Raw genomic sequence first — 72,089 nt, 5'->3', positions numbered from 1 at the left:
CTGAGAATACATGCGCATTTTATGTTTTACATAATAGGCACGAGTACTTAAACTTTATATATGTGTGGGTTACATAACGGCAGAAACATTCCCTTTAGCTCGGTAACGTTTAGTCATTGGTTTTTGAACCGTGAACGCGAATCTTAGATATGGATGCATAGGGTTTGACATCCCCACTCGGGCTAGTCGCGCTAGCATTTAACGAGTGTTTAATACTTCGAGGTTATACGCATTTGCCAAGTGCACTTTTAGGGGGTACATAAACGTTAAGTTAGTTACCGGGTGCCCGCGGTTAAGCATATACTTTTACATACTTTTGAAACGCTCGTTGTAGCACCGAAATCTCGTGGCCTACTTACATTACTGTTATACTTAAACTATAGCTCACCAACCTTTGTGTTGACCTTTTAAGCGTGTATTTCTCAGGTGCTTGAAGTCGCTTCCGCTATCATACTAGTCGTGCTGTAGAACCCGCTGCTTAGAGTTGTTATCGCATGACTACTTATCTTGCATTCAAACTTATATACTTTTGGAACTATGTCATGTAACGACCTTTGTGGTCACGTACACTTATTTAATGCTTCTACTTAGTGAAGCTTACTTTTGGATTGTAAAACATTCGACGTTTGTTATGACGTCACTTTTATTAATGAATGCAAACTCTGTTTTGAAAACGCATATAGTACTTAACCTTGTAATGATCCTGTTGATGATGGTCCGTGCGTGATGATTTAGTACGGGGCGTCACAAACAAGTTTAGAATTAACTAAACTATGTTCTAGTGATTACAAGTTTAAACCTTCGAATAAGATAGCTTTATATGTATGAATCGAATGATGTTATGAACATCATTACTACCTTAAGTTCCTTGGATAAACCTACTGGAAAAGAGAAAAATGGATCTAGCTTCAATGGATCCTTGGATGGCTCGAAGTTCTTGAAGCAGAATCATGACACGAAAACAAGTTCAAGTAAGATCATCACTTGAAATAAGATTGTTATAGTTGTAGAAATTGAACCAAAGTTTGAATATGATTATTACCTTGTATTAGAATGATAACCTACTGTAAGAAACAAAGATTTCTTGAGGTTGGATGATCACCTTACAAGATTGGAAGTGAGCTAGCAAACTTGAAAGTATTCTTGATTTTATGAAACTAGAACTTTTGGAATTTATGAAGAACACTTAGAACTTGAAGATAGAACTTGAGAGAGATCAATTAGATGAAGAAAATTGAAGAATGAAAGTGTTTGTAGGTGTTTTTGGTCGTTGGTGTATGGATTAGATATAAAGGATATGTAATTTTGTTTTCATGTAAATAAGTCATGAATGATTACTCATATTTTTGTAATTTTATGAGATATTTCATGCTAGTTGCCAAATGATGGTTCCCACATGTGTTAGGTGACTCACATGGGCTGCTAAGAGCTGATCATTGGAGTGTATATACCAATAGTACATACATCTAAAAGCTGTGTATTGTACGAGTACGAATACGGGTGCATACGAGTAGAATTGTTGATGAAACTGAACGAGGATGTAATTGTAAGCATTTTTGTTAAGTAGAAGTATTTTGATAAGTGTATTGAAGTCTTTCAAAAGTGTATAAATACATATTAAAACACTACATGTATATACATTTTAACTGAGTCGTTAAGTCATCGTTAGTCGTTACATGTAAGTGTTGTTTTGAAACCTTTAGGTTAACGATCTTGTTAAATGTTGTTAACCCAATGTTTATAATATCAAATGAGATTTTAAATTATTATATTATCATGATATTATCATGTATGAATATCTATTAATATGATATATATACATTAAATGTCTTTACAACGATAATCGTTACATATATGTCTCGTTTAAAAATCATTAAGTTAGTAGTCTTGTTTTTACATATGTAGTTCATTGTTAATATACTTAATGATATGTTTACTTATCATAGTATCATGTTAACTATATATATATCCATATATATGTCATCATATAGTGTTTACAAGTTTTAACGTTCGTGAATCACCGGTCAACTTGGGTGGTCAATTGTCTATATGAAACATATTTCAATTAATCAAGTCTTAACAAGTTTGATTGCTTAACATGTTGGAAACATTTAATCATGTAAATATCAATCTCAATTAATATATATAAACATGGAAAAGTTCGGGTCACTACAGTGCCCATTTCTCATCTTCATTCTATAAAACGGAAATAGGTTAAACAACGAACGAAAGGAAATGACACATATACAGATTCACCTCACCGCCCCATCTTGCTCAACAATCGTCGTACATCGCTTGCTTGACACGATTTGGACCCGTAACAATGGTAGCTAATCATTGTTACGCGAGCACGTCGCATTAACTCGCTAGTACAACGTCCATCTAACTTGATGATTGCAAAAACACAACACAAAACAATTAGCGCATAGTTAGCTCGCCTAAACCTAGGCACTAACCAATCCCCGGTCCGACCCGTCTCCTACAAGTCCCGCATAACGCGCATACACAATTCAAGTCTAAGTCTAGGAACCTATCTCAAGTCGCCTAAATCCCTTAGACCATGCTCTGATACAACTTGTAACAACCCAATCCAATAACCAACCGAATACGCGAAATAATTTTTTTTTTATGTCATAAGGGTGCGCCACGCGCACCACCTTAGGGTGCGCGGCGCGCACAGGCCAAATCAGCTTCTGTCCGAAATTGTCATTTTTCAAATAAAGATCTCCCACTTCCCGACATATTTAGAAGAAACGCTTTTCACAACATGATATAATAGTTAAAACTCACACGATTCAATAATAAAATAAGTTTTACGAAATCGGGCCCACATATGCCGTAATACGAGTTTCGTACAAAAGTATAAGTTTCAACCGAATTAGTTTAAATTCCAAACGACACTAGGGCATGATGTTTGGGGGTTAAACTACCCAACTCTCGGTCAAACTTCAAAAGCTAACACATCCAAAAGCGTCCCCTATCAATACAAAGAGGGATCTCTAATCCAATCGAACGCCCTTACGCTTGTCAACGCCCGAGCCTATAAAAAGGTAAACAACGAGAGGGTAAGCAAAGCTTAGTGAATGCAATAATTATACATACACATATATAACCTACTTACTTGCAAACACTTACACAATACCGCATACAAGCTAGCAATTCGACAACTATGCAAACATTATGCATATACCAATATCCGCAATCATAATAAGCTAGCGATTCCAAAAGCATATAGTTCACAATTAAATATGCTAGTACACAAATTCACACAACCATGGTTAACCAATCATACTAGGGAACGGTACTCGAAAAAGACTGTCGGAGTTCATAACATCCATTAGTGTTAATTAAACACCGCATAATCACTAATCCCCCGGGTGATGTCTTGAACACCGCGACTAACTCACCCCCATGACAATGTGGCGTCTTGAACACCGCGACGATTCCACATGTCAATCAAAAAAATGAGTGGTGTCTTGAACACCGCGACAATTCCACTCCCATGACAATGTGGTGTCTTGAACACCGCGACAATACCACATGTCAATCAAATAATGAGTAGTGTCTTGAACACCGCGACAATACTACTCGTTACTTAGAATGTGGTGTCTTGGACACCGCGATAATTCCACATTCATACTACACAAATAAATACATTATATGTGCACACGCATAATTATTCCACTCACCTTAACGATTCGGTGACGGTTTTATACTTCCGTGAGCTTCAAAGCAAAGTACCTAATACAATAAGTACTCGATCAACACACAAACTAGTTGGACTAAATACCAACAACTTACACATGTGCATTTAATGACTTAATGCATTAAATGCCCCATTTTCACCAAAACCGTACACTAAATGTCAAGACCACCACATATCACTAAAAGCTAGTGATTAAGGTCCAACAACACTAACTAATACATAATTAGGGCATTTTATACCCATCTTTCTCAATTAGGTCAATTATTACCCATTTGACCACTTTAAGGTCTACACACCCATTTAATAAACATCTAGGTGTGCTAGTAATTAACTAACCAATTTAGGCTCATAAACCCCAATTAACACTTTGAAACCCTAGGTTAGTCATTCTTGAGTCCTCATGGCTCAATCTTACCCAAGAACACCCAAAATCACCAAATATGGGTTTTACGTTCTTCATTTACCCAAACCCTAACCCATACATAAATCAAAGTAAGGAAATCAAAGTTAGAACATACCACTACAACCAAAACGTAGCTAGAGAGGAGATAAACAACTTTATAACTCGAGCTAAGACTCAAAACTAGCTCTTTCTTCCTTTGCTTGAGCTTTCTCACACAAGAATCTCACTCTCTCTCTAAAATTGAAGTGGATAGGATAAGGTTGTTGGAATTGGAGTGAATGACACCCCAAGATCTGATCTACTGGCCTTAACTCGTCCACAAGTGAAATTATCAAAAAGCCCTTCAAAGTATCTGATTAAAAAGGAACAGAATCCGGCTACAGTGAAAAGTGCGCCACGCGCACCCTTATGTGTGCGCTGAGCTCACCAAGCTCAGATCATTCTCTGACCTCTGTTTAAATACACAAGGTCACCCACTCTTCATGTACTCTATATATATCTCTGTTTAATAAATATTAGGGTCTTACATATTGGTATAGATGGGTGATGGATCTCTGGAGTTTTATTCCAATGTAACTACATTCCAATAAACTATGTTTGATCAATACATTTATTAACCTTGGAAGCTTCAATCCAAACAATTATTAGGTCATTCATATCTATATTTGTATCCACTGTCAACTACTGTTAAAATATCAACTTTCCTTTCTACTGCAAATTTGGACTGGACCAATTAAGTACTAATAACTTGCTTATAATTACATTTGAAACCGTATAACATATACGAAAGTCGTTTAACATGTGGGCTGTTAAAGCTTTGAGTAAGTGAAAGCTAGGGAAGGAAGACGTACTGTGATACTTTTTTGTTTTGTCGAGCCGGAACAACTTGTGTACTAACTTTCCCATCTTTTTTCTTTTTCTTTGAAATTTCTTACTACCACCTACATGTTTTTGCTTTGAACAAGAGACCCCCTACTTATCACGCTTCTCTAGATCCTTTGCTTCATTGAACACAGGTCGAAAGCCTCACGTGTCACGCTACATCATTTTTGAATTAGCGAGCAAACCTCATATGAACAAGCACATTGCCTCCTTCATAGAAGGTAACCTCGGGTGATCAAGCACCCGAGCGCGAGTCCTGGTACCGGGTGAATTGCGCATTATGCGCACCCTCTGGTCACACTCCCTTTTTGAACAATTTGGCATAGCCAGGATTTGAACCCGGGTGGTGTGCCTTATTGGGCAACTCGGTGGCCACTCAGGCAAACGGATGGTCACGCTACATCATTAGTTGTTCGTTTAAGCACAAAAACTGAAAAACCCACAAAAGTTGAAATGCCCATAAAAGTTGAAAACCCCGTCAAAGATGAAAAACCCGTCAAAGTTGAGAAAACGCAACTGCGATCCAAGACTTTGAAGACAACCTCAATTGATTCTAACAAGAAAATCAAGACTGTCAAAGAGAAAAAGCAGATGATAGTGACAAATAGTATAAAGACAGCAAAATCGAAACCCAGAACTCAAATAGACACTCATGTTATTATTGCTACGAACACCACCACTATTGTTGTCTCTAAACATAGTTTTTATAACAATGTTACAAAGAAAAGTAGTGTGGTCCCGCTGGAAACAAAACCTTTCCTTTGTAAAGGAACTGGTATTGGCCATGGTGTTGGTCCAATTGTTTATAATTAGGTCACATTCGACTCATTTGATTCGTAAGTTACTATGTTGCATTCACTTGCACTTTACCCATTCAGGAAAATCATAACACAGGTTGATGCCTTCGTAACAAAATAATCAGTAACAAAGTATCAAAGTTGTCGCATTCCTTAAACTTATATATGAAGAAACGAAAAACAAACTTGTGAGAAAATAAAGCAATAAATTTAAGCTCTAGTTTCGGCTTGTGGGAGCTTAAAATCAAATCTATAACTCTATTATCCATAAACTCCAAAGATTGGCTAATCCAAAAACCCCCTATTAAGTTACATATTACGCGTAACATACACATATCCTAATTAAACAACTCTAGAAGCCTCTTTTTAGAAACTGTAGGTGGGGGAATATGGCATCTACATGTGGCCCATAATGCCTTATAAAGATCAAGTTGATTAGATTTATGCTTTCCTTAGCATCAGGTTCACCCAAAGACAGTTGAATCGATGCTAGTTTTACCAACTCGTTTCCAATCACAATGTGATCATGGCCATAAAGCTTCTCTAGTATCTACATATTAAAAAAAATCATTAGGATACAAAATCTCGGCATTCATTATATTAATTCTGTAATTATTTGTAATTTACCTTGATGGATGCTTGACAATGGTCCCGTGCTTGTCTTAATTCTCCTATTGTGCATAGTGCCTGTGCTAGGCAGTCCTCGACCTGCCAAATCGTTGATTAAACTTTTTATCAGTGCAAAAAGTAAACTCTATGATGATTTTATGGCTATATTTAATATTAATTTATATTTATATTTTATATATTGAACAATAAGAGCATGTAAACAGAACTGACCTCTGCAACTTTCTTGTTGTAGGGATGCAGCACCGATTTAACAAGATTTGAAGATTGCAAAGCATTTGAAAGTATATCGGCGGAAAATTGAGCAGAAATTAATGAATCCTCCAACCTATTTTGGCCACAGTATTATTAATAATTATAATTAGTTATTATAATTTTATATTAATTATTAAAACATGCACACAATTGAAAGCTGGCCATACCTTTTAATATGTATCTCAGCCTTCTTGACTGCTGAATCTGAAGCATCCAGGTCACGATAAGCACCACAGCGCAAACAATATCCAGGTTCAATCTGATGACCCGAACCAGTTTCTTTGAACAAAAGGCTAGCCAGTTTCTCGATCTCCTCCTGTTGAACGCGAATCATAAGCTACATAGGTACACATAATGATACCATTTGAACACATTGACTAAATAGCACCTGCAGAGGTAGACCACGACGAATTGAGTTGGCCTTATGTTTTTCGAAAGAGCTATCCAAGACTACACCAGAGCAATTTTTATTCAAGCATCGAAAAGAATTAATGACCAGATCAGATAGGTTTAGTTGTGAACAGCCAGTGCACGAACATTCAAAGGCATATTGTTGTTTTAAAGATGATTGACGCTTGTTACAACTCCACTGGCCAACCTGAAAAAACGTCGTAACAAAATTATGCTGTGATTTAAAACAATACCAATGATCTTCACATTAGAAGTAGCAAATCAAATCATACAGCAGAAACTTATATAGATTAGTGGTGGCAAGATGGGCGGGTTGGATAACAGGTAAATATTTAGTAAGCGTCAAAACGGGATAGAGCACAAATGCATTTTGTTCATATTTTATAAAATCTTATGAATAACTAAATGCTTTAATTGTTACAAAAGTTATAAATAGATAGTAAATTTCCGAATTGAGCAATTTAAGAGTTTTTGTATGCATAAAATTAATCTACCTGTTCTCTTTATAGCTAAACGTGAATTTGCTTGACCTCTTACGCCAATTTCAAATAAAAGAAAATCCATATCGATACAGTCAGTATATGGGTAAAAATTGCCACCTCTGGCTAATAACAAGATTCTGTCAAAGCTAACAAAATGAACCTTAACACGCCAACAAAAGTTCCAGAAGTATATTTACCTGTGGCCCATAAGAGAGCTCAAGTGGTTGACCTGAAGCCACGAAATCGATTGCTCGTATATATAGAGTTCGAGAAATAAAATATGTATGAATGTTTGGCTCGCACGAATGGTTGAACAAGCTCCCAGCCAGATAAATTGCTTTACCAACTCTTACCTATTAGACCACAATCAAAAACACTGTTTAACATGATGAAACAGCTATTTATGAGGTTAAATAGAGTTATTAGCACTAAATTCGTTATGCATATAGCTCGAAATAAGGTAAAGAGTACAACGATGTGTAATGCCAGTATTTCTTAAATAAGTGAACGATGAGGAGTTTATGCATATAGCTCGAATAGATTGCCAAATAGTGAAATGGTATGTGACACAATTTGTCATTTAGAATGCACAATTGGAATGTTAAGAAGCTGAAAGAATTAACGTTATCAATAACTTCTGCAGGTGAGAGCATATTTGATAAATAAAAACCTGTTCCAAAGTGCTATGACTCCCGATTGAACTTTGTGGGCCCATAGAATCAGCAGATCTCATGCGAACAATTGCCATAGAATTCACATTGATCTGTGAGAGAAGTATGACACACTGCATTGAGAGAAAGACAATAAAAGGTGGTCACTAATTGTAGGTTAACAAACCAAACTACTATTATAACCTTTTATCTTCCTTAGTTTTTTTTATATCATATGTTAGAAGTAGAAGAATAGGTTAACAAAAGAGTCTCACCTGTGAAATTGTGTTCCCGTTTAATGGAATATCAGAGCCATAAGAATGATGCAGACACATCATAAGTACGATGGAAGATATGTGCAACTCCAGTTTAGCTTCTGAATCTAGTTGTAGATAATTGTGACAAAGATCCTGAAACAATGGTTGATAATAGCTGATTAATGAATCTTAACCAGTAGATTACAAGGTTCAAAAAATCGTTACTTGAGTATGACCAAGTTTGACTTTGACCAGTTTTGACCAAGTTGACTTTGACCAGTTTTGACCAAGTTTGACCGATATTGACCAACTTCCCGAGTAATCCCAAGTTTGATCGATTATCCGAGAAATCTCGAATTTTGCCTGAGATTTGACCAAGTTTGACTGAGGGAGTATGGCATACCAAATTCACAACAGGGGAAGATTCACCAAAATGCCTATTCTGCTCAATGGACTTCACTATAACTCGACCAGCCAAAGCAATTTCAGTTGGTAATGCAACAGGCCAATTTACTCCACATTCATGCTTATGCTCGGGATTCTGCTTAATATGCACATCATTAATCATTTCTTGGGTAACATTTGCAACATACTTTTCAAGATCACTAGACAAATCAACACCGAATTCGTGATTCTCTGCATCGGTTTGTAAATCTTGAACTCCGGCTTGTAATTGGCAAAGTTGAGAGCAATATAAAGCCATTGAACACGATGGACATGGAACAATATCGGCTGGTAGTTCATTGAAGCAGAAATGGCAATGAGTTTCCCGACAATGTTTTGATACTATCTGCAAGATCACTATCAAGAGTGAGAACTTTTATATAAATATATATTAAATAATAAATCTTTTAAGAATAAATGATTTACAAATAAGATGTAGTGTTAGTTTATATGATATATAGTTTATTATAATGTTTTCTATAGTTATAGTGTATTTATTAATTTAACTTTAATGGATACTATGTAAGTCAGTGTTTTTCTCAGCTAATTTTTGAAAGGGCTTGGGATTTTCGTTTAAAAGTTGACTTTTGACCGACTTTGACCCGACTAATTTAAGTTGACCGACTAAAGTTTCAGCCATACCGAGGCATAAGGTTCTTCTGTATGAATCAAAGTGGTTTGAGGTATGTCAATCAAAGACACCATGCCTCTTCCTTTTGTTTCTGTAGAAACACACTGCAATTGTACTTGCTGTGGCTGATCTGTTAAAGAGGACCTACATTGTAAGAATCGTGAAAATAAATACTAAGAAACAATATTAAGTTCTACAAATAATTATGCTCAAACTTTTAAATGGAAGATAATAATGCGGTATTAGAGGATAAATAGGTAGAAGCATAATCATGAATTTATGCTTTATGACAATATGGACAAAAACCAAAAATCACACTATGACAAAACAAAGGATTTTTTTTTAGCTTATACCATTATCCTCCATCTCAAATTTTTTGTCATAGTAGATAAATGTCACTTGTTTAGATATTTTTCCCCCGGCACAATGTTTCCATATTCATTTCTATCAATCAAGTAAAAAAACCTAAAAATACAGCATTATTACTTCAAGCGCCAAGTACTAGTAGCAGACAAATATATTGGGTGGACATAGCATATAGAACTATATAATTTATGCAGTTCATAGACGTAAAAGCTATACCATGCATTTCAGACTCTTTGTGTTTAGCTACAGCTGGTGGAAGAACTTTCCCATTATGTTGATTTATAATAAGCTTAATCTCGCCCTCTATCTGTTTCTTTCCACTTATGGACTGTTCCGTACATAATGAAACTTTCAGGTCAAAAACTGCATCATCAATTTTTCCCATAGAAGCGTTCGCCTTACCTCTTCTATACCATGCCTACAAATACAGTATATTGTGATATGTAAATTGTGTTCAGACTAAGACAAGATAGATATGCAACAAAAGATGATAAAAGCTAGTGTTGACAGTACCGGTAGTTTTTTTTATCACCCTTATATCAAGCAAAATGAAAAAAGGAAAATTATAGGGTGAAGACTTCACAAATTTTACATGATTGTCACATATCATGATAATTAAGAGAGAAAGACTACACAAACATAAGTTCAGAAATAAGCTTAAGAAGGTTATCTCACCTTAGAGTAACTTCTACATATTGTAATAGCCCGATTACAGTCACGTAGAGACTCCACCACAAGACCCATTTTCTATACCAAAGTTCAACAAACATAACATAGGTTAGTCATAGACTCAACTGATCATAATACAACGGTTTCTTATCCATTTATAAACATTAACCACTGTTACAATCCTACATTCCATATAAAAGTAAATACATTCTCCTTCACCTTCATGAAAGTTGTGACATGTGACATTACTCTCCATAGGTTTGACGAAAGTAAAACTGTCCAAAACAAGTTTTGGTATCCGAAATAACAGCAAATCCCACGAATTAAACGTACAACTCATGATATCATAATTTTTCTTTTGCAATGGAGATGGTGACTTCTAAGGTAAATTAACAACGTCCCAAAATTATTGCAGTTTTAATAATGATAGGAAAGAATACTTTATGATATAGTGCCAACTGCCAAAATGTTCTTATTACAACTCAACTAAATAACTTACAACTTATTCATAGTATACTATAGATGAATGCTACTCGTAAACATGAAAAAACGAGAGAATTCAAACGAACCTGCAATACAGCTGCACGATTCAAGTATAGTGTAGCTACTAAATTCTTCCCTGTGTCAACCTCATCTCTAGGAGCAACTCGTAGCGCCTATACACATATAAGTACAAATGTTATATTAATTTAATATATATATTAATATTAATTAACAGGTATTAACATTTAACATTACAATATGATATAAGCAGGGGGGAAAAAATATACAAACATACATAGCAGCATATATCATGTATTGATAAAGTTGCCAGTAAACAAACCTGAGTGTAAAATTGTATAGCATTTGAATAGTCTCCATTAGAGAAGCATTTGTTTCCCTTGAGCTTAAATTCCAACGCGGACTCCTTGTTCTTGAGAAACAGTGATGTTTCCTTGTGCGCTAAATCATGAATCATCTGATTATCAACAAAAGTCACACACACGATTAAACATAAACAGAAATTAGGTTTTAATTACACGAAAATAAAGTGATAGAGAGGTTGTGTTGGATTACTTGGTGAAATTGGGGCAATTGATTGAAAAAATGATAGAGAGATGAACAAGTAATAGGTAGAGATTGAAGATTGGATTGTGAAATTGAGAGAATTAAGGTTTGTGAGATTGTTGATTTTAGTTTTTCCATTTGGAAGTGGAGATAATTAACTCAACACACTAGAACTGAGAAATAAAACCCCAACAAGGTGTGTTGATTTCAGTGAAATGAATCGATTCAACGAGCTTATACATGTGCAAATCGTCGATTTCAGATCTATGAACAATTGAACATAAATACGTCGATTAGTTACATATTTTACATATTTTGAAATATAAATTGCATAAATTTGAATTCAAGCTATTGATTTATTACCTGGATTGAGTGAAAATAGATCTATTGCTCGATTCGTGAATTTTAGTAGGTGGTGATTTTGATGGTTTTGAGAGCTCTGGAAGAGATAAAAAAGAAAGAATTGGGGGTTTTTTATGACAGAAGAAGAAAACACAATGACAAAAATACCCCGGCAGGTTTTGACAGAAAGTAGACGGAGGGACGATGGATGTACTCTTTTTATAGTTTAGGGACGAGGAATGCAAAAAAAAAAGAAAAAGGACAGGAAGTCAAAATCGATGTAAAGTTCAGGGACGAGGAATGAAATTTTGTCTACTATATATATATATATATATATATATATATATATATATATATATATGAGGATCCATGGAGAACCAAAGGTAGTAGATAACTCATGGAACTCGTGCAGATTCACTAAATCTGCGTGCAGATTCACATATTTTTTTTTTTGCAGATTTTTTTTTTCTGTTCAGATTTTTTTTTTTCCAGATTCAGTCAATCTGCGTGCAGATTGACGATTTTTTCCAGCTTTTTTTTTTTTTACAGATCGACTTTTTTTTGTTTTTTTATGCAGATTGAGTCAATCTGCGTGCAGATTGAGTCAATCTGCGTTTTTTTTTTGCAGCTTTTTTTTTTTGCGGATCGACTTTTTTCTGTGCAGATTTGACTTTTTTTTTGTGCAGATTGACGTTTTTTTGCATTTTTTTTTTTTTTGCAGATTCACTTTTTTTCTGTACAGATTCACTGTTTTTTTTTGCAGATTTTTTTTTTTTTTTGCAGATTGTATTTTTTTTTTCATAGATTGAAGCTCAATCTCCACATAGATTGAAGTTCAATCTATTAGTTCTATGGGTTCTCTACATACTCTAGTTCTCTAGGGATCCTTTCACTATATATATATATATATATATATATATATATATATATATATATATATATATATATATATAGTAGACAAAATTTCATTCCTCGTCCCTGAACTTTACATCGATTTTGACTCCCTGTCCTTTTTCTTTTTTTTTTTGTGCATTCCTCGTCCCTAAACTATGAAAAGAGTACATCCATCGTCCCTCCGTCTACTTTCTGTCAAAACCTGTCGTTACCCCTTATCACGTGCATGTCATGTGAGGGTATTTTTGTCATTGTTTTTTCTTCTTCTATCATAAAAAACCCCCAATTCTTTCTTTTTTATCTCTTCCAGAGCTCTCAAAATCATCAAAATCACCACCTACTAAAATTCACGAATCGAGCAATAGATCTATTTTCACTCAATTCATGTAATAAATCAATAGCTTCAATTCAAATTTATGCAATTTATATTTCTAAATATGTAAAATATGTAACTAATCGACGTATTTATGTTCAATTGTTCATAGATCTGAAATCGACGATTTGCACAGGTATAAGCTCGTTGAATCGATTCATTTCACTGAAATCAACAACCTTGTGCTCAGATCTGACAAAAAGTAACCGTCATCCATCTATCGCTTCCGTCATCCATCCATCGGAGTCGTCATTTATTTTTAGTCGAAGAGATCAATTGTATATATTTAGATCTCGTTTCTATATTCATACACGGTTAGATCCTGTGTATGCAAACGACGATTAGATTTTTATTTTTATTTTTTTATTTTTTTTTTTTTTTTTTTTTGCAAATGAAGGCTGGATCTTATTGGATTTCCATAATCAATGGTGTTTTGGATAAACATTGAATTTGGATATTACTATGTTGGACTTGCTCTGTTTTGGATAGTAATTAGATTATAATTTATAACTAACTTTTTTAACAACAAATTATAACTTACGATCAATAATTAATGAAATGTAAACATGAGTTGCATTAAGACTTGTGAAGACAGGATATGCAGTTTATGGAATTGATAATCAAGGCCATGGGAAGTCTTCTGGGATTCAGGGTTATATCCCCTCTTTTAAATTTGTAGATCTGTATTTTGTTTCCTACATTGATTTAAGTTTGTATTTTATTTTTGTATTTATTTTTATTTGTGTCTTCAAACCATATGCATGTTGACGGTTCGTTTAATCTGGTTTGGATTTGAGTATGTTTGTATTTGTATTTGGATTTGTTCATGTGTAGCTTGAAGATAAAGATGAAGATGAATTGAGTACTTGTACTATGTGTTTTAGTAATAGTATATATTTTATTTGAGAAAGAAAATCAGCTTGGGGAAGAAAACACCAAAAAGACTAAAATACCCTCACATGACATGCACGTGATAAGGGGTAACGGCAGGTTTTGACAGAAAGTAGACGGGAGGACGAGGGATGTACTCTTTTCATAGTTTAGGGACGAGGAATGCACAAAAAAAAGAAAAAGGACAGGGAGTCAAAATCGAAGTAAAGTTCAGGGACGAGGAATGAAATTTTGTCTATATAGTACTTAACAGTCTATATATATATATATATATATATATATATATATATATATATATATATATATAGTACTTAACAGTCATGAATATTAATTGTTGTGTACAATATACTTATGCGATTCGGTAACGAATCGGTAGTTTGGGCTATATCGTCAAACTCCTCATTGCCCCAATCTTCTTCTAGGCGGCATTTCTATAACAGATAACCCCACTTTTTAAGGACAAATTTTATTAAAAGATTCTCACTCCTCTCATAACAAGGTACACATTGCTATTTATATCTGTCTCAAATTAACTGTCTCTTATTCAATTCAAAATGACAATAAAAAGTCACTGAAACTTCAATTTTACCTTTTTTATATATGAAAATAAGCAAAACATTTACTCATAATTTCTTCTCTCACTTACTTTGGTAAGAAAACTAATTAACTCATAAACATATTAATTGAAGGGTAAAATAGACATTTGAACATGATATCTTAAATTCAACTTTTTTTTTTTGTTGGTGGACACTATTTGTGGGATGGAGGGAGTAACTTTTTTTTTTTTTTTTTTTAACTCAATTTACTATTTTAATTAATCTACGTTTATTTTGACATTTAAAAGCTTGTTTTATCAAATGTTAATGAAAAAAATAAGTATTGTTACTTTAAATTAGAACTCCGTCAAAAATTTAACGATAATCCATTTCTAAGTAAATCATATGTAAGCGAGTATTAGCACTTACCTTGGGATATGGAAGACTTCGTGAATGATGATTCTTACGAACTTGATGTTTACTTATTTTTCGTTATGTTCGTAATATGATTGTAGAAGATTAATGACACACGTATGTGCCAATTATCAAGATTGCATATGTTCGTTATCCTCACATAAGTACCAATGATCAGGCTTGCATATGATTTACATAAAAAGATAGAGTATCGTAAAATTTTTGACGGAGTCATAACTTAAAACTAACGATACTACACGTTTTGATTTTTTATTTGATAAAACAATCTTTTAAACATTAAAATAAACATTGTTTACCTAAAACAGGAAATTGAGGTAAAATGGTTACCTTTTAGTAAAATTTGCTTTTTTTAATGTCGATGTTTTCTCGTTCATCGAGCCTCGAGCTTGTAGTCCTCCTTTGAGTTTGGGTACAATTGGATGAATCTGTCAAATCAAGGTCAACATACGTATCATCAAGGATTGTGCATCGCCTACTTATCGTTCTTAACCGAGACTCGTGTTAAGATCCGTCTCATTAGGTGGCGCATCTCGTTCGCTCCAAATCAAGAAATGAATGAAATGTTGGAAGACCCTGCTTAGGATGCATTCTTTCATAATCCGTCTTAATCCATCCGGACGAAGTCCATATTGATTATAGACGATTCGTAATAGTTGATTACATCGCGAGGTACTTGACCTCTATATGATACATTTTACAAACATTGCATTCGTTTTTAAAAGACAACCTTGTTTTACATCGAAAGTTGACGGCATGCATATCATTTCATAATATATCCAACTATAATTGACTTAATAATAATCTTGATGAACTCAATGACTCGAATGCAACATCTTTTGAAATATGTCATGAATGACTCTAAGTAATATCTCTAAAATGAGCAAATGCACAGCGAAAGATTTCTTTCATACCTGAGAATAAACATGCTTTAAAGTGTCAACCAAAAAAGTTGGTGAGTTCATTAGTTTAACATAAATAATCATTTCCATCATTTTAATAGACCACAAGATTTTCATATTTCATAAACATCATTCTCATATCAGGCATTTCACAAACTGCATAGAAATAAAAATCATTCATATGGTGAACGCTTGATAACCGAACTAACAGGATGCATATAGAATATCCCCATCATTCCGGGACTCTCATCGGACATGATAATCGAAGTACTAAAGCATTCGTAATCCGAATGGGACGTGTCAAAGTCCATAGATCTATCTTTAGGATTCGCGTCAATTAGGGGTCATTTCCCTAATTCTTAGGCTACCAAGCTACAAAGGGGCATATTCGTTTCGATAATCCAACCATAGAATGTAATTTCGATTACTTGTGTCTATTTCGTAAAATATTTATAAAAGCAGCGCATGTATTCTCAGTCCCAAAAATATATATTGCAAAAGCATTTAAAAAGGGAGCAAATGAAACTCACCATACTGTATTTTGTAGTAAAAATACATATGACGACATTGAACAAGTATAGGGTTGGCCTCGGATTCACGAACCTATATCATTTGTATTTTTATCAATATACATAGTTATAATCGAATATATATATATATATATATATATATATATATATATATATATATATATATATATATATATATATATATATATATATATATATATATATATATATATATATATATATGAATTTATTAGTTATATCCTTTTTATAATAATAATAAATATGTTTCGTATATTCATTTTGTACATAAAAATATTAAATTTTGTTATGTTATATGTATTAGATATATTTATATATAAATATCATTTGTTTGTTAGTACTAAGATAATATGTTAGGTGATAATAATAATAATAATAATAATAATAATAATAATAATAATAATAATAATAATAATAATAATAATAATAATAGTAGTAATAATAATAATAATAATAATAATAATAATAATAATAATAATAATAATAATAATAATAATAATAATAATAATAATAATGATAATAGTATTAATAATCCCATTTGATGATATTAACGATAGTTTTTATAATAAATCTCATAGTAATGATAATAATAGTAGTTTTTAAATAAAATGAAAAATTTAGTAATAAGGGTAATAATCATTTTTGATAATAATACTTAATACTTAGTAATAATAATGATTTCAACCATTTTATTACTACTAAAGATATTACTAATAATATTTATGTTTATAATAATAATTCTAATACTTATAATGATACTTGTGCTAATATTAATCAATATGATAACGAATTTTATTAGGTTCTTAATAATAATAATCGTAATAATAATAATGATATTAATACAAATCCTAAATGATAGTAATAATACTAATAATAATACTAATACTTAATAATAATATAAATCAATAATAACAATAACAATAACAATAACAATCTATAATAATAATAATAATAATAATGATAATAATAATAATAATAATAATAAAAATTATAAGTAAGGAAAACTACCTTAAGGAGCCCTTTTAAAAAAAATGCGTGAAGCCGGGTTCGAACCCGAGACCTCACGTTCCTACCAAACACCCCTTAACCATCTATCCGTGGCCAATTTTCTGATATTACACAACTTTTAAGTTCTTTTATCACCTAAACGAAATCGTCTTCTTCTCCTTCCCAGTTTCATTCGATTGAAACTTTAATCAAATCATAACAGCTACTAATTCGTTTAAACTAGGATGTTATATCAAAACATAAATAACTTATCATAGTGTTTTTAAATTGACAAACACACAAATAATTTTAATGATTTTAAATAGCTGCATTTTTTTTTTTTTTTTTAAATCGCTATGAACTCAATCTTTGATAATGAGTTGTAGGTCGTTTTAGGCTTCGATTTCTTTATGAAAAAGATTTAAAATCCTTCCTTGAAACTTTATGTATCCTCTATTTAACTTGAAATTTAAAAACGAACTCGAATTTTTGTCAAGAACATCTCGGTTGACTTTTTAGAATAAAGCTTTGACTCAAGAATTTAGACTCGATACTGAAAATTGGGAAATGGAGCTTTGCAGAGAGTTTAAATGGTGAATTCCTAACATAACTACATTAATAGATTTTTAAATTTATTAAGAATTCGATGAAATAAAAAAAATAATAACACAAACAGAGTATCACCTGTCCTTCATGCTTTTCTGATTAAATTTGTTTAGATAAAAGCTGTGATAGAGTTTTGTGTTTGATAGTAGATAATGTAAGATCAATTGGCATCGTTTACAGCTGGGTTTGATTTGATTATAAAGTAAAATTAGTCGGCAATTTAATTTTTAATCAAGACTTATTTGAGATAAAACAAAACTATGAATTGACATAGATTGGTATGAATTTGTTTGCTAATATGAATTACTTGAATTCGTTGAACCATTTTGTAGACCGAAATCACATTAGACAGAAAACAGAATACGTACATATATGTATTTATTTAGGTATATATGGTATTTATATATATAATTAATCGTATATGTAATTAATCGTATATGTAATTATATATATGTATCTCTGTATCTTATATATGTATATGTATTTATATATAACTATATATATATATTGATTATATATCTGTATTCATATATCAATATTTATAATTTATTATTAATTTTATTAATTATGACTATAATTAATAGATAAATCTTATAAATGTAACTATATTAATAATACTCTCAATATTATAAATAATAATAATAATAATAATAATAATAACAATAATAAAATTTATAATAACATATTAGTAATAATAATATTATTAATGATAATGATAATATTAACTATAAAATTTATAATAATAATGTTAACCATAATAATAATAATACTAATTATAATTATAATAATACTAATATTATTAATGATACTAATAATATTAGTAATAACACTATAATAATTTGCGTATATCAAATTCGTATCTATAGATTATATATTTAAAATAATATTAATAACACTAGTATTTATAATAATATTGAAAGTAATAATAACATTATTATAACAGCTATATTTATTATAAAATATTATATTTTCATATTACATATTATTGTTTAGGTAATACATCTATACATAATAAGTTTTAGTAACTATTAAGTTTTATATATTTAACATATATTCAAATATACATATAATAATAATTACATATAGAAACCATATATTTATATATAGATTCCTTTTTAATTACAACTTAATTATTTATATCTTATTTTACATATTAACTTCTATTGTTTAAATTATATTTTATTATTATATATATGTGCTTATATATATATATATATATATATATATATATATATATATATATATATATATATATACACACACATTTACTTACAAATAATTTTTCGTGAATCGTTGAGCATGGTCAAAGGTATAAATGAATTCATGTACTTAATTAAAAATCCTGATAATCAACTTTACTTACTTTGCTTATCGTGTCGAAATCATACAAAGATTAAGTTTAAATTTGGTCGAAAATTTTCGGGTCGTCACAGTACCTACCCGTTAAAGAAATTTCGTCCCGAAATTTGAGTGAGGTGGTCATGGCTAACAATAAAAATATTTTCATGACGAATATAAGTTGATAAATAGAGTTTTATCATCATTGAGTAATAAGGATGAAATAATTCGATTATTCGAAGAGTACGAATGGAGCTATCACAAAAGAGTGAAATGAGAAAATAAAGATTCGCCTTAGCTTTTGACGTGGTCACGTTTGAATTTCGGAAATCAAGGGATTTAAAAGAAAATCTTGGAAATCTATAAGATTTGATTCTTCGGGATTTATGGAAATTAAGATCTCTTTAATTAAATGCGATCATCTGTCTCGATTGCCTTGTTTGGTATCTCCACTATAAATGATCTTCTTCCGTTCCATTATTTCCCACCACTCCCATTTTCTATACTTTAATTCATTCTTCCAAATCATCAATCAATATGCTTCATCCAGTTTTAATTCTGGATATATTCCTGACTTTCATATTGATCATTCTCCTTTTTCATCTACCACCGGAGGAATCTGTTTACTTCTACCATGCTCTTGGGATTATAGTATTTTTCCTACTCCCGTGTCTGTATATTGCTATTCGTATTAATGTACACGGTTTGTGATTTCTGTGTTGTTGTCGAGTTTTATATCTTCCTTTATGTTTCGGAGCTCTTTGCTTTTTTATTATCTTCTCGATCTCTGGTAAAGCGAGTAATGGTCCAAAATTCGTAAGTATGGAGTTTTGAATGAACTCAATGTTCTAATCATGAAAGAACGTAATAGCACGATTTGATTTGTCAATTTACCAGAATCACTGAGAATAGAACTATCAAGAATATATTTTCTTGATATGTTCAGAGGTTAATTAGAATGAAAGAGTTATGTAACATGGCACATGATGATGGTATGATCTACTGTGAACCATCATAACGTTTCATTAGAAACCCAGCATGACTTACTGTAATATAATCACGTTGGCCAAGCGCCATTATATTATAATAACTCATGCTTCAATTTTCAACACTTCTCCACAATTCATTCATAATTTATACTTAGATTTTACTGAAGTTTCCAATATAATGGAATACAGAAAACACGAAGAGGTAGATAATTTCGGACAAGAATATTTGTGAAAATATCCTCAGAAATATCGAAGATATTTATGATGATATTTTGGAATTTCTAAGTTCGAAGGTTGATGAAGAAAAATTTTCTGCAAGATTTTAACATGACTTCAGAGCAAGATATTCTCTAAAGATTTCATCGGATCCAGAATTACCTGGATTCTTTGAAGGCAGGTTTAGTCTTTGTGATTTGTTCACAGCCTCCTTCATAGTTTCGCATAATTCGCTTTTCGGCACTAAATTTCCTATTGAGCGTTTCCAACACTTCATTCTTTATCATCATACTTTCGACGATCAAAGTCGTTTAAGGTTGTCTACAATTTCTACTGATTTTCAGCTTTTTCAAAAGTTGGGGTATCAATTTGTAAACTGTGTGCTTTTCAGAATTTCAGAATGGAAGATCATAATTCTAAGAGATAAGGATTATATATATACTTATAACTGTTGATGTAGAAACGCTACGAGATTCAAAATACTGATTACTGATTTCCTGGTACTTGTTATGGAAATTCTCGTTACAAGATGCGGGTGAGTATATGATAGGGTTTTAATGAACAAATATAATGGTTTTTCGGAGAGACTTAAGCTGATGAGTAATGAAGTTGCTCGTAAGTTTGCTGCTAATGTGGTGGAATATAAACGGTTCTCCGGTAACGATGACGAAAGGTAAACTTATATATCAAGGTTATAATAAAGTTAATCCGAATGAAAAGTCAAAGTTGACTTGCTGAAGCTGTGACAAAATTGGCTAATTTGGAAAGGGATTTGCAAAGTGATTTTCAGTAATAACAACGCCAAAGGAGCTAGCACAGATACGTGTTAAACGTTTACTCAGGTTCCGAGAGTTTTTCAGGTGCATATAGTGTATCAATCTTTTCTTCCGTAGATGAAGTTCAGTTGGTTCATCCTCTCGATTGAGGTGTTTTCAAAAAATCATGAAAGTTTGAACGCAGATTGTAATCGTCAAGATACAAATGAGGTTTAAGATGAAATCAAGTGGCAAACTTGAAGAATTATTTAGTTTCATATGTTATAGTCAATATTTTAATTCATTTTAATTGTCCAATGTTGGTAGTCCACAGTTAGCAGTCTACAGTTACTAATTCAATAATTTATATATAGTTTATAATATTCGAATTAATTAATACGTATCGTGACCCGTGTACATGTCTCAGACTCGATCACAACTCAAACTATATATATTATTGTAGAATCAACCTCAACCCTGTATAGCTAACTCCAGCATTACTGCATATTCAGTGTATATGGTTATTCCAAATAATATATATAGATGCGTCGATATGATATGTCAAAACCTTGTATATATGTCCAGATATTTAAATGCGTAAATAACAGTATTTGAATGACGATAAATAAAGTGCGTAAAATAAATAACAGAAATTAAATGACGATAAATAAAATTGCGAGAATTAAAATTGCGATAAATAAAATGCGATAAATAAATTGCGATAAATAAAATGTAATCAGTTAGCTAGGAACAGTTAGCTAGGAACAGTTAGCGTGAATTCTTAACAAAATTTCTCATAGTTAATTTGTTTGTTTCTAACAAATTTTATTTTGCCAAATGTTTTCTTCATTATGCCACTTGTTGGATTCTGATAAATCAAAATCCAAATATGAAATTAAATGAAAATGGTTATTCTGTGATGAGCGGATTCGTACTTCTGTGGTTGTAAGTAGGATAGTAAATGACTATTGAATCAGATTCGAAGAATGTACAGTATAACTTATTAAGGTGAATTCTAAATATTCCTCGAGTATTACCTACCCGTTAAAATATTTTCATCATTAACAGTTTGTACAAAAAAAATTCAATTACAATCGTTATGAAAATATATTTGCATATATATTTTCTTCAGATATAATCATGGATTTAATGAGTTAACATGATATTAATCTCATTTGCTTTTCGGTTTGAGCTAAAATAAGTAATCTCTAAAACTTTTAGAAACCACATATTCTTCGCAGAATATTTCTTCAATGAAGTTATGAATTAATACTTCATCGTTCATTGTTGTTGGTACTCCTTGGTATCTATGGTGCGTATGACGTTGATGTTCGTGTGACAGATTGTGAAGTTGAGGTTTGCGATGTGGTTATTGTTGGTGGTGGAAATGGTACTGTTGGCGTTGGTGGTGGTGATACTGGTTATGCTGCTGGTGCTGCTGCTGGTGTTTGTAACCTTTGCACCATATTCTCCAAAGCCACTACCCGAGCGCGAATCTCGTTGACTTCTTCTATTACACCGGGGTGATTGTCGATTCGGACGAGCGGATAAATATGATCTAGAATTTGGTATAGTATATAATCATGACGAGATACCCTGGAAATGAGAGAGAAAATGGTGTTTCGGATAGGTTCGCCGGTAAGTGCTTCAGGTTCTTCGTCAAGAGGGCAATGTGGTGGATGGAAATGATCGCCTTCTTCTTGTCTCCAATGATTGAGGAGCTACGAACCCATCCTCAATTCATCCAGAATAGATGATGACTGATTGGTTGATCCATTCCGGTCACACTGCTTTCGGAGCTTGAGTGGGATTCCATTTCGGAATCCGAGGGACTTGAACTGATGACAAATTCCATTTCGTAAGATTGGATAAAGGATTTTTCGATATAAAATGATTTTCCGGCTATTGGGTGGTATTCTATTTACATAGGATATATATATATATATATATATATATATATATATATATATATATATATATATATATATATATATATATATATATATATAGATCCAAAGATTTCATAGATTACGGAGGAATTTGCGGGATATGTCAGGCAAAGTTTAAAGTAACAAATACGATAAGATATGATTTAGCAGATACGCTAAGATGTGAATTTTGTCTATACACTACTCATGCAATTAATGTAGCAAGACGTGTCTAGACTAATAATGATAAGCAGGTAACTTTCTAAGGATGATAAGCAGATGATTTCCGACTAGAAATGATAAGCAAAACTTTTGACATGCAGACACGGTCGAAGTCCAGACTCACTAATGCATCTTATCAACTATCAGTTAGACACACTAATGCAAGACCTGATTCGCTAAGACCACCGCTCTGATACCAACTTTCATAACCCGTCCTAATCTATCCGGATGAAGTCCATATTGATTATAGACGATTCGTAATAGTTGATTACATCGCGAGGTACTTGACCTCTATATGATACATTTTACAAACATTGCATTCGTTTTTAAAAGACAAACTTTCTTTACATCGAAAGTTGACGGCATGCATATCATTTCATAATATATCCAACTATAATTGACTTAATAATAATCTTGATGAACTCAATGACTCGAATGCAACGTCTTTTGAAATATGTCATGAATGACTCCAAGTAATATCTCTAAAATGAGCAAATGCACAGCGGAAGATTTCTTTCATACCTGAGAATAAACATGCTTTAAAGTGTCAACCAAAAAATTTGGTGAGTTCATTAGTTTAACATAAATAATCATTTCCATCATTTTAATAGACCACAAGATTTTCATATTTCATAAACATCATTCTCATATCAGGCATTTCGCAAACTGCATAGAGATAAAAATCATTCATATGGTGAACGCTTGATAACCGAACTAACAGGATGTATATAGAATATTCACATCATTCCGGGACTCTCATCGGACATGGTAATCGAAGTACTAAAGCATTCGTAACCCGAATGGGACGTGTCAAAGTCCATAGATCTATCTTTAGGATTCGCGTCAATTAGGGGCCATTTCCCTAATTCTTAGGCTACCAAGCTACAAAGGGGCATATTTGATTCGATAATCCAACCATAGAATGTAGTTTCGATTACTTGTATCTATTTCGTAAAACATTTATAAAAGCAGCGCATTTATTCTCAGTCCCAAAAATATATATTGCAAAAGCATTTAAAAAGAGAGCAAATGAAACTCACCATACTGTATTTTGTAGTAAAAATACATATGACGACATTGAACAAGTATAGGGTTGGCCTCGGATTTACGAACCTATATCATTTGTATTTTTATCAATATGCATAGTTATAATCAGAAATATATATATATATATATATATATATATATATATATATATATATATATATATATATATATATATATATATATATATATATATATATATGTGAATTTATTAGTTATATCCTTTTTATAATAATAATAAATATGTTTCGTATATTCATTTTGTACATAAAAATATTAAATTTTGTTATGTTATATGTATTAGATATATTTATATATAAATATCATTTGTTTTTTAGTACTAAGATAATATGTTAGGTGATAACAATAATAATAATAATAATAATACTAATATTAATAATAATGATAATAGTATTAATAATCTTGTTTGATAATATTAACGATAGTTTTTATAATAAATCTCATAGTAATGATAATAATAGTAGTTTTTAAATAAAATGAAAAATTTAGTAATAAGGGTAATAATCATTTTTGATAATAATACTTAATACTTAGTAATAATAATGATTTCAACCATTTTATTACTACTAAAGATATTACTAATAATATTTATGTTTATAAAAATAATTCTAATACTTATAATGATACTTGTGCTAATATTAATCAATATGATAACGAATTTTATTAGGTTCTTAATAATAATAATCGTAATAATAATAATGATATTAATACAAATCCTAAATGATAGTAATAATACTAATAATAATACTAATACTTAATAATAATATAAATCAATAATAACAATAACAATAACAATAACAATCTATAATAATAATAATAATAATAATAATAATAATAATAATAATAATAATAATAATAATGATAATGATAATAATAATAATAATAATAATAATAATAAAAATTATAAGTAAGGAAAACTACCTTAAGGAGCCCTTTTAAAAAAAAATGCACGAAGCCGGGTTCGAACCCGAGACCTCACGTTCCTACCAAACACCCCTTAACCATCCATCCGTGGCCAATTTTCTGATATTACACAACTTTTAAGTTCTTTTATCCCCTAAACGAAATCGTCTTCTTCTCCTTCCCAGTTTCATTCGATTGAAACTTTAATCAAATCATAACAGCTACTAATTCGTTTAAACTAGGATGTTATATCAAAACATAAATAACTTATCATAGTGTTTTTAAATTGACAAACACAAAAATAATTTTAATGATTTTAAATAGCTGCAGTTTCTTTTTTTTTTTTTTAAATCGCTATGAACTCAATCTTTGATAATGAGTTGTAGGTCGTTTTAGGCTTCGATTTCTATATGAAAAAGATTTAAAATCCTTCCTTGAAACTTTATGTATCCTCAATTTAACTTGAAATTTAAAAACGAACTCGAATTTTTGTCAAGAACATCTCGGTTGACTTTTTAGAATAAAGCTTTGACTCAAGAATTTAGACTCGATACTGAAAATTGGGAAATGGAGCTTTGCAGAGAGTTTAAATGGTGAATTCCTAACATAACTAAATTAATAGATTTTTAAATTTATTAAGAATTAGATGAAATAAAAAAAATAATAACACGAACAGAGTATCACCTGTCCTTCATGCTTTTCTGATTAAATTTGTTTAGATAAAAGCTGTGATAGAGTTTTGTGTTTGATAGTAGATAATGTAAGATCAATTGGCATCGTTTACAGCTGAAATGTCCCGTTCTTATTGATTAAAAACGTTCCATATTAATTGATTTCGTTGCGAGGTTTTGACCTCTATATGAGACGTTTTTCAAAGACTGCATTCATTTTAAAACAAACCATAACCTTTATTTCATCAATAAAGGTTTAAAAAGCTTTACGTAGATTATCAAATAATGATAATCTAAAATATCCTGTTTACACACGACCATTACATAATGGTTTACAATACAAATATGTTACAACAAAATAAGTTTCTTGAATGCAGTTTTTACACAATATCATACAAGCATGGACTCCAAATCTCGTCCTTATTTAAGTATGCGACAGCGGAAGCTCTTAATAATCACCTGAGAATAAACATGCTTAAAACGTCAACAAAAATGTTGGTGAGTTATAGGTTTAACCTATATATATCAAATTATAATAATAGACCACGAGATTTCATATTTCAATACACATCCCATACATAGAGATAAAAATCATTCATATGGTGAACACCTGGTAACCGACATTAACAAGATGCATATATAAGAATATCCCCATCATTCCGGGACACCCTTCGGATATGATATAAATTTCGAAGTACTAAAGCATCCGGTTCTTTGGATGGGGTTTGTTAGGCCCAATAGATCTATCTTTAGGATTCGCGTCAATTAGGGTGTATGTTCCCTAATTCATAGATTACCAGACTTAATAAAAAGGGGCATATTCGATTTCGATAATTCAACCATAGAATGTAGTTTCACGTACTTGTGTCTACTTTGTAAATCATTTATAAAACCTGCATGTATTCTCATCCCAAAAATATTAGATTTTAAAAGTGGGACTATAACTCACTTTCACAGATTTTTACTTCGTCGGGAAGTAAGACTTGGCCACGGGTTGATTCACGAACCTATAACAATATATACATATATATCAAAGTATGTTCAAAATATATTTACAACACTTTTAATATATTTTGATGTTTTAAGTTTATTAAGTCAGCTGTCCTCGTTAGTAACCTACAACTAGTTGTCCACAGTTAGATGTACAGAAATAAATCGATAAATATTATCTTGAATCAATCCACGACCCAGTGTATACGTATCTCATTATTGATCACAACTCAAACTATATATATTTTGGAATCAACCTCAACCCTGTATAGCTAACTCCAACATTCACATATAGAGTGTCTATGGTTGTTCCGAAATATATATAGATGTGTCGACATGATAGGTCGAAACATTGTATACGTGTCTATGATATCTCAAGATTACATAATATACAATACAAGTTGATTAAGTTATGGTTGGAATAGATTTGTTACCAATTTTCACGTAGCTAAAATGAGAAAAATTATCCAATCTTGTTTTACCCATAACTTCTTCATTTTAAATCCGTTTTGAGTGAATCAAATTGCTATGGTTTCATATTGAACTCTATTTTATGAATCTAAACAGAAAAAGTATAGGTCTATAGTCGGAAAAATAAGTTACAAGTCGTTTTTGTAAAGGTAGTCATTTCAGTCGAAAGAACGACGTCTAGATGACCATTTTAGAAAACATACTTCCACTTTGAGTTTAACCATAATTTTTGGATATAGTTTCATGTTCATAATAAAAATCATTTTCTCAGAATAACAACTTTTAAATCAAAGTTTATCATAGTTTTTAATTAACTAACCCAAAACAGCCCGCGGTGTTACTACGACGGCGTAAATCCGGTTTTACGGTGTTTTTCGTGTTTCCAGGTTTTAAATCATTAAGTTAGCATATCTTATAGATATAGAACATGTGTTAATTGATTTTAAAAGTCAAGTTAGAAGGATTAACTTTTGTTTGCGAACAAGTTTAGAATTAACTAAACTATGTTCTAGTGATTACAAGTTTAAACCTTCGAATAAGATAGCTTTATATGTATGAATCGAATGATGTTATGAACATCATTACTACCTTAAGTTCCTTGGATAAACCTACTAGAAAAGAAAAAAATGGATCTAGCTTCAATGGATCCTTGGATGGCTCGAAGTTCTTGAAGCAGAATCATGACACGAAAACAAGTTCAAGTAAGATCATCACTTGAAATAAGATTGTTATAGTTATAGAAATTGAACCAAAGTTTGAATATGATTATTACCTTGTATTAGAATGATAACCTACTGTAAGAAACAAAGATTTCTTGAGGTTGGATGATCACCTTACAAGATTGGAAGTGAGCTAGCAAACTTGAAAGTATTCTTGATTTTATGAAACTAGAACTTTTGGAATTTATGAAGAACACTTAGAACTTGAAGATAGAACTTGAGAGAGATCAATTAGATGAAGAAAATTGAAGAATGAAAGTGTTTGTAGGTGTTTTTGGTCGTTGGTGTATGGATTAGATATAAAGGATATGTAATTTTGTTTTCATGTAAATAAGTCATGAATGATTACTCATATTTTTGTAATTTTATGAGATATTTCATGCTAGTTGCCAAATGATGGTTCCCACATGTGTTAGGTGACTCACATGGGCTGCTAAGAGCTGATCATTGGAGTGTATATACCAATAGTACATACATCTAAAAGCTGTGTATTGTACGAGTACGAATACGGGTGCATACGAGTAGAATTGTTGATGAAACTGAACGAGGATGTAATTGTAAGCATTTTTGTTAAGTAGAAGTATTTTGATAAGTGTCTTGAAGTCTTTCAAAAGTGTATGAATACATATTAAAACACTACATGTATATATATTTTAACTGAGTCGTTAAGTCATCGTTAGTCGTTACATGTAAATGTTGTTTTGAAACCTTTAGGTTAATGATCTTGTTGAATGTTGTTAACCCATTGTTTATTATAACAAATGAGATGTTAAATTGTTATATTATCATGATATTATGATATATAATATATCTCAGTATGATGTATATACAGTTAAATGTCGTTACAACGATAATCGTTACATATATGTCTCGTTTCGAAATCATTAAGTTAGTAGTCTTATTTTTACATATGTATTTCATTGTTAATACACTTAATAATATATTTACTTATCATTTAACATAATTAACCAAGTGTATCAATATCTTAATATGATTCATATGTACCTAGTAAGACGTTGTTATAACGATAATCGTTATATATATCGTTTTCGAGTTTCTTAAATTAATAGTCTCATTTTTATGTATATAACTCATTGTTAAAATACCTAATGAGATACATACTTATAATAAAAACATGTTAACTATATATATAACCATATATATGTCATCGTACAGTTTTTACAAGTTTTAACGTTCGTGAATCACCGGTCAACTTGGGTGGTCAATTGTCTATATGAAACATATTTCAATTAATCAAGTCTTAACAAGTTTGATTGCTTAACATGTTGGAAACATTTAATCATGTAAATATCAATCTCAATTAATATATATAAACATGGAAAAGTTCGGGTCACTACAGTACCTACCCGTTAAATAAATTTCGTCCCGAAATTTTAAGCTGTTGAAGGTGTTGACGAATCTTCGGGAAATAGATGCGGGTATTTCTTCTTCATCTGATCTTCACGCTCCCAGGTGAACTCGGGTCCTCTACGAGCATTCCATCGAACCTTAACAATTGGTATCTTGTTTTGCTTAAGTCTTTTAACCTCACGATCCATTATTTCGACGGGTTCTTCGATGAATTGAAGTTTTTCGTTGATTTGGATTTCATCTAACGGAATAGTGAGATCTTCTTTAGCAAAACATTTCTTCAAATTCGAGACGTGGAAAGTGTTATGTACAGCCGCGAGTTGTTGAGGTAACTCAAGTCGGTAAGCTACTGGTCCGACACGATCAATAATCTTGAATGGTCCAATATACCTTGGATTTAATTTCCCTCGTTTACCAAATCGAACAACGCCTATCCAAGGTGCAACTTTAAGCATGACCATCTCTCCAATTTCAAATTCTATATCTTTTCTTTTAATGTCAGCGTAGCTCTTTTGTCGACTTTGGGCGGTTTTCAACCGTTGTTGAATTTGGATGATCTTCTCGGTAGTTTCTTGTATAATCTCTGGACCCGTAATCTGTCTATCCCCCATTTCACTCCAACAAATCGGAGACCTGCACTTTCTACCATAAAGTGCTTCAAACGGCGCCATCTCAATGCTTGAATGGTAGCTGTTGTTGTAGGAAAATTCTGCTAACGGTAGATGTCGATCCCAACTGTTTCCGAAATCAATAACACATGCTCGTAGCATGTCTTCAAGCGTTTGTATCGTCCTTTCGCTCTGCCCATCAGTTTGTGGATGATAGGCAGTACTCATGTCTAGACGAGTTCCTAATGCTCGCTGTAATGTCTGCCAGAATCTTGAAATAAATCTACCATCCCTATCAGAGATAATAGAGATTGGTATTCCATGTCTGGAGACGACTTCCTTCAAATACAGTCATGCTAACTTCTCCATCTTGTCATCTTCTCTTATTGGCAGGAAGTGTACTAATTTGGTGAGACGATCAACTATTACCCAAATAGTATCAAAACCACTTGCAGTCCTTGGCAATTTAGTGATGAAATCCATGGTAATGTTTTTCCATTTCCATTCCGGGATTTCGGGTTGTTGAAGTAGACCTGATGGTTTCTGATGCTCAGCTTTGACCTTAGAACACATCAAACATTCTCCTACGTATTTAGCAACATCGGCTTTCATACCCGGCCACCAAAAATGTTTCTTGAGATCCTTGTACATCTTCCCCGTTCCAGGATGTATTGAGTATCTGGTTTTATGAGCTTCTCTAAGTACCATTTCTCTCATATCTCCAAATTTTGGTACCCAAATCCTTTCAGCCCTATACCGGGTTCCGTCTTCCCGAATATTAAGATGCTTTTCCGATCCTTTGGGTATTTCATCCTTTAAATTTCCCTCTTTTAAAACTCCTTGTTGCGCCTCCTTTATTTGAGTAGTAATGTTATTATGAATCATTATATTCATAGATTTTACTCGAATGGGTTCTCTGTCCTTCCTGCTCAAGGCATCGGCTACCACATTTACCTTCCCCGGGTGGTAACGAATCTCAAAGTCGTAATCATTCAATAATTCAATCCACCTACGCTGCCTCATATTCAGTTGTTTCTGATTAAATATGTGTTGAAGACTTTTGTGGTCGGTATATATAATACTTTTGACCCCATATAAGTAGTGCCTCCAAGTCTTTAATGCAAAAACAACCGCGCCTAATTCCAAATCATGCGTCGTATAATTTTGTTCGTGAATCTTCAATTGTCTAGACGCATAAGCAATCACCTTCGTTCGTTGCATTAATACACAACCGAGACCTTGCTTTGATGCATCACAATAAATCACAAAATCATCATTCCCTTCAGGCAATGACAATATAGGTGCCGTAGTTAGCTTTTTCTTCAATAACTGAAACGCTTTCTCTTGTTCATCATTCCATTCAAATTTCTTCCCTTTATGCGTTAATGCAGTCAAGGGTTTTGCTATTCTAGAAAAGTCTTGGATGAACCTTCTGTAGTAACCAGCTAGTCCTAAAAACTGGCGTATGTGTTTCGGAGTTTCCCACTTTTCAACAGTTTCTATCTTTGCCGGATCCACCTTAATACCTTCTTTGTTCACTATGTGACCGAGGAATTGAACTTCTTCCAACCAAAATGCACACTTTGAAAACTTAGCGTACAATTCTTCCTTCCTCAATACTTCTAACACCTTTCTCAAATGTTCACCGTGTTCTTGGTCATTCTTTGAGTAAATAAGTATGTCATCAATGAAAACAATGACAAACTTATCAAGGTATGGTCCACACACTCGGTTCATAAGGTCCATGAACACAGCTGGTGCATTAGTTAAACCAAATGGCATGACCATAAACTCGTAATGACCGTAACGTGTTCTGAAAGCAGTCTTTGGAATATCATCTTCTTTCACCCGCATTTGATGATACCCGGAACGTAAGTCAATCTTTGAATAAACAGACGAGCCTTGTAGTTGATCAAATAAGTCGTCGATTCTCGGTAGTGGGTAGCGGTTCTTGATGGTAAGTTTGTTCAACTCTCGGTAGTCGATACACAACCTGAATGTACCATCTTTCTTCTTGACAAACAAAACAGGAGCTCCCCACGGTGATGTGCTTGGTCGAATGAAACCACTCTCTAAAAGTTCTTGTAATTGGCTTTGCAGTTCTTTCATTTCGCTGGGTGCGAGTCTGTAAGGAGCACGAGCTATTGGTGCAGCTCCTGGTACAAGATCTATTTGAAATTCAACGGATCGATGTGGGGGTAATCCCGGTAATTCTTTCGGAAATACATCGGGAAATTCTTTTGCAATGGGAACATCATTGATGCTCTTTTCTTCAGTTTGTACTTTCTCGACGTGTGCTAGAACAGCATAGCAACCTTTTCTTATTAGTTTTTGTGCCTTCAAATTACTAATAAGATGTAGCTTCATGTTGCCCTTTTCTCCGTACACCATTAAGGGTTTTCCTTTTTCTCGTATAATGCGAATTGCATTTTTGTAACAGACGATCTCTGCTTTCACTTCTTTCAACCAGTCCATACCGATTATCACATCAAAACTCCCTAACTTTACTGGTATCAAATCAATCTTAAATGTTTCGCTAACCAGTTTAATTTCTCGATTCCGACATATATTATCTGCTGAAATTAATTTACCATTTGCTAATTCGAGTAAAAATTTACTATCCAAAGGCGTCAATGGACAACTTAATTTAGCACAAAAATCTCTACTCATATAGCTTCTATCCGCACCCGAATCAAATAAAACGTAAGCAGATTTATTGTCAATAAGAAACGTACCCGTAACAAGCTCCGGGTCTTCCTGTGCCTCTGCCGCATTAATATTGAAAACTCTTCCGCGGCCTTGTCCATTCGTGTTCTCCTGGTTCGGGCAATTTCTAATAATGTGGCCCGGTTTTCCACATTTATAACAAACTACATTGGCATAACTTGCTCCGACACTACTTGCTCCGCCATTACTCGTTCCGACACCATTTGTTCCTTTCGTTCTATTAAACCCTGGTCCATAAACCTCACACTTCGCCGCGCTATGACCATTTCTTTTACACTTGTTGCAAAATTTGGTGCAGAACCCCGAGTGATACTTTTCACACCTTTGGCATAGCTGCTTCTGATTGTTGTTGTTGTTGCGGTTATTATTGTTGTTGGGATGATTGTTGTAGTTGCTGTTGCTGTTGTTGTTGTTGTTGTTGGGCCATTTGTTGTAGTTGCGATTGATGTTGCGATTGTTGGGATAATTGTTGCGATTATTGTTGTAATTGCTGTTGTTATTGTATTGGTGATTCTTATCACCGTTATCCTCCCACTTTCTTTTGACTCGCTTCACATTGGCCTCTTCAGCAGTCTGTTCTTTAATTCTTTCTTCAATCTGGTTCACTAGTTTGTGAGCCATTCTACATGCCTGTTGTATAGAGGCGGGCTCGTGTGAACTTATATCTTCTTGGATTCTTTCCGGTAATCCTTTCACAAATGCGTCAATCTTCTCTTCCTCATCTTCGAATGCTCCCGGACACAATAGGCACAATTCTGTGAATCGTCTTTCGTACGTGGTAATATCAAATCCTTGGGTTCGTAACCCTCTAAGTTCTGTCTTGAGCTTATTGACCTCGGTTCTGGGACGGTACTTCTCGTTCATCAAGTGCTTGAATGCTGACCACGGTAGTGCGTACGCATCATCTTGTCCCACTTGCTCTAGATAGGTATTCCACCATGTTAACGCAGAACCTGTGAAGGTATGCGTAGCGTACTTCACTTTGTCCTCTTCAGTACACTTACTTATGGCAAACACCGATTCGACCTTCTCGGTCCACCGTTTCAATCCGATCGGTCCTTCGGTTCCATCAAATTCCAAAGGTTTGCAGGCAGTGAATTCTTTGTAGGTGCATCCTACACGATTTCCTGTACTGTCAGATCCAAGGTTATTGTTGGTATGTAGCGCAGCCTGTACTGCGGCTATGTTTGAAGCTAGAAAAGTACGGAATTCCTCTTCATTCATATTCACGGTGTGTCGAGTAGTCGGTGCCATTTCCTTCAAAATAGTCAAATGGAACAAGTTAATCATACAGAATATTAAGAGTAGTTAATAGTATTTCGTAGCATAATATGAACTCATTTATAAAAGCTTTTTCTTCATATTAGCGTTTTATAAGTTTAAAATTCGGGTAGTACCTACCCGTTAAGTTCATACTTAGTAGCTAATATACAATTCAACTACTACAATTCTATATGAAAAACTGATTATAATAATATTTCGCGTTCAAACTTTTATACAATATTTTACAAACTTACAATACCGCTTATTTTACATAAAGCTTGAAATATAGCACACAATAACTTTGATACAAGATAGTTGTGAAGATAATTCTAGCTAGTACACAAGTCGTTCAGCAAAGGCAATAAAGACACGTAATTCATACGTCCAGAAACAAGTCATGCATTCTGGTTTTACTAGGACTACTTCCCATCCTTGGTCTTGTGCAACATAACCATCATGGCCGTTGATAAGACAGCGTGTTGTAACGTCGTCAAAGGGACGAGGGTTACGTAATGTCCAACAGTCCCGTAATAATCTAAAAACCTCATTTCTTACCCCAATTACCGACTCTGTCACTTGTGGAAACGTTTTGTTTAATAGTTGTAGCCCGATGTTCTTGTTCTCACTTTGGTGAGAAGCGAACATTACTAATCCGTAAGCATAACATGCTTCTTTATGTTGCATGTTAGCCGCTTTTTCTAAATCACGAAGTCCAATATTCGGATATATTGAGTCAAAATAATTTCTTAACCCGTTGCGTAAAATAGCATTTGGGTTCCCCGCAATATATGCGTCAAAGTAAACACATCGTAACTTATGGGTTTCCCAATGTGATATCCCCCATCTTTCAAACGAAAGTCTCTTATAAACCAAGACATTCTTGGAACGTTCTTCGAATGTCTTACAAACTGATCTCGCCTTAAATAGTTGTGCCGAGGAATTCTGGCCGACTCTAGACAAGATTTCATCAATCATGTCTCCGGGTAGGTCTCTTAAAATATTGGGTTGTCTATCCATTTTGTGTTTTTATACTGTAAAATAGACAAGAGTTAGATTCATAAAAAAAATATACTTATTAATATAAGCAATTTTTACATATATCATAAAGCATAAGCACACTATATTACATATATTACACCACACGAATACAACTATCTTATTCCGACTCGCTTGTTTCTTCTTCTTCGGTTTTGGTTCGTTTTGCCAAGTTTCTAGGGATATATGATGTTCCCCTAATACGAGCCGTCGTGATCCACATTGGTTTAGAAAAACCTGGTGGTTTAGAGGTTCCCGGGTCATTGTTACAACTTAAGGACTTCGGGGTTTGACGATACATATAAAGTTCATCGGGGTTGGAATTAGATTTCTCTATTTTTATGCCCTTTCCCTTATTATTTTCTTTTGCCTTTTTAAATTCAGTTGGGGTAATTTCTATAACATCATCGGAATTCTCGTCGGAATCCGATTCATCAGAGAATTGGTAATCCTCCCAATATTTTGCTTCCTTGGCGGAAACACCATTGACCATAATTAACCTTGGTCGGTTGGTTGAGGATTTTCTTTTACTTAACCGTTTTATTATTTCCCCCACCGGTTCTATTTCTTCATCCGGTTCCGATTCTTCTTCCGGTTCCGATTCTTCTTCCGGTTCCGACTCTTCTTCCGGTTCCTCTTCGGGAACTTGTGAATCAGTCCACGAATCATTCCAATTTACATTTGACTCTTCATTATTATTAGGTGAGTAAATGGAACTTGTTCTAGAGGTAGACATCTATCACATAATATCAAACGCGTTAAGAGATTAATATATCACATAATATTCACATGTTAAAAATATATAGTTTCCAACAAAATTTATTAAGCAATCATTTTTCAAGTAAACACGGTCGAAGTCCAGACTTACTAATGCATCCTAACAAACTCGATAAGACACGCTAATGCAAAATTCTGGTTCTCTAAGACCAACGCTCTGATACCAACTGAAATGTCCCGTTCTTATTGATTAAAAACGTTCCATATTAATTGATTTCGTTGCGAGGTTTTGACCTCTATATGAGACGTTTTTCAAAGACTGCATTCATTTTAAAATAAACCATAACCTTTATTTCATCAATAAAGGTTTAAAAAGCTTTACGTAGATTATCAAATAATGATAATCTAAAATATCCTGTTTACACACGACCATTACATAATGATTTACAATACAAATATGTTACAACAAAATAAGTTTCTTGAATGCAGTTTTTACACAATATCATACAAGCATGGACTCCAAATCTCGTCCTTATTTAAGTATGTGACAGCGGAAGCTCTTAATAATCACCTGAGAATAAACATGCTTAAAACGTCAACAAAAATGTTGGTGAGTTATAGGTTTAACCTATATATATCAAATTATAATAATAGACCACAAGATTTCATATTTCAATACACATCCCATACATAGAGATAAAAATCATTCATATGGTGAACACCTGGTAACCGACATTAACAAGATGCATATATAAGAATATCCCCATCATTCCGGGACACCCTTCGGATATGATATAAATTTCGAAGTACTAAAGCATCCGGTTCTTTGGATGGGGTTTGTTAGGCCCAATAGATCTATCTTTAGGATTCGCGTCAATTAGGGTGTCTGTTCCCTAATTCATAGATTACCAGACTTAATAAAAAGGGGCATATTCGATTTCGATAATTCAACCATAGAATGTAGTTTCACGTACTTGTGTCTACTTTGTAAATCATTTATAAAACCTGCATGTATTCTCATCCCAAAAATATTAGATTTTAAAAGTGGGACTGTAACTCACTTTCACAGATTTTTACTTCGTCGGGAAGTAAGACTTGGCCACGGGTTGATTCACGAACCTATAACAATATATACATATATATCAAAGTATGTTCAAAATATATTTACAACACTTTTAATATATTTTGATGTTTTAAGTTTATTAAGTCAGCTGTCCTCGTTAGTAACCTACAACTAGTTGTCCACAGTTAGATGTACATAAATAAATCGATAAATATTATCTTGAATCAATCCACGACCCAGTGTATACGTATCTCAGTATTGATCACAACTCAAACTATATATATTTTGGAATCAACCTCAACCCTGTATAGCTAACTCCAACATTCACATATAGAGTGTCTATGGTTGTTCCGAAATATATATAGATGTGTCGACATGATAGGTCGAAACATTGTATACGTGTCTATGGTATCTCAAGATTACATAATATACAATACAAGTTGATTAAGTTATGGTTGGAATAGATTTGTTACCAATTTTCACGTAGCTAAAATGAGAAAAATTATCCAATCTTGTTTTACCCATAACTTCTTCATTTTAAATCCGTTTTGAGTGAATCAAATTGCTATGGTTTCATATTGAACTCTATTTTATGAATATAAACAGAAAAAGTATAGGTTTATAGTCGGAAAAATAAGTTACAAGTCGTTTTTGTAAAGGTAGTCATTTCAGTCGAAAGAACGACGTCTAGATGACCATTTTAGAAAACATACTTCCACTTTGAGTTTAACCATAATTTTTGGATATAGTTTCAAGTTCATAATAAAAATCATTTTCTCAGAATAACAACTTTTAAATCAAAGTTTATCATAGTTTTTAATTAACTAACCCAAAACAGCCCGCGGTGTTACTACGACGGCGTAAATCCGGTTTTACGGTGTTTTTCGTGTTTCCAGGTTTTAAATCATTAAGTTAGCATATCATATAGATATAGAACATGTGTTAATTGATTTTAAAAGTCAAGTTAGAAGGATTAACTTTTGTTTGCGAACAAGTTTAGAATTAACTAAACTATGTTCTAGTGATTACAAGTTTAAACCTTCGAATAAGATAGCTTTATATGTATGAATCGAATGATGTTATGAACATCATTACTACCTTAAGTTCCTTGGATAAACCTACTGGAAAAGAAAAAAATGGATCTAGCTTCAATGGATCCTTGGATGGCTCGAAGTTCTTGAAGCAGAATCATGACACGAAAACAAGTTCAAGTAAGATCATCACTTGAAATAAGATTGTTATAGTTATAGAAATTGAACCAAAGTTTGAATATGATTATTACCTTGTATTAGAATGATAACCTACTGTAAGAAACAAAGATTTCTTGAGGTTGGATGATCACCTTACAAGATTGGAAGTGAGCTAGCAAACTTGAAAGTATTCTTGATTTTATGAAACTAGAACTTTTGGAATTTATGAAGAACACTTAGAACTTGAAGATAGAACTTGAGAGAGATCAATTAGATGAAGAAAATTGAAGAATGAAAGTGTTTGTAGGTGTTTTTGGTCGTTGGTGTATGGATTAGATATAAAGGATATGTAATTTTGTTTTCATGTAAATAAGTCATGAATGATTACTCATATTTTTGTAATTTTATGAGATATTTCATGCTAGTTGCCAAATGATGGTTCCCACATGTGTTAGGTGACTCACATGGGCTGCTAAGAGCTGATCATTGGAGTGTATATACCAATAGTACATACATCTAAAAGCTGTGTATTGTACGAGTACGAATACGGGTGCATACGAGTAGAATTGTTGATGAAACTGAACGAGGATGTAATTGTAAGCATTTTTGTTAAGTAGAAGTATTTTGATAAGTGTCTTGAAGTCTTTCAAAAGTGTATGAATACATATTAAAACACTACATGTATATATATTTTAACTGAGTCGTTAAGTCATCGTTAGTCGTTACATGTAAATGTTGTTTTGAAACCTTTAGGTTAATGATCTTGTTGAATGTTGTTAACCCATTGTTTATTATAATAAATGAGATGTTAAATTGTTATATTATCATGATATTATGATATATAATATATCTCAGTATGATGTATATACAGTTAAATGTCGTTACAACGATAATCGTTACATATATGTCTCGTTTCGAAATCATTAAGTTAGTAGTCTTATTTTTACATATGTATTTCATTGTTAATACACTTAATAATATATTTACTTATCATTTAACATAATTAACCAAGTGTATCAATATCTTAATATGATTCATATGTACCTAGTAAGACGTTGTTATAACGATAATCGTTATATATATCGTTTTCGAGTTTCTTAAATTAATAGTCTCATTTTTATGTATATAACTCATTGTTAAAATACCTAATGAGATACATACTTATAATAAAAACATGTTAACTATATATATAACCATATATATGTCATCGTATAGTTTTTACAAGTTTTAACGTTCGTGAATCACCAGTCAACTTGGGTGGTCAATTGTCTATATGAAACATATTTCAATTAATCAAGTCTTAACAAGTTTGATTGCTTAACATGTTGGAAACATTTAATCATGTAAATATCAATCTCAATTAATATATATAAACATGGAAAAGTTCGGGTCACTACAACAGCTGGGTTTGATTTGATTATAAAGTAAAATTAGTCGGCAATTTAATTTTTAATCAAGACTTATTTGAGATAAAACAAAACTATGAATTGACATGGATTGGTACGAATTTTTTTGCTAATATGAATTACTTGAATTCGTTGAACCAGTTTGTAGACCGAAATCACTTTAAAACACAGTATGATAAAGACAGAAAACAGAATACGTACATATATGTATTTATTTAGGTATATATGGTATTTATATATATAATTAATCGTATATGTAATTAATCGTATATGTAATTATATATATGTATCTCTGTATCTTATATATGTATATGTATTTATATATAATTATATATATATTGATTATATATCTGTATTCATATATCAATATTTATAATTTATTATTAATTTTATTAATTATGACTATATTTAATAGATAAATCTTATAAATGTAACTATATTAATAATACTCTCAATATTATAAATAATAATAATAATAATAATAATAATAATAATAATAATAATAATAATAATAATAATAAAATTTATAACAACATATTAGTAGTAATAATATTATTAATGATAATGATAATATTAACTATAAAATTTATAATAATAATGTTAACCATAATAATAATAATACTAATTATAATTATAATAATACTAATATTATTAATGATACTAATAATATTAGTAATAATACTATAATAATTTACGTATATCAAATTCGTATCTATAGATTATATATTTAAAATAATATTAATAACACTAGTATTTATAATAATATTGAAAGTAATAATAACATTATTATAACAACTATATTTATTATAAAATCTTATATTTTCATATTACATATTATTGTTTAGGTAATACATCTATACATAATAAGTTTTAGTAACTATTAAGTTTTATATATTTTAACATATATTCAAATATACATATAATAATAATTACATATAGAAATCATATATTTATATATAGATTCCTTTTTAATTACAACTTAATTATTTATATCTTATTTTACATATTAACTTCTAATGTTTAAATTATATTTTATTATTACATATATGTGCTTACATTTATATATATATATATATATATATATATATATATATATATATATATATATATATATATATATATATATATATATATATATATACACACACACACACACACATTTACTTACAAACAATTTTTCGTGAATCGTTGAGCATGGTCAAAGGTGTAAATGAATTCATGTACTTAATTAAAAATCCTGATAATCAACTTTACTTAATTTGCTTATCGTGTCGAAATCATACAAAGATTAAGTTTAAATTTGGTCGAAAATTTCCGGGTCGTCACACATTCAAAGAGAAAAAAAACTATTAAATTAAGACTGATGAAATAATATATTTATTAGTGCAAGTTGAAACAACCCTGAAAGAAAATGTGAACTATTTAATTGAGAAGGATGAGTTTCTTTAAATGTCATAAACGAGATCCGAATCAGCCCGCACGTTGCGGCGGGGCCTTCCGGGTTGCGTACTCATAGTTAAGTAGCGTTATGTATTTACAAAAGAAAAAACGAACCTTTTATTAAGCCCCGTTTTAGACGTGTTTAGCGTTTTTTATAATGCATCTGTTTCGAAAGCAGCTAGTTACGATTTGTTCGTAAAATCATTTCGAGTTGAACGGTGGTGTCGAAAAAATTTAACGTGCGGCGAGCGGAAAGATACAATTCGTTAAAAATTTGGGTGGAGTTTGCTTAAAATTTTAAATAAAATAATAATTTTACGTTTTATACCCCTATAAAACTTGCAAATTAGACTATAGTTAGAGGGTAGTTTTTGTAATTGTGGTGGTGTTGTCATTTGAAAAATTAAAGGCCATCCGGCCTTTAGTATATAAGAGGTAATTATTTGTTTAAGAAAACGAACAAGGCTCTTTGGAATTACAAAAAGGTCATAAGGTTTTACAACCATAATGTCTAGTTTAGTCTACAATTCGTATATCAGTCCAAAGTTCACATTATCACATAAAAGTACAATAATGTGTCATTTCTTGAAATTTGGAGTCTTTGACCACTACGAAATTGAGAAGAATGAGTAACATATATATTCTAAAGCTTAATTCTTCCTGTAATGAATGCCAAATACCAAATGTTACCATGTTTGGTTGTCATTTCCCGTGGCTGATGTCGATGAGTCAGTTTTGGTTGTTTTCGATCCTTCCTAAATGTTTCGACGCCGTTTAAGTTAGGGGAGTTTGAGTTGTATTTACACCAATTAGTTTGGAACTAGTTATTGGGTCCGCACTTCGTTGCGGAATGAGAAAATATAAATGAAACCAAAACCTTAAAAAAAAAAAAAAATTGTTACAGTACCGGGTCGAGCAAGGCGGGTTGGGTCGACCCGGTTCTAATTCGGTTTCAATAGTAAATTAGGGCCTGTGGACCAATGAAATGGTGTCACTAAATTACGGGAATTAATATGGTTAATTAGTAGATAATTATAATACATGCAGAAGTAGTTTGCTTGTAATGAACTTATATGTTTGTAATGAATTTATCAAAAGATCGATTATGGTGGATAATTATAATTTCCACAAGTAGTTTAGATGTATGACACCATCACATGTTAAACGAATATTATATGTGTAGTATGAAATGAACTAACGTTGAAAGTGAGTAGTCAAGTCATTCTATTTGAGATAAATCCAATAAAGTGATAAGTCATGTTGTAAATGAGTAGCACTCGTAAATTAAAGTGAACTAGTTTTTGGGTCCGCACTTCGTCGCGGAATGAGAAAATATAAATGAAACCAAAAACAAGAAAAAATGTTGCTACAAGACCGGGTCGAGCAGGATGGGTCAGGTCGACCCGGTTCTAATTCGGTTTCAACGATAAATTAGGGCATGTGGACCAATGAAATGGTGCCACTAAATTACGGGAATTAATATGGTTAATTAGTAAATAATTATAATACATGCACAAGTAGTTTGCTTGTAATAAACTTATCTGTTTGTAATAAATTTTAACAAAATATCGATTACGGTGGATAATTATAATTTTCACAAGTAGTTTAGATGTATTACACCTTCACAACGTTAAATAAATATTATATGCGTAGTACGAAATGAACTAACGTAGAAAGTGAGTAGTCAAGTCATTATACTTCAGATAAATTCAAGAAAGTGATGAGCCATGTTGTAAATGAGTAGCACTCATACATTAAATTGAACTAGTTTTTGAGTCTGCACTTCGTCGCGGAATGAGAAAATATAAATGAAACCAAAACCCAAAAATAAAAAATGTTGCTACAAGACCGGGTCGAGCAGGGCGGGTCGGGTCGACCCGGTTCTAATTCGGTTTCAACATTAATTTAGAGCCTATAGGCCAATGAAATGGTACCACTAAATTACGGGAACTAATATGGTTAATTAGTAAATAATTACAATACATGCACAAGTAGTTTGTTTGTAATGAACTTATGTGTTTGTAATGAATTTAACAATTATGGTGGGTAATTATAATTTCCACAAGTAGTGATGTATTACATCTTCACAACGTTAAATGAATATTATATGCGTAGTACGAAATGAACTAACGTTGAAAGTGAGTAGTCAAGTCATTCTACTTCAGATAAATCCAAGAAAGTGACAAGTAATGTTGTAAATGAGTAGCACTCCTACATTAAATTGAACTAGTTTTTGCGTCCGCACTTCATCGCGAAATGAGAAAATATAAATGAAACCAAAACTAAAAAAAAGAAAAAAATGTTGCTACAGTACTGGGTCGGGCATGGCGGGCCGGGTCGACCCGGTTCTAATTCGGTTTCAACAGTAAGGTAGGGTCTGTGGACCGATGAAATGATGCCACTAAATTACGGGAGTTAGAATATTTATTTATTAATAAGTTTATAATTGTGCAATGAGTGGTCATTAGGTTTATCTTCAATAGTCGGGTCATCTAGATAGTTGGAGAATCAGACATATTGTCAGGTCAAACTTAATCTTATACGTAGTAACACTTTTAGATCTTTTGAATTTAATTTTATTAAATTTCTTGTTTTTGTGGAAAAAAGAAGATAACACTCTTAAATCACACTTTCAAATTATTTTCTCCATTTTTAAGTGAGAAACACGATCATTAATCCTGATGCTAGAATCATACAATTACAAAATATGTTCAAAACGAGTTAACTTCTGAAATATTCTCTTATTAAACAATAGTTGAACAATACCAATTACCAAACGATCAATCATAATAACAGCATGTTAACTTCTGATTTTGTCCCATGTTTTAGTACCACGGGACATAATGCATAAGACCATTTGTAACGGTGAGTGGTGTTACTTGTGGTGTCACTTGCCTTTTTGTACTTTTTGGATGACTACTTTTTTGGGCGGAGTAGTGGTGGTGTTTCTTTTTTGTGTTAGTTAGAAGTATTACGATGATGTGTCAAAATATAATTGAGTTAAATATTAAAAGAGGATAAAAATAATATTTTTAAATTAATAATATAAAAATAAAAAACAAGAAACTGGTGTTGCTTGTTGCGTCATCCCCCCGTTACAGATGGTCTAATGGATATAAAAACAGTTCAATATGTCACTATACGCTACACACATAATGCATAATGGTTACATATACTATATTAGATAAGGACGATTATAAGACCTTACCATATTTTTTTTTATTTCTTCTTTTTATCTTTTTTTTTTGGCCGATCAAACACAAACCATAAAAGCAAAAGGTGAAACCAATTATAGAAGGTGTAACCTTACACCTTGAAGAGACCGATAGCCTTGCTACATTAGTTGAGCTAATAAATAACCATGTCTCATGCACAATAAACACGTGTGCAGCTGCACAACTACAGTTTCCTGTTAAGCAAAAATCTCTCATTGTTTTTCCAACTATAACAAACACAAGATCACTAAGGCTCAATTAGTCTTAATTTCTTAACGCAATTTGCAAGTGTCAGTTATAAATAAATAAGAGAATTATATCGCGACTTTTGAGCATGCAGGTAAAACGGTACACAATGGAACAAAATCATCTACTATAAAGGCGATGGTTCCAGCACCAATTGTGAAATCATTAATATGGCCTGTACCACATTGGCCTCCTGGCCCTTGGAATCCTTCTGCAACATAATAAAACGCAAGTTAGTTTCCAAAAGTTTGCAGCATAAATCTTAAACCATGAATAGCAGAAAACGAATAACATTTAAATACACTCAAACAATTTCAATCCACTTGACCATTTTATCTTTTAGGTCGGGTCTTTTAGCTTAATTTTAAGGTACTTACCCATAGCCATAAGGAGGAAACATTGGTGGGCCAGCCATATATGGACTTCGTGAGCGAAACCCATATGGGCTTGGACGCCTCCCTCTGAATTGTTTCATCCCAGGAACATTGGTTCGTTTAGCAGCAACCTGTACAGCATCAACAACTACTAATTAGAAGTATTAAACCCCAATGTGTGATTAGAGACGAAAGTTCAGACCCAAATTGGGTTATGTTTTTAATTCATACAGGCCACGTGGGAACAAAATAATAATAACAAACTAAGCAGGTCAAACCTTGAGAAAACACTTTACAAAATGGAAATTTTTTAATTGGTCTAATCCAAGCTATAAATGCCAAACTAGATTATTATCCACCCCTTTTGACCCTTCACCCAACCCGGTCGTGTTGCCACCTCGTGGATATTTGGAACTGAAAACAATGGAGACAAATAAGACCTTGAGTTGACGTCCATGCAATTCTGATTCATTCAAAAGCAATGAATTTTGAACAGATTCAAGTTCCACAAACTCTACATATGCAAAACCTTTTGGTTGGCCAAATTTATCTGTTAAGATTGTCACCCTATTCACAGTTCCACATGACTGAAAATGCTGCTGAACCTCTTCAGGTGTACATGCATAGTCTACCTGTAATTCATGACCAATAAAATGAGAGACAAATGCAGAATAGTTAAAAAAATGGTAACACTTCAAGCCACAAATAGGGCCATATATCTCATCTAAAAAGGTTAACAAAATCACATTGCATTTATAAATGCTCTTACGTTTGTGTGTAGAAAATGGAAAGGTCTTATAATCATTTCCTAAGCTAAGAATAGAAATAATTCAAGGAGATACAATAAAGTGAAATAAGTCAGAGGATCATAAATCTCACATTACCGACGTATATCGAACGAGCATCTGCCTCTTCCTTCTGAGCCAGTGTGGCAGAAGCATTGGGATCTTCTGACAATTTCCATCATTAAAAGAACAAAAAGTAATGTCAGTCAAATGAAATAAACATAGATACTAAACCATTTATATCTTAAGTGTAAGAGAAACATATAGTAGCAAACACATTGCAGCAGAAATAATATCAGATAAGGAATACAAGAAAGGATGACGTGAATAATAGAAGCTACACATGACGCTTGAAAAGAGAGAAGATAAAAAGTCACAAAAAACAGGTAGATACTATAAAACCAGAAGGGAACATTTCTCTAAGCAACAACAACAACAACAACAATACCCAATTCCACTAAAGTGGAGTATGGGGGAGGTTAGATGTAGACAGTCTTTCCACTACCCTAGAGTAAAAGGGAAGTCATTCCTCCACCCACGGATACCTATCGGTCCGCGGGTAGAAGAAGTCGTCCCTCCCTATACTAGAGGGCAGAGAGGCTGCTTCCTAAGGACCTCCGGCCAGAAGAGCCATGAAATCCGTTAAGTGAAGTAACTAAATGCAAGTAAAGTAGATAAAATAGAAACCTTACCATGGAAAAAGTAAAGATAAATATAGCATGTAACAAAGTAAAGTAATAGAACATATAGGTGAAATAGGTAAGTGTCAAATATGCAAGTATAACAAGCCATGTATGTATAATATGTGTATGTAAACATGTAGGTGTGAAACATGTAGGTATAATATGCAGTATAAAACATGCAAGTATACTATGTAGGCATAAAGACATGTAACATGTAAATACGTGTAATTTAATGCGATATAATGTAATGCAAAACATTTCTCTAAGCAAAAAAAAAAAAAAAAAAAAAAAGCAAAGACAAAACCTACATAACCTTTATCACAGGCAGTTATTGAGGATCATAGGCATTCTTTGACAACATTGAAAGGTCTTACAGAGAAAACTATTTCTATATGCCATTTTTATAGTTATCAACGAATATGGTTTTCCATGTTCAGGGTACCCAAAGAAGAGTAGTATTTATACTCGAATGTACACGGCCTAACAAGGTTATCCGGTGACCATTTCCAACCATTTTTCCTAGCCACCAGATGATATGCTACTAGTGGGTTTGAACCCAATACCTCATGTGAGGATATGAGTATTTCTGGCAAACGGGTCAGGTAGGGTCAGTTTGGGTAACGGGTCAAAACGGTTTTACGTTGAAATGGGTCATGGATCAAACGGGTAAAAATTTTAAACGGGTCCAAATGGGTCAAGTTGGTCGGTTTGGTTAACAATTCAAAACGGGTCATTGGTCAAATAGGTCAAAACGGGTCATATACTTATATATTTGATTTTTTACATTTATTATATTGTCTTAGTTATTATTAATTATTAATAATTAATATTTATTATATATAAGAACATATTAATCTAGATAATAATTGATATAACCATTAGACCATCTTTATCCCTGAAGGGGATGATGGGCGTGTTACTGGGTGGGGTGGGGTGCTTGATGAGCGTGCTGCCATACCGGTGTGTAATGGGGTGGAGTGTTAAGTGGCGTGTTGGGTGATGTGTTAAAATCTGATTGGAAGTTGGATGAAAAGGGGGATAAAAACTAATTAAAAAATGGGTAACTTGAAGCACGCCTCCTCAAACTCATGTGTTAACTTGAAGCATGCCGCCGTATATTTGGTCCAACACGCCGCGCTACGGCGTGTTTGCCGGCGTGTTGGCCAACACACTTCCGAGCACGCCACCGTTAAAGGTGGTCTTAATGCTTTCATAAATGATGACGGATGAAACTTGTTATGCTCGACCCATTTAACCCATTCACAAGACCCATTAGACCTATTTCTATTTATTAAGCTTTAGAATTTGATACCCATTCGACTTGTTCTTTTATATTTTGTATAAGACCCACTAGGTTGGAGAAAAGCTCATTGAACCTTTTCTAAGTTTTGGTGTAAATTGTCGGGCCTAATTTTTTCCAAGACCCGATTGACCCGAAAGCTTGACCCAAATTTGAGAGTATGGGTCTCAATTACCAGATATAACCACAACCACCGGGCAATCTTGGTATAATTCTCCATGTCCAAGGTCTGACTTTTCAGTTCGAAAACTAGTGGATTTCAATCTCAAGTGAAAGCAATGGTATAAAATGTGAAAGTGCATGTTGGCTTCTTTCTCAGGACAATATGTTGGCTCTCTTCACACATACAAAATTCTACAAGTTACTTTTTTATAGCCTTCAGTTGTGGTCTTGATAGCAAGTAAATGAAGTAGGCTCGTTGTTTTATGTTTTGCGTTTTTCACTAAACTTAGTAGGATATTAGGTTAGGCTTGCCACCTGCCATTGCCTGCTGCTACTATAAGCAAAAGCAAGTCTAACTCTTTGCAAGGACTAAATTCAGCAAATGATTTAAAGACCTACTAGAGTTACTTGCGATTTCAAACACTTTGCTACTATAAAACAATTAGCAGAATCTTTAATCGGCATATGCTCGAATGTCGTTTCCCAGTCCACCAAAGGATTTTACATCTGATTTAACAAAGTTAGAATTTTCACATTTTAGTCTCCATAGTCTATCTATTTTCAGTTTTTTCTGTTACAGTTATCGGGTAAATTAGGTAGGCCAATAAAAATGAAATGCGAAAAAGAGGTCATAATTAGCAACTGAAAAGAGCTAACCCAAACCCCCAACATCTTAGTTTTCATCAAATTGATTCACTACAGCTTAACAAGCATTAGATACAACTACTTACTACAACTTAATCAATATACCAATTAAACAATAGATTATCATATGCATAAAAATTAGAGCATAAAAATCTATTCCAGCTTAACAAGCTCTTGATACAACTACCTACTACAACTTAATCTATGTACCAATTAAAGAATAAATTATCATATGCATCAAAATTAGAACTAATACCTTGAACTGAACCCATCTCCTTCTCAACTTTCGCTTGCATTTCACGAAGCGCACCTGCTTCCTCTTCAATCTCCTTCAATCTCTTCTTCATATCCTCTAAATCCTATATTAACAAAAAAAAAACCTATAATTAAAATAATTTAACTTTAATAACCGCCAATAATAAATAAATACACAAATTAAACCTTAGAATTAGTATTTTCAACATCTTCCGATTCATCTCTAGGCATCTCGAAATCAGTATCCATCTCTCCTTCATCCGGAATTTCACCGCCGTAAACTTCGTGTTCTTGGTCTTGTTCCGCAGTGTGATCCATAAGTATATGAATCTAAGTGTATCGACCAGACGAAACAGTGAGCGAATGGATACGATTGCGATGTGAATTTAGAACAGAGTGAAATTAGGGTTTTGTAAGGTTTTATAGAGTGCGGGAGTTTGGGGGTGAATGAAAACGTAAATATTTTGTTTTTATTGTGTTTCATTGAGGGTGTTTTGGGGATTGCTTGCAAAAATTGGACAGGTTTAGCAGGCTTGAAGGAGTAAAATAATAAGCCCATTCTTAAGCCCAACTAGTGTAGGTATGTATTTAAGGGATGGGAGAAAAACGGGATTATAGCCAAAATGCCCATTCCCAAACAAAGTCTTGTGCTGGAGCCTAAAAAAAAAAAATTGCCAGGTTGCTCTCGCAAGACGCAAGAAGACTTGCGTCTTGCCCTGGCAAGGCGCAAGCTTGCGTCTTTGCGCCTTGCGAGCTTGCGACCTTATCTGATCAGAAATAAGATTTTGTGAATAAGATTTCGTCAGATATCCTAGATTTTTACGGATAATATTTTGTCCCTATATTTAGATTGACCATGAGACTTTGAAATCACAGTCTCATAACAATTTCAAAAGTTTTCAATGCAGAGCTTATACCTACGTTAAGGTACTATTTTAACTATTTTTTTCACTATTTTTTGTCATTATGAATTGTGTTAATGATGATAAATTTGTTGTTAATATATGTTGTGGGGGTTATTTTGAGTACATTAACAACATACCCATATATATGCCACGAGATTGTTTTAGAATTCGGTTAAGACTCCCAATTGCGCCCGTAAAACCAATGAATCGGAGAATATTGTTAAAAAAATGTTCTTAAAAAGATTGAATTCCCACCCAATGCAGCTGTTTCAATGAGATATGTTTTTAATAATCATGTTTTTGATATTACTGATGATGATGAAGACTTTCAAGAGTTTTTACAATATGCAATTGTAAATGCTCCTATTGATATTTATATTGTCGATAGAGTAATAATGCATCAGCCACAACGAAATCCAGAAACAAAATACTCGACAAACCAGCCACTACTACAACAAAACCAAGAAACCACCTAAAGACCAAAAAAACCAAAACCACCAAAACACCAACCACAACAATTGTTACTACAACATGATACCGAAGAAAACCTCGCAAGTAACAATTTCGAAGTGGAAGAACCTGAATTGCCACTTCCAAACATAGAAGAGTTTGATTTGCATAACTATGGTCTTGAAAACGTATGTAAAAAGAATTAAACCACCCGTTTGAGGTACCTCTGGTCGAAGATAGTGATTCAGATGGAGGAAAAGACGGAGACGCCGAATTCCAATATGAAGAAGAAAAGCAAGATTCGTTCTGGAATATGCCAACTCTTTTGAGTCAGCATGAGGAAGAGCGCGAACATACGACTGAAATACCAACCACGTATAGGGTGTCAGATTTAATAAAAGTTCGTCAAACTTTCCTAAACAAAGAAGAGTTTATAAACACCCTTTTTACAAAATGTCTTGAAAAAAACTTCCAAATAAAGCCTGTAAAGTCAGAAAAATCTCGGTACACCGCTAAATGTGTGTTGCCAAACTGTGAGTGAAAATGTAGTGCTTACAAAATACGATTCACTGAAAACTTTATGGTAAAGAAACTGCATGACGTACACACATGCTCACGCACACTAATTATGGGAAACAATAAACATGCAACCAAAAAGGTGTTGGGTAGTATGCTTGTGGATTCATTCAAATTTGCAAACCGGGAATATAAAGCAAACGATATACGTGCGGATATAGGCAACCGATTCGGTGTCAGCATATCTTACAATCAAGCATGGAGGGCCAAATGTCATACATTACAGATGCTTCGTGGGAGTAGTGAAGAGGCATATCAAATGCTTCCTATTTACCTATATAACATTAAGATTCACAACTCCAGAAGCGTAACGAATTTGATCACAGACAAAGAAAATAGATTTCTGATGTGTTATTATTCCCTTGGCGTAGTTGTAAGTATCACTATTACCATTTATTTGGGTCCTTGCGTTCCTTTCGTATCTATTAAAAAATATTTGTTTTAACATTGTTCATTCATGTAGGTTCGATCATTTGTTCAACATTGTCGCCCGATAATCATCGTCGATGAAGTGCATTTGAAGGCAGGATATTTGGGTACAAATTTAGTTGCTGTTGCGATGGATGGCAATAATGGAATTTTGCCATTGGCTTATGGAATTGCTGGCGGTTAGACAAACGAGTCTTTGGATTGGTTTTTGGGCAACCTACGAGACCATTTAATGACTTGTGGAATGGGTGATCGTTGTCAGAGCTTACTTTTATTTCTGATCGAGGTTTGCCAATAGCACACGGTGTTTCAACCGTGTTCCCCGAAGCGTTTCACTGTTTCTGCGCTCGTCATTTGTTTGCAAGCATTAAAAGTAAATCCAACAAATTCAAATATTTTGAATGGCATTATTGGAAAATGGTCAAAGCGTATCGTGCGTCGGATTTTGAGGATCATCTTAATGTATTTCGAAGAAGATTGAAAGCGTCTTACAAAATTTTAAGTGATGTTGGGTTCCACAAATGGTCTAGAAGTAGAGCTGAACATGTTAGGTATTCATACCTTACTAGCAACAATGTAGAGTCTGTTAATGCACTATCTGTACATACTCGAAAACTACCTGTTTGCATGTTATTGGAATTTTTTCGTGCTTCGGCACAAAATTGGTATTTCAAACATCGCAACCAATCGGTTAGTCTTACTTCAACTGTTACTCCATATGTTGAACATAAACTAGCCAAGAGGACAAAAAAGTCAAGAAGATGGCAAGCAATTCCATCGACAAACAATCTAGTAGAAGTGCGCGATGGACGAAAAAATGGCCTCGTTAATCTAGCAGATAAAGTTTGTTCATGTGGGCAGTGGCAGGGATCAGGCATACCATGCGGACATGTTATTGCAGCAGCACGACTCTTTGGAGTAGCTGATGTTACTCAATTTTTATCTCATTGGTTCACGACAGAAACTTATATAAGTACGTATATGGAACACATCCTTCCTTTGCCCCATCGGTCTGAATGGTCGGATCCGGGGCCCAACGTCCTACCTGTAGTGACCCGAACTTTTCCATGTTTATATATATTAATTGAGATTGATGTTTACATGATTAAATGTTTCCAACATGTTAAGCAATCAAACTTGTTAAGACTTGATTAATTGAAATAGGTTTCATATAGACAATTGACCACCCAAGTTGACCGGTGATTCACGAACGTTAAAACTTGTAAAAAAAACTATAGGATGACATGTATATGGTTATATATATAGTTAACATGATATTATGATAAGTAAACATATCATTAATTATATTAACAATGAACTACATATGTAAAAACAAGACTACTAACTTAATGATTTTGAAACGAGACATATATGTAACGTTTATCGTTGTAACGACATTTAATGTATATATATCATATTAAGAGATATTCGTACATTATAATATCATGATAATATAATAATTTAAAATCTCTTTTGATATTATAAACATTGGGTTAACAACATTTAACAAGATCGTTAACCTAAAGGTTTCAAAACAACACTTACATGTAACGACTAACGATGACTTAACGACTCAGTTAAAATGTATATACATGTAGTGTTTTAATATGTATTTATACACTTTTGAAAGACTTCAATACACTTATCAAAATACTTCTACTTAACAAAAATGCTTACAATTACATTCTCGTTCAGTTTCATCAACAATTCTACTCGTATGCACCCGTATTCGTACTCGTACAATACACAGCTTTTAGATGTATGTACTATTGGTATATACACTCCAATGATCAGCTCTTAGCAGCCCATGTGAGTCACCTAACACATGTGGGAACCATCATTTGGCAACTAGCATGAAATATCTCATAAGATTACAAAAATATGAGTAATCATTCATGACTTATTTACATGAAAACAAAATTACATATCCTTTATATCTAATCCATGCACCAACGACCAAAAACACCTACAAACACTTTCATTCTTCAATTTTCTTCATCTAATTGAACTCTCTCAAGTTCTATCTTCAAGTTCTAAGTGTTCTTCATAAATTCCAAAAGTTCTAGTTTCATAAAATCAAGAATACTTTCAAGTTTGCTAGCTCACTTCCAATCTTGTAAGGTGATCATCCAACCTCAAGAAATCTTTGTTTCTTACAGTAGGTTATCATTCTAATACAAGGTAATAATCATATTCAAACTTTGGTTCAATTTCTATAACTATAACAATCTTATTTCAAGTGATGATCTTACTTGAACTTGTTTTCGTGTCATGATTTTGCTTCAAGAACTTTGAGCCATCCAAGGATCCATTGAAGCTAGATCCATTTTTCTCTTTTCCAGTAGGTTCATCCAAGGAACTTAAGGTAGTAATGATGTTCATAACATCATTCGATTCATACATATAAAGCTATCTTATTCGAAGGTTTAAACTTGTAATCACTAGAACATAGTTTAGTTAATTCTAAACTTGTTCGCAAACAAAAGTTAATCCTTCTAACTTGACTTTTAAAATCAACTAAACACATGTTCTATATCTATATGATATGCTAACTTAATGATTTAAAACCTGGAAACACGAAAAACACCGTAAAACCGGATTTACACCGTCGTAGTAACACCGCGGGCTGTTTTGGGTTAGTTAATTAAAAACTATGATAAACTTTGATTTAAAAGTTGTTATTCTGAGAAAATGATTTTTATTATGAACATGAAACTATATCCAAAAATTATGGTTAAACTCAAAGTGAAAGTATGTTTTCTAAAATGGTCATCTAGACGTCGTTCTTTCGACTGAAATGACTACCTTTACAAAAATGACTTGTAACTTATTTTTCCGACTAGAAACCTATACTTTTTTTGTTTAGATTCATAAAATAGAGTTCAATATGAAACCATAGCAATTTGATTCACTCAAAACGGATTTAAAATGAAGAAGTTATGGGTAAAACAAGATTGGATAATTTTTCTCATTTTAGCTACGTGAAAATTGGTAACAAATCTATTCCAACCATAACTTAATCAACTTGTATTATATATTATGTAATCTTGAGATACCATAGACACGTATACAATGTTTCGACCTATCATGTCGACACATCTATATATATTTCGGAACAACCATAGACACTCTATATGTGAATGTTGGAGTTAGCTATACAGGGTTGAGGTTGATTCCAAAATATATATAGTTTGAGTTGTGATCAATACTGAGATACGTATACACTGGGTCGTGGATTGATTCAAGATAATATTTATCGATTTATTTCTGTACATCTAACTGTGGACAACTAGTTGTAGGTTACTAACGAGGACAGCTGACTTAATAAACTTAAAACATCAAAATATATTAAAAGTGTTGTAAATATATTTTGAACATACTTTGATATATATGTATATATTGTTATAGGTTCGTGAATCAACCAGTGGCCAAGTCTTACTTCCCGACGAAGTAAAAATCTGTGAAGGTGAGTTATAGTCCCACTTTTAAAATCTAATATTTTTGGGATGAGAATACATGCAGGTTTTATAAATGATTTACAAAATAGACACAAGTACGTGAAACTACATTATATGGTTGAATTATCGAAATCGAATATGCCCCTTTTTATTAAGTCTGGTAATCTAAGAATTAGGGAACAGACACCCTAATTGACGCGAATCCTAAAGATAGATCTATTGGGCCTAACAAACCCCATCCAAAGTACCGGATGCTTTAGTACTTCGAAATTTATATCATATCCGAAGGGTGTCCCGGAATGATGGGGATATTCTTATATATGCATCTTGTTATTGTCGGTTACCAGGTGTTCACCATATGAATGATTTTTATCTCTATGTATGGGATGTGTATTGAAATATGAAATCTTGTGGTCTATTGTTACGATTTGATATATATAGGTTAAACCTATAACTCACCAACATTTTTGTTGACGTTTTAAGCATGTTTATTCTCAGGTGATTATTAAGAGCTTCCGCTGTCGCATACTTAAATAAGGACAAGATTTGGAGTCCATGCTTGTATGATATTGTGTAAAAACTGCATTCAAGAAACTTATTTTGTTGTAACATATTTGTATTGTAAACCATTATGTAATGGTCGTGTGTAAACAGGATATTTTAGATTATCATTATTTGATAATCTACGTAAAGCTTTTTAAACCTTTATTGATGAAATAAAGGTTATGGTTTATTTAAAAATGAATGCAGTCTTTGAAAAACGTCTCATATAGAGGTCAAAACCTCGCAACGAAATCAATTAATATGGAACGTTTTTAATCAATAAGAACGGGACATTTCAGTTGGTATCAGAGCGTTGGTCTTAGAGAACCAGAAAATTTGCATTAGTGTGTCTTATCGAGTTTGTTAGGATGCATTAGTGAGTCTGGACTTCGACCGTGTTTTCTTTAAAAATGATTGCTTAACATTTTTGTTGGAAACTATATATTTTTAACATATGAATATTATGTGATATATTAATCTCTTAACGTGTTTGATATTATGTGATAGATGTCTACCTCTAGAACAAGTCCCATTGACTCACCTAATAATAACGAAGAGTCAAATGTAAATTGGAATTATTTGTGGACTGATTCACAAGTTCCCGAAGAGGAACCGGAAGAAGAGTCGGAACCGGAAGAAGAATCGGAACCGGAAGAAGAATCGGAACCGGATGAAGAAATAGAACCGGTGGGGGAAATAATAAAACGGTTAAGTAAAAGAAAATCCTCAACCAACCGACCAAAGTTAATTATGGTCAATGGTGTTTCCGCCAAGGAAGCAAAATATTGGGAGGATTACCAATTCTCCGATGAATCGGATTTCGACGAGAATTCCGATGATGTTATAGAAATTACCCCAACTGAATTTAAAAAGGCAAAAGAAAATAATAAGGGAAAGGGCATAAAAATAGAGAAATCTAATTCCAACCACGATGAACTTTATATGTATCGTCAACCCCCGAAGTCCTTAAGTTGTAACAATGACCCGGGAACCTCTAAACCACCAGGTTTTTCTAAACCAATGTGGACAACGACGGCTCGTATTAGGGGAACATCATATATCCCTAGAAACTTGGCAAAACGAACCAAAACCGAAGAAGAAGAAACGAGCGAGTCGGAATAAGATAGTTGTATTCGTGTGGTGTAATATATGGAATATAGTGTTCTTATGCTTTATGATATATGTAAAAATTGCTTGTATTAATAAGTATATTTTTTTTATGAATCTAACTCTTGTCTATTTTACAGTTTAAAAACACAAAATGGATAGACAACCCAATATTTTAAGAGACCTACCCGGAGACATGATTGATGAAATCTTGTCTAGAGTCGGCCAGAATTCTTCGGCACAACTATTTAAGGCGAGATCAGTTTGTAAGACATTCGAAGAACGTTCCAAGAATGTCTTGGTTTATAAGAGACTTTCGTTTGAAAGATGGGGGATATCACATTGGGAAACCCATAAGTTACGATGTGTTTACTTTGACGCATATATTGCGGGGAACCCAAATGCTATTTTACGCAACGGGTTAAGAAATTATTTTGACTCAATATATCCGAATATTGGACTTCGTGATTTAGAAAAAGCGGCTAACATGCAACATAAAGAAGCATGTTATGCTTACGGATTAGTAATGTTCGCTTCTCACCAAAGTGAGAACAAGAACATCGGGCTACAACTATTAAACAAAACGTTTCCACAAGTGACGGAGTCGGTAATTGGGGTAAGAAATGAGGTTTTTAGATTATTACGGGACTGTTGGACATTACGTAACCCTCGTCCCTTTGATGACGTTACAACACGCTGTCTTATCAACGGCCATAACGGTTATGTTGCACAAGACCAAGGATGGGAAGTAGTCCTAGTAAAACCAGAATGCATGACTTGTTTCTGGACGTATGAATTACGTGTCTTTATTGCCTTTGCTGAACGACTTGTGTACTAGCTAGAATTGTCTTCACAACTATCTTGTATCAAAGTTATTGTGTGCTATATTTCATGCTTTATGTAAAATAAGCGGTATTGTAAGTTTGTAAAATATTGTATAAAAGTTTGAACGCGAAATATTATTATAATCAGTTTTTCATATAGAATTGTAGTAGTTGAATTGTATATTAGCTACTAAGTATGAACTTAACGGGTAGGTACTACCCGAATTTAAACTTATAAAACGCTAATATGAAGAAAAAGCTTTTATAAATGAGTTCATATTATGCTACGAAATACTATTAACTACTCTTAATATTCTGTATGATTAACTTGTTCCATTTAACTATTTTGAAGGAAATGGCACCGACTACTCGACACACCGTGAATATGAATGAAGAGGAATTCCGTACTTTTCTAGCTTCAAACATAGCCGCAGTACAGGCTGCGCTACATACCAACAATAACCTTGGATCTAGCAGTACAGGAAATCGTGTAGGATGCACCTACAAAGAATTCACTGCCTGCAAACCTTTGGAATTTGATGGAACCGAAGGACCGATCGGATTGAAACGGTGGACCGAGAAGGTTGAATCGGTGTTTGCCATAAGTAAGTGTACTGAAGAGGACAAAGTGAAGTACGCTACGCATACCTTCACAGGTTCTGCGTTAACATGGTGGAATACCTATCTAGAGCAAGTGGGACAAGATGATGCGTACGCACTACCGTGGTCAGCATTCAAGCACTTGATGAACGAGAAGTACCGTCCCAGAACCGAGGTCAATAAGCTCAAGACAGAACTTAGAGGGTTACGAACCCAAGGATTTGATATTACCACGTACGAAAGACGATTCACAGAATTGTGCCTATTGTGTCCGGGAGCATTCGAAGATGAGGAAGAGAAGATCAACGCGTTTGTGAAAGGATTACCGGAAAGAATCCAAGAAGATATAAGTTCACACGAGCCCGCCTCCATACAACAGGCATGTAGAATGGCTCACAAACTAGTGAACCAGATTGAAGAAAGAATTAAAGAACAGACTGCTGAAGAGGCCAATGTGAAGCAAGTCAAAAGAAAGTGGGAGGAAAACGGTGATAAGAATCACCAATACAACAACAACAACAATTACAACAAAAATCGCAACAATTATCCCAACAATAGCAACATCAATCGCAACTACAACAAACGGCCCAACAACAACAACAACAACAACAACAACAACAGCAACTACAACAATCATCCCAACAACAATAATAACCGCAACAACAACAACAATCAGAAGAAACTATGCCAAAGGTGTGAAAAGAATCACTCGGGGTTCTGCACCAAATTTTGCAACAAGTGTAAAAGAAATGGTCATAGCGCGGCGAAGTGTGAGGTCTACGGACTAGGGGTTAATAGAACGAAAGGAACAAATGGTGTCGGAACGAGTAATGGCGGAGCAAGTAGTGTCGGAGCAAGTTATGCCAATGTAGTTTGTTATAAATGTGGAAAACCAGGCCACATTATTAGAAATTGCCCGAACCAGGAGAACACGAATGGACAAGGCCGTGGAAGAGTTTTCAATATTAATGCGGTAGAGGCACAGGAAGACCCGGAGCTTGTTACGGGTACGTTTCTTATTGACAATAAATCTGCTTACGTTTTATTTGATTCGGGTGCGGATAGAAGCTATATGAGTAGAGATTTTTGTGCTAAATTAAGTTGTCCATTGACGCCTTTGGATAGTAAATTTTTACTCGAATTAGCAAATGGTAAATTAATTTCAGCAGATAATATATGTCGGAATCGAGAAATTAAACTGGTTAACGAAACATTTAAGATTGATTTGATACCAGTAGAGTTAGGGAGTTTTGATGTGATAATCGGTATGGACTGGTTGAAAGAAGTGAAAGCGGAGATCGTTTGTTACAAAAATGCAATTCGCATTATACGAGAAAAAGGAAAACCCTTAATGGTGTACGGAGAAAAGGGCAACACGAAGCTACATCTTATTAGTAATTTGAAGGCACAAAAACTAATAAGAAAAGGTTGCTATGCTGTTCTAGCACACGTCGAGAAAGTACAAACTGAAGAAAAGAGCATCAATGATGTTCCCATTGCAAAAGAATTTCCCGATGTATTTCCGAAAGAATTACCGGGATTACCACCACATCGATCCGTTGAATTTCAAATAGATCTTGTACCAGGAGCTGCACCAATAGCTCGTGCTCCTTACAGACTCGCACCCAGCGAGATGAAAGAACTGCAAAGCCAATTACAAGAACTTTTAGAGCGTGGTTTCATTCGACCAAGCACATCACCGTGGGGAGCTCCTGTTTTGTTTGTCAAGAAGAAAGATGGTACATTCAGGTTGTGTATCGACTACCGAGAGTTGAACAAACTTACCATCAAGAACCGCTACCCACTACCGAGAATCGACGACTTATTTGATCAACTACAAGGCTCGTCTGTTTATTCAAAGATTGACTTACGTTCCGGGTATCATCAAATGCGGGTGAAAGAAGATGATATTCCAAAGACTGCTTTCAGAACACGTTACGGTCATTACGAGTTTATGGTCATGCCGTTTGGTTTAACTAATGCACCAGCTGTGTTCATGGACCTTATGAACCGAGTGTGTGGACCATACCTTGACAAGTTTGTCATTGTTTTCATTGATGACATACTTATTTACTCAAAGAATGACCAAGAACACGGTGAACATTTGAGAAAGGTGTTAGAAGTATTGAGGAAGGAAGAATTGTACGCTAAGTTTTCAAAGTGTGCATTTTGGTTGGAAGAAGTTCAATTCCTCGGTCACATAGTGAACAAAGAAGGTATTAAGGTGGATCCGGCAAAGATAGAAACTGTTGAAAAGTGGGAAACCCCGAAAACTCCGAAACACATACGCCAGTTTTTAGGACTAGCTGGTTACTACAGAAGGTTCATCCAAGACTTTTCCAGAATAGCAAAACCCTTGACTGCATTAACGCATAAAGGGAAGAAATTTGAATGGAATGATGAACAAGAGAAAGCGTTTCAGTTATTGAAGAAAAAGCTAACTACGGCACCTATATTGTCATTGCCTGAAGGGAATGATGATTTTGTGATTTATTGTGACGCATCAAAGCAAGGTCTCGGTTGTGTATTAATGCAACGAACGAAGGTGATTGCTTATGCGTCTAGACAATTGAAGATTCACGAACAAAATTATACGACGCATGATTTGGAATTAGGCGCGGTTGTTTTTGCATTAAAGACTTGGAGGCACTACTTATATGGGGTCAAAAGTATTATATATACCGACCACAAAAGTCTTCAACACATATTTAATCAGAAACAACTGAATATGAGGCAGCGTAGGTGGATTGAATTATTGAATGATTACGATTTTGAGATTCGTTACCACCCGGGGAAGGCAAATGTGGTAGCCGATGCCTTGAGCAGGAAGGATAGAGAACCCATTCGAGTAAAATCTATGAATATAATGATTCATAATAACATTACTAGTCAAATAAAGGAGGCGCAACAAGGAGTTTTAAAAGAGGGAAATTTAAAGGATGAAATACCCAAAGGATCGGAGAAGCATCTTAATATTCGGGAAGACGGAACCCGGTATAGGGCTGAAAGGATTTGGGTACCAAAATTTGGAGATATGAGAGAAATGGTACTTAGAGAAGCTCATAAAACCAGATACTCAATACATCCTGGAACGGGGAAGATGTACAAGGATCTCAAGAAACATTTTTGGTGGCCGGGTATGAAAGCCGATGTTGCTAAATACGTAGGAGAATGTTTGACGTGTTCTAAGGTCAAAGCTGAGCATCAGAAACCATCAGGTCTACTTCAACAACCCGAAATCCCGGAATGGAAATGGGAAAATATTACCATGGATTTCATCACTAAATTGCCAAGGACTGCAAGTGGTTTTGATACTATTTGGGTAATAGTTGATCGTCTCACCAAATCAGCACACTTCCTACCAATAAGAGAAGATGACAAGATGGAGAAGTTAGCACGACTGTATTTGAAGGAAGTCGTCTCCAGACATGGAATACCAATCTCTATTATCTCTGATAGGGATGGCAGATTTATTTCAAGATTCGGGCAGACATTACAGCAAGCATTAGGAACTCGTCTAGACATGAGTACTGCCTATCATCCACAAACTGATGGGCAGAGCGAAAGGACGATACAAACGCTTGAAGACATGCTACGAGCATGTGTTATTGATTTCGGAAACAGTTGGGATCGACATCTACCGTTAGCAGAATTTTCCTACAACAACAGCTACCATTCAAGCATTGAGATGGCGCCGTTTGAAGCACTTTATGGTAGAAAGTGCAGGTCTCCGATTTGTTGGAGTGAGGTGGGGGATAGACAGATTACGGGTCCGGAGATTATACAAGAAACTACCGAGAAGATCATCCAAATTCAACAACGGTTGAAAACCGCCCAAAGTCGACAAAAGAGCTACGCTGACATTAAAAGAAAAGATATAGAATTTGAAATTGGAGAGATGGTCATGCTTAAAGTTTCACCTTGGAAAGGCGTTGTTCGATTTGGTAAACTAGGGAAATTAAATCCAAAGTATATTGGACCATTCAAGATTATTGATCGTGTCGGACCAGTAGCTTACCGACTTGAGTTACCTCAACAACTCGCGGCTGTACATAACACTTTCCACGTCTCGAATTTGAAGAAATGTTTTACTAAAGAAGATCTCACTATTCCGTTAGATGAAATCCAAATCAACGAAAAACTCCAATTCATCGAAGAACCCGTCGAAATAATGGATCGTGAGGTTAAAAGACTTAAGCAAAACAAGATACCAATTGTTAAGGTTCGATGGAATGCTCGTAGAGGACCCGAGTTCACCTGGGAGCGTGAAGATCAGATGAAGAAGAAATACCCGCATCTATTTCCAGAAGATTCGTCAACACCTTCAACATCTTAAAATTTCGGGACGAAATTTATTTAACGGGTAGGTACTGTAGTGACCCGAACTTTTCCATGTTTATATATATTAATTGAGATTGATGTTTACATGATTAAATGTTTCCAACATGTTAAGCAATCAAACTTGTTAAGACTTGATTAATTGAAATAGGTTTCATATAGACAATTGACCACCCAAGTTGACCGGTGATTCACGAACGTTAAAACTTGTAAAAAAAACTATATGATGACATGTATATGGTTATATATATAGTTAACATGATATTATGATAAGTAAACATATCATTAATTATATTAACAATGAACTACATATGTAAAAACAAGACTACTAACTTAATGATTTTGAAACGAGACATATATGTAACGTTTATCGTTGTAACGACATTTAATGTATATATATCATATTAAGAGATATTCGTACATTATAATATCATGATAATATAATAATTTAAAATCTCTTTTGATATTATAAACATTGGGTTAACAACATTTAACAAGATCGTTAACCTAAAGGTTTCAAAACAACACTTACATGTAACGACTAACGATGACTTAACGACTCAGTTAAAATGTATATACATGTAGTGTTTTAATATGTATTTATACACTTTTGAAAGACTTCAATACACTTATCAAAATACTTCTACTTAACAAAAATGCTTACAATTACATTCTCGTTCAGTTTCATCAACAATTCTACTCGTATGCACCCGTATTCGTACTCGTACAATACACAGCTTTTAGATGTATGTACTATTGGTATATACACTCCAATGATCAGCTCTTAGCAGCCCATGTGAGTCACCTAACACATGTGGGAACCATCATTTGGCAACTAGCATGAAATATCTCATAAGATTACAAAAATATGAGTAATCATTCATGACTTATTTACATGAAAACAAAATTACATATCCTTTATATCTAATCCATGCACCAACGACCAAAAACACCTACAAACACTTTCATTCTTCAATTTTCTTCATCTAATTGAACTCTCTCAAGTTCTATCTTCAAGTTCTAAGTGTTCTTCATAAATTCCAAAAGTTCTAGTTTCATAAAATCAAGAATACTTTCAAGTTTGCTAGCTCACTTCCAATCTTGTAAGGTGATCATCCAACCTCAAGAAATCTTTGTTTCTTACAGTAGGTTATCATTCTAATACAAGGTAATAATCATATTCAAACTTTGGTTCAATTTCTATAACTATAACAATCTTATTTCAAGTGATGATCTTACTTGAACTTGTTTTCGTGTCATGATTTTGCTTCAAGAACTTTGAGCCATCCAAGGATCCATTGAAGCTAGATCCATTTTTCTCTTTTCCAGTAGGTTCATCCAAGGAACTTAAGGTAGTAATGATTTTCATAACATCATTCGATTCATACATATAAAGCTATCTTATTCGAAGGTTTAAACTTGTAATCACTAGAACATAGTTTAGTTAATTCTAAACTTGTTTGCAAACAAAAGTTAATCCTTCTAACTTGACTTTTAAAATCAACTAAACACATGTTCTATATCTATATGATATGCTAACTTAATGATTTAAAACCTGGAAACACGAAAAACACCGTAAAACCGGATTTACGCCGTCGTAGTAACACCGCGGGCTGTTTTGGGTTAGTTAATTAAAAACTATGATAAACTTTGATTTAAAAGTTATTATTCTGAGAAAATGATTTTTATTATGAACATGAAACTATATCCAAAAATTATGGTTAAACTCAAAGTGGAAGTATGTTTTCTAAAATGGTCATCTAGACGTCGTTCTTTCGACTGAAATGACTACCTTTACAAAAACGACTTGTAACTTATTTTTCCGACTAGAAACCTATACTTTTTTTGTTTTGATTCATAAAATAGAGTTCAATATGAAACCATAGCAATTTGATTCACTCAAAACGGATTTAAAATGAAGAAGTTATGGGTAAAACAAGATTGGATAATTTTTCTCATTTTAGCTACGTGAAAATTGGTAACAAATCTATTCCAACCATAACTTAATTAACTTGTATTATATATTATGTAATCTTGAGATACCATAGACACGTATACAATGTTTCGACCTATCATGTCGACACATCTATATATATTTCGGAACAACCATAGACACTCTATATGTGAATGTTGGAGTTAGCTATACAGGGTTGAGGTTGATTCCAAAATATATATAGTTTGAGTTGTGATCAATACTGAGATACGTATACACTGGGTCGTGGATTGATTCAAGATAATATTTATCGATTTATTTCTGTACATCTAACTGTGGACAACTAGTTGTAGGTTACTAACGAGGACAGCTGACTTAATAAACTTAAAACATCAAAATATATTAAAAGTGTTGTAAATATATTTTGAACATACTTTGATATATATGTATATATTGTTATAGGTTCGTGAATCAACCAGTGGCCAAGTCTTACTTCCCGACGAAGTAAAAATCTGTGAAGGTGAGTTATAGTCCCACTTTTAAAATCTAATATTTTTGGGATGAGAATACATGCAGGTTTTATAAATGATTTACAAAATAGACACAAGTACGTGAAACTACATTCTATGGTTGAATTATCGAAATCGAATATGCCCCTTTTTATTAAGTCTGGTAATCTAAGAATTAGGGAACAGACACCCTAATTGACGCGAATCCTAAAGATAGATCTATTGGGCCTAACAAACCCCATCCAAAGTACCGGATGCTTTAGTACTTCGAAATTTATATCATATCCGAAGGGTGTCCCGGAATGATGGGGATATTCTTATATATGCATCTTGTTATTGTCGGTTACCAGGTGTTCACCATATGAATGATTTTTATCTCTATGTATGGGATGTGTATTGAAATATGAAATCTTGTGGTCTATTGTTACGATTTGATATATATAGGTTAAACCTATAACTCACCAACATTTTTGTTGACGTTTTAAGCATGTTTATTCTCAGGTGATTATTAAGAGCTTCCGCTGTCGCATACTTAAATAAGGACAAGATTTGGAGTCCATGCTTGTATGATATTGTGTAAAAACTGCATTCAAGAAACTTATTTTGTTGTAACATATTTGTATTGTAAACCATTATGTAATGGTCGTGTGTAAACAGGATATTTTAGATTATCATTATTTGATAATCTACGTAAAGCTTTTTAAACCTTTATTGATGAAATAAAGGTTATGGTTTGTTTAAAAATGAATGCAGTCTTTGAAAAACGTCTCATATAGAGGTCAAAACCTCGCAACGAAATCAATTAATATGGAACGTTTTTAATCAATAAGAACGGGACATTTCACTACCAATAGTAAATCCTCCCATTAAGCCGAAAAAAGCTCCCGGATGCCCAAAATCAACAAAACGTCATCCGTCAACGGGTGAAGACACTGAAAAAACAGTAAGAACATGTACTCGTTGCAAAGAACCAGGTCATAGTAGGGATACGTGCAGATCTTCAGTTGATCGAACTGGTGAACCAACCACGAAAAGGGTAGTAAAAACATCGGCCTCAACTTCAAAGTCGAAGAAGGGTAAGGAGAAACTCACTGACAGAGAAGCGTTTCATGCTTATCAGTCTCAGTTTTATGCAACGTGCAATCTAGCGAGCGATAATTAGTAAACCAATCACGATGTTTCTGTTTATTTTCATATTGTATGTTTTTTATGTCATGTCGATCGTTGTAACAAATTCTCGAAGTTTATCTATTTTATGTGCGCCCATGTCAGACTACTAATTTCACAGATACGCATGGTCGCAAGATAGACCTTGCGACCACATTAAACCATACGCAAGGTCGCAAGTTCAATCTTGCGCCTATGTCAGACTACTATACATATACGCAAGGTCGCAAGATAGACCTTGCGACCACATTAAAACATACGCAAGGTCGCAAGTTAAATCTTGCGCCAATGACAGACTACTAATTGTACATATACGCAAGGTCGCAAGATAGACCTTGCGACCACATTAAAACATACGCAAGGTCGCAAGTTCAATCTTGCGCCAATGACAAACTACTAATTATACAAAAAATTACACAACTTAACAACTAAGTGTAATACAAAATAATTAGTATTTAAACAGTAATAATAATCATACAACCTGTGCAGCCTTTTTAGCATTCTTTGTCGCATCTTTTTCCTCTGGTGGTGGCGGTAGTGTATCAAAACGTGCACGGAAGAACGTCCTTGCCATTCTGTTCCTATATTCCTGTGCAGCCTTTTTTGGATCTCCAATGTCATCAAGCCCCTCCCATGCAAACACCAGTCTCTCCAAATGGATGCACACCCAAACCCCACAGTCGCCGGTTTCACCTGCCTGCACTGGCACATTACGCCCAGTTTCAATCATCAACTCCATACTCTCATTGTTTTGGTAGTAATCTTCAAGCTGTGATTCTGGCGTCTTGTTATAGTAGTCAATCGCGTGCAAGTAGACGGACAAGTTTTCACACAACATTGTGACAACATGTTGTAGCTGTTCACTTGCAAGACCGGGCAAACTGTCGTACACATAAACTTTCATTTCTTCTAACTTTAATGATAGCAGCAAGAAATGTTCTGGGTGTCTAAAGTGTACTGGGATCAAGATCTGAAACAGAAAGAAAGCTTAGTCACAAAACCATCCATACGCAAGGACGCAAAATGTACCATGCGTCCAAATTACATGGATACTGTGACAACCCGGAAATTTTTGACCAAATTTAAACTTTATCTTTAAATGATTTAATGTTTTCGACACGATAAGCAAAGTCTGTAATGTTAAGTCACGAAAGTTTTGGAACTATATTCATGTAATCAATTATTCTTTGACTGTTCTCGAAAATTCACGAACAATATATATATAACTTAATGTGCATATATATATATATATATATATATATATATATATATATATATATATATATATATATATATATATATATATATATATATATATATATATGATTTCAAGTTATTTAGTAAACGATAGTAACATTCTGTGATGCCCCGTACAAATCCATTGTGTACGAATCATCAACAACAGGATCATTACAAGGTTAAGTACTATATGCTGTAATAAAAGAAGTTGTATTCACGATAAAAAGGTGATGTCATAATCGACATCAAATGTTTTACACCAACAGTATGCTTCTACGAATAGCAAGCATGAATAAATGTATGTGACCCTTAGGTCGTTACAAAACATAGTTTCAAATGTATTAAAATTTGAATGCAAGATAAACAGTTCATGCGATGATAACACTAGAGCAGCGGATGTCTACGGCAAGACTAGCACGACAGCGGAAGCAAATAACCTTAAGCACCTGAGAAAAACATGCTTAAAAACGTCAACACAAAGGTTGGTGAGGTATAGTTTAAGTATAATAGTAATTTAAGGTAGGCCACGAGATTTCAGTGCTACAAAGAGCGTTTCAAAACAGTATGATAAAGTATATGTTAACCGTGGGCACTTGGTAACTAACTTAACGTTTATACCCCCTGAAAGTACACTTGGCAAGTGCGTATGTCTACGAAGTATTAAACACTTGTTTAATGCTAGCGCTACTAGCCCGAGTGGGGATGTCAAACCCTATGGATCCATATCTAAGATTCGCGTTCACGGTTCAAAAACCAATGATTAAACGTTACCGAGCTAAAGGGAATGTTTCTGCCGTTTTATAACCCACACATATATAAGTTTAAGTACTCGTGCCTAGTATGTAAAACATAAAATCCACATGTATTCTCAGTTCCCAAATAAGTTAAAGTAAAAAGGGAATGCTATAACTCACAATGATAATGTAGTCGGTAAAGTATGAGTCGGAAAGTAAGCAAGTAATGAAGGTTGTCCAAACAGGTCCTCAACCTAAGTCAAATAGTACTAAGTCAGTAAATCGTCCGAAAAGGTTTAAAAGTATGTAAATAAGGTCTTAAAGGTCATCATCATTCATCATCAAACAAAAGGTGTAAAGTAGGTTTCGTTTATGAAAGTAGTTTAAAACAAAGGCTGACTTCGATCGGTAACCACGTCCTCTACCCTTACTGAATTAAGGTGAGACCAGTGGTCATGGCTCCGTATATGAGTCCTTTAAGTGTGGTAAAATTTAGAGAAGCAAACTCGTCATCGTTTGACCGTGGCGACGGTCTAAGTGCGAGTAGGTCAGAAATTTCTGCACAACGTTACAAGGACATAGTGACGATCGGAGGGCCATAAATCCTAAACCGTAACTCGGATTAAGACGAGTCCTATATGAAAAGTTATCTACTCGAACATAGATATTTGAAAATCATAATCACAACAGCCAGGACTTACTGATCAGACCCAGAATACAGAAAACAGATAGGTCGGTAGGTTCCGGTGGTTCTTGGTGTTCGATGCTTATCACGGTTCTCATCCTTGATGCATGTAGCTTCGAGTGTACAACTCGTTGATGTGTTTGCATCATTTTCACCAAGGTTTGACCATCATAATGAAATGTCCCGTTCTTATTGATTAAAAACGTTCCATATTAATTGATTTCGTTGCGAGGTTTTGACCTCTATATGAGACGTTTTTCAAAGACTGCATTCATTTTAAAACAAACCATAACCTTTATTTCATCAATAAAGGTTTAAAAAGCTTTACGTAGATTATCAAATAATGATAATCTAAAATATCCTGTTTACACACGACCATTACATAATGGTTTACAATACAAATATGTTACAACAAAATAAGTTTCTTGAATGCAGTTTTTACACAATATCATACAAGCATGGACTCCAAATCTCGTCCTTATTTAAGTATGCGATAGCGGAAGCTCTTAATAATCACCTGAGAATAAACATGCTTAAAACGTCAACAAAAATGTTGGTGAGTTATAGGTTTAACCTATATATATCAAATCATAATAATAGACCACAAGATTTCATATTTCAATACACATCCCATACATAGAGATAAAAATCATTCATATGGTGAACACCTGGTAACCGACATTAACAAGATGCATATATAAGAATATCCCCATCATTCCGGGACACCCTTCGGATATGATATAAATTTCGAAGTACTAAAGCATCCGGTACTTTGGATGGGGTTTGTTAAGCCCAATAGATCTATCTTTAGGATTCGCGTCAATTAGGGTGTATGTTCCCTAATTCTTAGATTACCAGACTTAATAAAAAGGGGCATATTCGATTTCGATAATTCAACCATAGAATGTAGTTTCACGTACTTGTGTCTATTTTGTAAATCATTTATAAAACCTGCATGTATTCTCATCCCAAAAATATTAGATTTTAAAAGTGGGACTATAACTCACTTTCACAGATTTTTACTTCGTCGGGAAGTAAGACTTGGCCACTGGTTGATTCACGAACCTATAACAATATATACATATATATCAAAGTATGTTCAAAATATATTTACAACACTTTTAATATATTTTGATGTTTTAAGTTTATTAAGTCAGCTGTCCTCGTTAGTAACCTACAACTAGTTGTCCACAATTAGATGTACAGAAATAAATCGATAAATATTATCTTGAATCAATCCACGACCCAGTGTATACGTATCTCAGTATTGATCACAACTCAAACTATATATATTTTGGAATCAACCTCAACCCTGTATAGCTAACTCCAACATTCACATATAGAGTGTCTATGGTTGTTCCGAAATATATATAGATGTGTCGACATGATAGGTCGAAACATTGTATACGTGTCTATGGTATCTCAAGATTACATAATATACAATACAAGTTGATTAAGTTATGGTTGGAATAGATTTGTTACCAATTTTCACGTAGCTAAAATGAGAAAAATTATCCAATCTTGTTTTACCCATAACTTCTTCATTTTAAATCCGTTTTGAGTGAATCAAATTGCTATGGTTTCATATTGAACTCTATTTTATGAATCTAAACAGAAAAAGTATAGGTTTATAGTCGGAAAAATAAGTTACAAGTCGTTTTTGTAAAGGTAGTCATTTCAGTTGAAAGAACGACATCTAGATGACTATTTTAGAAAACATACTTCCACTTTGAGTTTAACCATAATTTTTGGATATAGTTTCATGTTCATAATAAAAATCATTTTCTCAGAATAACAACTTTTAAATCAAAGTTTATCATAGTTTTTAATTAACTAACCCAAAACAGCCCGCGGTGTTACTACGACGGCGTAAATCCGGTTTTACGGTGTTTTTCGTGTTTCCAGGTTTTAAATCATTAAGTTAGCATATCATATAGATATAGAACATGTGTTTAGTTGATTTTAAAAGTCAAGTTAGAAGGATTAACTTTTGTTTGCGAACAAGTTTAGAATTAACTAAACTATGTTCTAGTGATTACAAGTTTAAACCTTCGAATAAGATAGCTTTATATGTATGAATCAAATGATGTTATGAACATCATTACTACCTTAAGTTCCTTGGATAAACCTACTAGAAAAGAGAAAAATGGATCTAGCTTCAACGGATCCTTGCAGTTCTTTCATCTCGCTGGGTGCGAGTCTGTAAGGAGCACGAGCTATTGGTGCAGCTCCTGGTACAAGATCTATTTGAAATTCAACAGATCGATGTGGGGGTAATCCCGGTAATTCTTTCGGAAATACATCGGGAAATTCTTTTGCAATGGGAACATCATTGATGCTCTTTTCTTCAGTTTGTACTTTCTCGACGTGTGCTAGAACAGCATAGCAACCTTTTCTTATTAGTTTTTGTGCATTCAAATTACTAATAAGATGTAGCTTCGTGTTGCCCTTTTCTCCGTACACCATTAAGGGTTTTCCTTTTTCTCGTATAATGCGAATTGCATTTTTGTAACAGACGATCTCTGCTTTCACTTCTTTCAACCAGTCCATACCGATTATCACATCAAAACTCCCTAACTCTACTGGTATCAAATCAATCTTAAATGTTTCGCTAACCAGTTTAATTTCTCGATTCCGACATATATTATCTGCTGAAATTAATTTACCATTTGGTAATTCGAGTAAAAATTTACTATCCAAAGGCGTCAATGGACAACTTAATTTAGCACAAAAAATCTCTACTCATATAGCTTATATCCGCACCCGAATCAAATAAAACGTAAGCAGATTTATTGTCAATACGAAACGTACCCGTAACAAGCTCCGGGTCTTCCTGTGCCTCTGCCGCATTAATATTGAAAACTCTTCTGCGGCCTTGTCCATTCGTGTTCTCCTGGTTCGGGCAATTTCTAATAATGTGGCCCGGTTTTCCACATTTATAACAAACTACATTGGCATAACTTGCTCCGACACTACTTGCTCCGCCATTACTCGTTCCGACACCATTTGTTCCTTTCGTTCTATTAACCCCTGGTCCGTAGACCTCACACTTCGCCGCGCTATGACCATTTCTTTTACACTTTTTGCAAAATTTGGTGCAGAACCCCGAGTGATACTTTTCACACCTTTGGCATAGCTGCTTCTGATTGTTGTTGTTGTTGCGGTTATTATTGTTGTTGGGATGATTGTTGTAGTTGCTATTGTTGTTGTTGTTGTTGTTGTTGTTGTTGTTGGGCCATTTGTTGTAGTTGCGATTGATGTTGCGATTGTTGGGATAATTGTTGCGATTATTGTTGTAATTGCTGTTGTTGTTGTATTGGTGATTCTTATCACCGTTTTCCTCCCACTTTCTTTTGACTTGCTTCACATTGGCCTCTTCAGCAGTCTGTTCTTTAATTCTTTCTTCAATCTGGTTCACTAGTTTGTGAGCCATTCTACATGCCTGTTGTATGGAGGCGGGCTCGTGTGAACTTATATCTTCTTGGATTCTTTCCGGTAATCCTTTCACAAACGCGTCGATCTTCTCTTCCTCATCTTCGAATGCTCCCGGACACAATAGGCACAATTCTGTGAATCGTCTTTCGTACGTGGTAATATCAAATCCTTGAGTTCGTAACCCTCTAAGTTCTGTCTTGAGCTTATTGACCTCGGTTCTGGGACGGTACTTCTCGTTCATCAAGTGCTTGAATGCTGACCACGGTA

General features: G+C 33.5%; 2 protein-coding genes across 3 annotated transcripts; both read right to left on the bottom strand.

Annotated features, from left to right (window-relative positions):
- Positions 1–5,976: 5,976 nt before the first annotated feature.
- On the bottom strand, positions 5,977–11,794 carry LOC139867446 (histone-lysine N-methyltransferase ASHR1). Its single transcript, XM_071855814.1, is given in 14 exon segments — positions 5,977–6,338; positions 6,416–6,496; positions 6,629–6,743; positions 6,838–7,268; positions 7,761–7,916; positions 8,234–8,347; positions 8,489–8,623; positions 8,874–9,260; positions 9,557–9,689; positions 10,142–10,329; positions 10,587–10,658; positions 11,150–11,236; positions 11,404–11,538; positions 11,637–11,794. Coding segments are annotated over 14 exon segments (2,361 nt in total). The 5' UTR covers positions 11,766–11,794; the 3' UTR covers positions 5,977–6,140.
- Positions 11,795–44,717: 32,923 nt separating this feature from the next.
- LOC139866584 (polyadenylate-binding protein 1-like) lies at positions 44,718–49,233 on the bottom strand. 2 transcript variants are annotated; one of them, XM_071854862.1, is made up of 6 exons: positions 49,077–49,233; positions 48,892–48,994; positions 45,940–46,010; positions 45,501–45,692; positions 45,064–45,191; positions 44,718–44,897 (listed from the first exon to the last, which is right to left on the bottom strand). In XM_071854862.1, exons 1-6 carry the CDS (start codon positions 49,206–49,208, stop codon positions 44,852–44,854), a joined length of 672 nt encoding a protein of 223 aa, XP_071710963.1. In that variant the 5' UTR covers positions 49,209–49,233; the 3' UTR covers positions 44,718–44,851. The 2 variants fall into 2 exon arrangements, with proteins under 2 accessions (XP_071710963.1, XP_071710964.1); XM_071854863.1 differs by having other exon boundaries at positions 45,940–46,007.
- Between the last annotated feature and the right edge of the window lie 22,856 nt (positions 49,234–72,089).

The sequence above is a fragment of the Rutidosis leptorrhynchoides genome, chromosome 9 (assembly GCF_046630445.1).
Source record: "Rutidosis leptorrhynchoides isolate AG116_Rl617_1_P2 chromosome 9, CSIRO_AGI_Rlap_v1, whole genome shotgun sequence".
Taxonomy (NCBI): domain Eukaryota; kingdom Viridiplantae; phylum Streptophyta; class Magnoliopsida; order Asterales; family Asteraceae; genus Rutidosis; species Rutidosis leptorrhynchoides.
This window is presented reverse-complemented; position numbering and strand designations above follow the sequence as displayed.

Coding starts and splice junctions, on each gene's coding strand:
- LOC139866584 (XM_071854862.1), bottom strand. CDS start 49,208: ATGGATCACACTGCGGAACAAGACCAAGAACACGAAGTTTACGGCGGT. Junction 48,995..49,076: donor TTGAAAATACTAATTCTAAG/GTTTAATTTGTG, acceptor TTGTTAATATAG/GATTTAGAGGATATGAAGAA. Junction 45,693..45,939: donor GTTCGATATACGTCGGTAAT/GTGAGATTTATG, acceptor CATGAATTACAG/GTAGACTATGCATGTACACC.